The 70,558-nt window shown below is 50.9% G+C and overlaps 1 protein-coding gene across 5 annotated transcripts; it reads right to left on the bottom strand.

The window, feature by feature from the left end:
* Positions 1–28,983: 28,983 nt before the first annotated feature.
* On the bottom strand, positions 28,984–67,777 carry DISP3 (dispatched RND transporter family member 3). 5 transcript variants are annotated; one of them, XM_027658186.1, is made up of 23 exons: positions 67,708–67,773; positions 67,033–67,256; positions 63,081–63,143; positions 49,998–50,934; positions 48,514–48,733; positions 46,882–47,018; positions 46,326–46,460; positions 45,938–46,098; positions 45,410–45,549; positions 44,533–44,678; positions 42,962–43,123; positions 42,387–42,548; positions 41,844–41,966; positions 41,104–41,240; positions 40,437–40,618; positions 39,855–39,985; positions 39,585–39,763; positions 38,498–38,624; positions 37,495–37,640; positions 37,000–37,159; positions 36,549–36,662; positions 35,403–35,569; positions 34,043–34,405 (listed from the first exon to the last, which is right to left on the bottom strand). In XM_027658186.1, exons 4-23 carry the CDS (start codon positions 50,923–50,925, stop codon positions 34,043–34,045), a joined length of 4,020 nt encoding a protein of 1,339 aa, XP_027513987.1. In that variant the 5' UTR covers positions 50,926–50,934; positions 63,081–63,143; positions 67,033–67,256; positions 67,708–67,773. The 5 variants fall into 5 exon arrangements, with proteins under 5 accessions (XP_027513988.1, XP_027513987.1, XP_027513991.1 ...); XM_027658187.1 differs by lacking the exon at positions 67,708–67,773 and having other exon boundaries at positions 28,984–34,405; positions 67,033–67,342; XM_027658190.1 differs by lacking the exon at positions 67,708–67,773 and having other exon boundaries at positions 39,585–39,760; positions 67,033–67,342.
* Between the last annotated feature and the right edge of the window lie 2,781 nt (positions 67,778–70,558).

Here is a 70,558-nt window from a genome sequence, read left to right as displayed (position 1 = left end):
CTAGGTCAGCACTGCAGCTGGTGTAAACATGCATAGCCCTTCTCCACAATCCAGGCCAAGGAAGAGGAGAAGAGTGTTTTGCAGCCAAGCAGTGCCAGCTCAGGATATTATCCAGTCTCCATCAACAGCAAAATGTACCCTGTTTTTACCCAGGAATGAGCTGAGCAGAGCCTTTTGCTCCTTTGTCCCCTCCAGCTCTGAGCTGAGGGCAGGGTGACTATCACCCCATCACATGGAGTTGCACACCCAGATCTCCATTTCCAGCTCCACCAGTTACCTGCAGGTACCCTCTGCCTCTTGCTGGGTTTGGCTGTGACAAACAGCACCTTTGGGTGCTTGTAAAGAAAGGAAAGTCTGCACAGCCCATCTAATCAGCGAGCAGTTAATTCCCAGTCTCAGGGAACTGGTTTAAAGGGAGAACATAGCATAGAGCAAAGATGAGACAACTTTTCTGAGCTAAATCAGTTAAACACAAGGCCTTTGCTCCCCTGATAGTGCCAAGGAGCACGAACAGACTAGAAACCGTTTTCAAACCTGGGAAACTTCAGCTCACTGTTGACAGGAGGGGATAAGGACTGGCCATCCCCACTGACCACAGAGCACACTTGGAAAAAAATCCCCTGGCAAGTGGAGTGGTTTCCTTCAATGCTGTATGGGAGTGTAAGCACAGAGTGGCTTGTTCCTGTTGGCCACAGAAAGCCACACAGGATCCTGGGCTATGGCAGGGCTGACAGCACTCACCTGCTCCCTCAGGGAATACCCTGGGCAGGCACAGACTGCAAATCTGGTCCCTGACTGTCAGTTTGCAGCACACCAAGCTCTGCAGAGCCTCCATCCAGCAGAGGTGAGGCAGGGAAGAGGCAATTTGGACCATCTCTGGTTGTTTCAAGTCTAAGTCCTTCCCAGCAGGGCAGGCAGCTTGCTCTGCCTTACAAAAGAGCCCATCACAGGCAACCCAAGTAGGCTCTTGGCTGAACACTGCCTGTGCCAGCCCAGCCCAAACCACAGCACCTCCGAGCCTTGGCCCAAGGAAGGGTCCATGGCATTACCCCCTCTTCACTCAGAGCCTCCTAATCTGGGGGAGGGAGCCCAGAGCAACATCATTTCTTTTGTGGAAACCCTACAGCTGAGCACTGCTCCTCAGCGCTAGGAACAGAGCAAAGGTCTTGCTGTGGAACAGCCCCACACTGCGAGAGATATAATTACATTTCAGGCTCTATTACTCTCTTCCTTCAGCTATAAAACAGACCCAGTGAGGAGAGGCAAGCAGCTCCTCATTTAGAGAGGCTTGGAAGAAGCTTTCATGTCACTGCCATAGCAAGCTAAAAATAATCCTCAAGGATAAGGGATCTTAAATAAACTCCCAAGATTCTGAAATTTCTCTTAAAAGAGCCCTGCACCCCAAACCTCAGCTTGTCACAGTGCAGAAGAGATGGATGAGAAGTGTTTTACTGTCCTGCAGCCTGTCCCATGCAAGTGCTCCCAGGTCAGACCTCACCTCACCTAATACATAAATTAGTCCAACCCACAGCCTGGAGAGCCCCAAGTTAAATTAGCAGAATAACCTCCTTCACTAAAATATCAACAACAGCAACTCTTTCTGAAGTCTCACCTGTCTCTACATTGTGTCCTGGCATCATCTGCCTGCCCCAGCCAAACAAAACCCCCAGTGGCAGCAGCAGAGCTGAAGAACAGCCAGGACCCCCAGCAGCCCTACAGCAGGAGGAGCAGCACACCAAGGTGTTGGATTCCAAAATTTGGACATCAGAAAAAAAAGGAACTGCTGAATTTAAACATAACCCTGGAGCTACAGAAGCTGGGAAAACCCCTCTGCATTGAACTCATCACTGTGGATTCTTCCTGCCTTCTCCAGCAGAATGTGAAGAGACTCTTTGCATGATGTCCTATTGTTGCTCTCTGTACCCTGTGTATTCTGCAAATTTGAATGTCTTCCCCCCGTGGAAATCCCCGAAGATAAATAGTTTTTTCCCCATGTGATAATTTCTAAGACCCTAAGAAGTGTAACTTGGATTTCCCCCTCATCTCTGTGAAAACCCCAAAATGTGTAAGTCATGTTTTTCCCTTATGTCATCCCCTGAAACCCCTGTTTGTAATAAATAGTAATAGTTACACCCCTCTGTTGAATATGTAGACCCTAAACCCTTTAAATTTGAACTTCTGAGTCCAGTAAAGTATTCCAGTTTCCTGCCACCGCTGGGATTGCAGTTATTGACTCTCTACACCAAGGGGGTGCTCAGCAAGCTCAGCTCACCCTGCAGAGCCGGCAGTGATCTGGCTCCAGACAGCCGGGACTCATTAAGGGATGTAAGCAGCCTGTCTCAGAGGGCAGATTTATTCCTAATGGGAAAAGCAAGGAAAACCCTTGCCTCCTCGTTTCACACTGCTGATGTGAATGAATAATTTTGTAGTGGCCTGCAACAGCATTTCAACGGGAGATGACTGCCAGCAGAGGGGGTCATGGGTTTTCCATTTGCCCTGCTGAGAAGAAAGGGCTCTTGTGAAAGACAGAGCTGGCAGCACCCCACTGTCAGCAGCTGCTGCTGCTCCAGGCCCAGGAGGAGCTGGCAGCATCTCAGCTCCACTGGAGCAAGGAAGAGAGATCTCTTCCCACAGTGGCAGTGTGGAGAATGGGGTCTGGACAGAGCTCACAGAGCTCTGGGGGGAAATGCCACTGGTGAAGTGACAGCTCATACCCAGATGACATAGCAAGGGCAGCATATGCCTTGGCAGGGAGAATCTCAATGCCTTAAATCCAATTAGCTGTGATGGGAGATGGAGAAATGTGGTTTCCTGGACATCCCTGTATTCCAGAGCCTGCTGTAGTCTCAGGTTTCCACAGACTCTGGTGGCTTGGCAGGAGAGCCACCACTGCAGCACAGCTACTAACCCTGCAGAACCATGTCCTGCCTCCAAATGCAAATCAACCTCTGCCTACACAGCATTTCCACCAGCACTAAGATGCAGTTGGACAGGTCAGAACCACCACAGGCAGCACACAAGGCACACACAAAGGGAATACACTGAATTCCTGCCATCCAGCAGTGAGACAAGTGTCTCACAACGCTGTGCTCCTGGAGAATGTGATTTCCCAGCTGGAGCAAGGGACGGGGACAGTCCACTTTTCCATGTCTGGCATGTCCCCATTGTGCCCACAGGCTGCACCCTCTACAAGTGACGATCTTTCCTCAGAACCAAGGAGAGCTCCTTCCCTACCTTTGGTGCCGCAGGGCAGCATCACTTTTACTCACTGGATTCTGGAGTCAAAGGGACCATCTTTGCCCCAGCGTCTCCTCAGCAGGGCAGAGCATCCTGATCTGCAGGGTCTGTGCAATTTCCTCGCAGAAAAAGGTTGTTACTGTGTTAATTAGCTGCTGCCAAACATTATTAAGTTTGCAGCGTGACAGTGGGATGTATGAAGCCAGCAGCACATCTGCTGAGGCAGCAGCTCCATCCCAGGCTGAAGTCTCACTCTTTCCTTCCCCTTCACTGCTCCCTGGTTGTCATGGGTTGAGGTGGCTGGGTTTTTTTTTTTTCTAGGTAGCCGGGTGAGGGTGTTACATAGAGTGGCTTCAGTTAGAAGCTGCTAGAAGTTTCCCCCCCAGTGAAGCCAGTGATAGCTGGCTACAGGAGGGACTTCCTGCTGCTTCAGAAGGGAGAGCCAATAATTGCACCTCTGTGATAACACATTTAAGAACAAGTTTGTTGCGCAGAAGAATTTCTTTTTCAAGCCAGGGGGGAGCTGACTGGAGCTCCCGGGCGGCTCCGCTGCCTCCCCTGCCAGCCCAGCTTGGGCCTCTCAGCACCCAGCCCAGGATGGAGCAGAGTCCTTTAAGAGACTTGTGGCTTGTGGAGAGGAAAATCCATGCCAGAGCGTGGGTAGGACTCATGGCCCTGTGGGGGATCCACATGGGTACAGCTCACCCTGTGAAGGACTGCATCCTAGGAAGGACCATCGGGGTGCAGAGACACCCCCCCCTGCACCCCATGGAGAATCACAGAATCACAGAATCAGCTGGGTTGGAAGGGACCTTTGAGATCATCAAGTCCAACCCTTGATCCAACCCCGCTGTGGTTCCCAGCCCGTGGCACTGATGCCACATCCAGTCTCATCTTAAAAACCTCCAGGGATGGAGAATCCCCCACTTCCCTGGGCAGCCCATTCCAATGTCTGACCACCCTCTCTGTAAAGAAATTCTTCCTAATATCCAACCTAAACCTCCCCTGGCACAACTTGAGACCATGAAGTGACCCTCGGGACAGCAGACATGGAAGAACTGCTGCCTGAGGGGTGGACCCACGTTGGAGAGGTCCATCAAGGACTGTCACTCGTGGGAGGGACCCCCCGGAGCAGGGGAAGGACTCAGAGCTGTGGCCCCCCCATAACCCATGGTGAGGACCATGGTGGAGCAGAGCAGCCTGTCCCCCTGCAGCACATGGAAGAGTGACCCACGGGACAGCAGATTTGGAAGACCTGTTGCCTGAGGGATGGACTTGTCCCCTTGCACTACAGGGAGGGGAGGAGGGAGAACATGGAAGGAAGGAGGGGTGGGTGGAAACTGTGTTTAAGACTGTTTTATTTCTCACTCTTTAGATCTTATCCTGTTAGTAGCTCTTCATTTAGAGAGGCTTGGAAGAAGCTTTCATGTCACTGCCATAGCAAGCTAAAATAATCCTCAAGGATAAGGGATCTTAAATAAACTCCAAGATTCTGAAGTTTCTCTTAAAAGAGCCCTGCACCCCAAACCCCAGCTTGTCACAGTGCAGAAGAGATGGATGAGAAGTTAGTAATAAATTTCAGTATTAACCCCACCCTGAGTTTTTGTTTGCCTGTGTGACCTCTCCCAGCTCAGAGTGACTTTAGCAGGTGCCCAGAATCTGGTCAAGGTCAACTCAAAGAGCAGCCCCAAAGAGCAGTGTCAGTGCAGGGCTTTCCCCTCACACATCAGCTGATCAGAGGGCACTGCAGGAACAAGGCAAACAGGGTACCCCAGGTTAATGGGAAATCTGTCACTTGAAATGTCACCAGTGATGCTGCAATGATTAAATCCCAGCCTGAAGTCCCCAGCCCATTTCTTATTGACTAAATCAAGTGCCTTATATTGACAGGCCTTCTGCAAAACGTGCCAAGGCACAGAGAAATCAATTCATTATTAGACTAGCCAGGCCATGAAGGTAAATTTGAAAGGTTTCCTGATAAAAACCAAGAAATCTGGTGTTTTTCCTGCCGTAATTAATTCCTCCCCTTCACATCTTAACCCCCTCCTCAAAGGTTTGACAGTTGCTGTGACTGACAGGCACCAAGGAGAGGAGATGTGTGGAGTCAGCTCCATCCCTACCCACTGTGCCCATTGCCAGGGCTCTGCTCTCCACATCCTCACTCCAGACAGTGTCCTCTGCAGCAAAAGGCAAAGCTTTTTCCCCAAGCTGGGAAGGGCCAACTGCTGCCCAGGGATGGTCTGGGAAGGGGTCAGCGTGTGGTGAGAAGTTGTATTGTGCATCACTTGGTTTTCTTGGGGTTTACTCCTCCCTCTCACACAGTATTATTATTTTCTCTCTTTTAACTTGAATTATAATGATATTTTACTTTATTTCAATTATCATACTGTTCTTATCTCAGCCCCCAGGTTTTACCTTTTCCTGGGGATGATGAGTGACTGGCTGTGTGGTGCTCATGTGCCAGCTGGGCTTAAACCACGAGAGCACCCTGCTGATAAAGAGGGAAAGAGCTGAGACAAAGCAAGCCAGCTCTACAGCTCGACAGCCTAAACTGACCAAATATCCATTTTCCTTAGACACCTCATTTTTAGTGCCCAGCTGCAGGTAAACAACGGTGCAATTACCAGCTGCTCTAAGCCCCTGCACTTCTACCAGAGCTCAGAGGTGCCTAAAGCCTTACTGTTGCTGCCTTTTTGCCACCCCCCAACCCCTCTAGAAGTGGGATCATTCAAGATTAACTGAGTGTGGGGCTGGACTAACAGAGCCAGGCATTTTTCATGCTAAATGGGTCAGCAAAACTAAACCTAGTGAGGGAGGGGGGGATACACAGCAACTTCCCTCTGAGACAGATTACAAAAACACAGAGGGAAACACAGAGCTACACAGCTGTGCACAGGACCAAGCTGTGGACCTGCCTCCACCTCCTTTTTTTTCCCTAAAGAAACAAACTACTGTTATCCAACATAGCGTGATAGCAAAATCAATTCCTTTGCACCAAATTACCTCTATTTAAATAGATTTATTTTATGCTGTTTGCCAGAGAAATGCATCTTCTATTGACAGCAAAGCAAGGCTCTTTGCTCTTTTTAAAAGGAAAGGAAGCTTTTCACAATGTGTTATCAGCAGGGAAGATGTTGGAGGGGCTCTATTTTCTACTTAGTGCTCTCAGTTATAGGACTGCTTAGGCAGCTTCAAAAGGAGCAGAGTTTTTACAGTTAAGAGGTACAAGGAGCTTTGCAACATCAAACAGCCACCCCAACCCTCACATAGCCTGCTGAACAGAGCAAAGCCTGCTCCTCACCTCCTGAACTGCCTGGGAACATGGAACTGGGGGGAAAATGAGCCTAAAGCAAGTGTTTGCCTGCAGCACTGTCAGTGACTGAGACCTGCACCCCCTGGGCATCAGAGGGACACCAGTCCTGTGCCTGTGTCAGTCATGGTTACACTCACCTTATGGGGGACAGGGAGGAGCTCAGGATTCCCCTCCTGGTTCCCTCACCCCCTCACTGCTCCCCCAGACACAGGACAATGCAAGAGAGGCTGCTTGGCAGGGACACTGCCAGACCACCTCTGGAGCCAGTCTGAGGGATTGTTATTGGATCTCTGTACCATTAACTGCTCGTTAATGGGTGGAAGGAGCATTTGCAGCAATAACTTCTATTTATCATCCATGTTCAGCTGAAGGCAGAGCCAGGAGTCCTCAGCTAGGCTCCAGAGCCTTTCCTCTGGCAAGATCTAACCAGGCAGGGCTTAAGCCCCCACCAAACACCTACTGATGGTCTGACACTCCTCTCCATCACACCCCTGAGAGCCAGGCTGCAGGGACACCCATGGGAGAGCCTGCTCAGCCCCTCACATCTCTCAGCACAGCTACCCTGCTGCTCCAGGGCTCAGCAATCCTCCCTGGTATCAGCAAGGCAGGAGAGAGGGAAGCAGAGGAGACTGTGACCTTGCAAGGGGGGGGTCACAGGCCAAAATTTAACTAGGTCCCTCCCGAGAGCCTGCCAGGAACATGGAGGAGACAGGCAGATGAACCATTTCCTCTAGCAGGATGCATACCACTGCTTTTCCCAATTACTCTCCAATTAAACACTGGCATAGAGGAATCAGAGAGCCTAATTAAGAAAAATGCTAGGACACAAATTCGGTTAGGGCCAAGTCAAGAGTACTTAAGTACCCAGAAATAAACACGCCTGACATCCGCATGGAAAATTATGCTTTATGAGCCATTGTTCACAAGAACAAGTACTGAGCACTTGGCCACCCCTTTCCTCCCTGCAACGAGCAAGTGCAAACCAGGCAAATCCTTCTCCACCAGCTGGGAGGTTTCAACCTCAGTGAGGGCACAGAAGATCAAACCAGAGAGCAGGAAGAGGAAGGAGGCCCAGGGAGCAGCAGCCGAGCGAGTCACTAATGTTTCAGGTGCTTTTCCAATTGCTCACAGTGCAGCCATGTCCAAAAGACCCTGTTTCAGCCCATATTCCTCCCAGCACACAGAGTAGCACCCCATAACATCCATTAGCCACTGCCCTGGATGCTGGAATGTCAGACAAGACAGAGAAGTGGGGACATGCAGACAAGGGAGCACAGTTTGGCCGTGGTCACTCTCAGGGCTGCAAACAGCAGGGCCAGACCAAGCTCCCACTCCCCAGAGACAGCGAGGCAGATCCAAGAAAGATTTTTTCCAGTCCTATGAAAGACTGACTTCCAAAACACGCCCTTAATCACCTGGCTGAGTAGGGTGGGAAAATACAGTGTCCAAGAAGATCTCAGGAAAACAGCCGAGCAGGTTTACTCCGTCCAACTCTCACACCTGCCAGGAAATCTCACCAGGAGCAGCAGGCAGTAACTCAGCCCAGCAAACAGGAGTAACCTCATACTGCTGATCTGGGGCTGGGCAAAGCAGAAAATCAATGAGGTGCTTTGGATTTGTGTCAGAGACAGGGAAAGCATCAAAGACAAACCCAGCAGATCTTTTTTTTTTTTTTGCCGTTTGCTCAAATCGAGCTGAGAGCATGCTCGGTTTGTGTTCCACCAAAAAACGAGCCCTGAAGATTGAAATCCCTCTTCCTACCCTCAGAATTCCTCCTCTTGCTCTTTCTAGTGCCTGCCAGTGTCCTTGGCCTTTCATGAATTTCCTTAACAAGTCTCCTCTCCGGCACAGAAGAGCTGCTCTTCAACTGGATAATAAAGGGGCAAATTGCAGGGCCCAGGGGTCTCAGCAGCTGAGAAAAAGCACAGAGTGCTCAACTGGCAGATAAAGAACTAATCCTGACAGAAAATTGGTTTTCCATAATATTGTGGGCTCTGCAAAAGGAAAGAGAAAGAGGCTGGACAGGGCTCCGATCATACACGGGGATCGTGGCAGCCAGGCAAACACACAGGCACAACAACCTGTCTATGAGGAGCTGGTCTGTGAGCTCAGCCCCCTGGACCCACAGGGGACAGCAAGAGCTCACCCAGGTGAAGGGACACCTTGGGACATCATCCCTGGAACAGAGCACTGGTCTGTCTTGTCCAGCACAGGACAAACAAGTGCAAAAGAAGAGAAAATTGGAGCTAGAAATAGGGAATGTAAGGACAGTCCCTCACTGAGGGCCATTTCGCCCTAACCTCATTAAAACAGAGGGCTGATTTATCCCCCAAACAGTGTGTTCTGTCCAGCAGTTCTGTTTTACAGCCTTTGCTCTCAGGACTCCAACCACACACCCACACCCACACCCCACAAGGGACACCAGACACCTCCGAGCTGCTGTGATGTATCTCAGCAGCAAGTGGCACAGGGTAATTTGTCCTTTGACAGCGACCCAAGAGGTGTGGGAGGGAGAAAAGAGAAAAAGTATTTCCTTCTTGTCACAGTTGAATCAGTAACAGCAGCTGTGGGATTACACAGCCTGGCTCCCCTCCCTCCCTGAATACTGGGTCAGGTCCCTCGGTCCTGCAAGCAAACAGTTGAACCATGGACCTGACAATTAACATGCAAGACAGGAGAGAACCAGGGCTCATTTTCAACTTGTCAGGGCCCACAAAATAAATTACAGAATAAAATCCCGAAATGACAGAATAATGAGCAATTCATTTGAAATGTAAAATAAATAGGTAAATCTCCAGCGAGCTGGCAGAATAAATGGGATTCAGCTGACATTTGGTGATTAAATTAAACAGTAATGACCTCATGAATAATGGGCTACAGGATTGAATCTGGAGGGCAATATTTTCTTAAGTGGGGGCAGAGGGACATCATATCCAGTAAGAGCCAATACTTCTTGTATTATTTTCAGTGCACTCCCCAGTTCTGAAGAGCTGCACAGCCTGTGGACATGGACCTCCTCTGCAGAGGCTGATCACAGCCCTGTTGTCCCAGCATCTTCAAGCATGAGGATTCCCAGTCCCAATGGGGATTCCTCCTCCTAGCAGGGATCTGCAGCATTAGTTCAGGGCACAAACAGGAGCACAGGTCCCACTGCTCCCTTTGTGAAAGTTAAAAACAACAGCAAAAAGAAAATTTAGGAAAAAAAAATAATTCATCTGGGCCTGAAGGAGAGCATCCTTCCTAGCAAATCCACCTCCTGTGCTCAGAGACACCCACCTTCACCTCACTGTGCCCCCAACACCAGGGCACACACCCTCCTCTCCCAGGTCAGTCCACACCAACAGCAGGGCCAGGTTTTCCAGTTGTCCCCTCCCTGCCCTCAGCTGCTGGTGTTATGTTGGTATTATTAAAGGATTATGTTATCAGGGCTTCGAGGGTAATGACAGCTGCTGTTTCTTGACCTGCAGTTCTGAGCTTGTTCTTTTACTTATCAGCCACAGACAGAGCTGTCACTGACCCAGCTGTTATTACCAGCTAAATCCACTGGTGTCCCAAGATGCCTCCCCCAATCTGCTGCTGGCCACCCTCTCCTCTAAAAACCAGGATCCCCAAGGAGATGGGGCCAATCTCTCTCAGCCAAAACCTTGACAGCCTGGGAAAGGACTCGATTCACTGAGTTTATTTCTTTGTTTGCTTTAGCTTAGTAATTGACCAAGAAAGATGTGAAAAGTGAAATTTCATCTTGGTTCAAGTCCAGAAAAACAGGGTTTGTATCAAACCAAACAAAACCAAGGACTTTGTTTCAAAATATACTTAAGCGTTTCAGTAAAACACCAATTCTGAAACTTAAAATATTTATCTTTCTGCCCTCCAGTCACCAGTTTTGGCTCAAAATTTCATTTCACGGCTCTGATTGGAAAAGGTTTTTTCCTCAGGCTCAGAAACGCAATGTGGAGGGACAAGAGATCATTTCAAGATAGCAAAGAAGAATAATTTATTCATCAAGGTAATATCCAGTGCATCCAGTGTGGTAAGTATTGCATAGCTTCACTTAACCTACAGCACAAAACATATATGATTTGGTTAAGAATTGTCCCCTTTGCCAATGCAGAACAAACTTGCTGGTCTAATAACTTCCCCCCACCCCTACAAATCAAAGCTAAGTAGAAGTGTTGCCACAGGCCAATAGACTGAGAGCTGGGAAATAAATCAAGATCTACAGAGATAAAAAACCCCTAATAATTCTATTAAGACCAAGTTAAGACAATTAAATACTGGTGAGACATCAAAAAGCTATGTAGCCTGGAGAAGTTGATTTTATAAATGAACCGATGCATTTAAATCTGTGCCCTCACAAATTGCATTTCGTTCCTGCTGCACATCTCGAGCCCCAAACCTCTCCTGTTCAGTCAGCCCCGAGCCCTGCTCAGGGAGCAGAGCTCCTCTCAGTTACTCCTCACCCTGTGTCAGTCAGGAGTGAGTGTGGGTGAGGGACCTCCAAAGGCATCCCACGGACCCACCCAGCCCACAGCCCCTGGACCTGTCAGGGACTGGAGACCAGCTCTTCCAGTTCAGATCCAGACCACCACGACCACTGGGGAAGAGGCTGCAAGGCCACTTCGTCCTGCAGCCCAAATGCCTTCAGAATAACCTGCAAAGGCACCTGTGTCAGCCCTCAACAGCCTGGGAGCCAAAGGACATTCTCTCCTATCACACCAGGAGCACAGAAAGTCACTTACGGGAGCAGCACCAGTCAAAGCAGCTGAAGAGGATTTAACTACACAGCTCTGCACAAAGCAAAATCCCTCCAACATACTTGTAAAGCCTGACACAGCCACACAGCAGCTCCTGCTCACTCTGGGTAATGCTACAACTGCCTTGCAGGTCTCTCAATAAAGCTATTCCAAGCTAAACCCCGGCTACAGTGCACTGGAAAATAAAATTACTTTAAAAAAAAAAAATGTCTAAATCCCTGTACACCATCTCTTCATGCTTCTACTGGGAGACCAAGTTCCTGCTGACTCAGTTTGTTCTAATTCACAACAGCTTGGGAGAACAGGACAAGTAACACAAACGAAAAATGTGACATGACTTACCCTCTCCTAACCTCTCTCTCCCTCCCCCCTTCCCTCCCACTGCTCTTTCTGCTGCCTCCTTCCCTCTGCCTGACCAGCCACATCCTCCTCCTCTCCTGTCTTTCCAGGCCTGTGGGTTTATCTGCACAACCTCAGAGATTAAGAGCCCTGGCAAAGAACATCTTTCCTCACAACAAGGAAACCTTGTCAGCAGAACGAAACACACGAAGAGCTAAAACATCAGGAAATATCCAGGCTCAGCTCTGTGCCTTTCAGGGAGACAATTCCAGGGGTGTCTGGGTTTTCCCTGTGCATCCTTCTCAAAGGCCACACCACCTTCTACCTGGGCAGAGGACCTACACACTACAGGCAAAGGGTAGGTAGTTAGAGATGCCCTGGGACTCCCAGCAGTGCTGGATTTGCTGGAGTTGCAGATCCTTTGTAGAGATTTTTAAGACAGCCACGGCTTTGGCAAATGCCCAGCAGCAGAGCCCCACACATTCCCAAAGGTTAAGAGCAGACAATGCTTTCCAAAGTCTTTCTGCAAAAATGTCAGCAAATTCTGCATTGCTTGCAGCCTCCACAACAGATAATAACCCTAATAAAATAAAGAGGCTAATATATCTGAACCAACATCTAGTAAAAAAGGGGGAAATTTAATTGGAAATGTTGCCTGTAATTTAAATGTCAAAGGAGAAATAGTTCCCATGTTTCCTGCTGCTCACAGCCATAAACCAGCAGCTTGGGTGGCTGAGAAGGGGCAACAAGGAAATGTCAAGGAGGCTCTTGGTGTTTTCCCTGCACTTGCCAAGCCCTGCTCCATGGAGGGGGCAGACAGTGCCCTGACAGTGCTGTTTGCATCTGCATTCCCAGATACTCAGCCAAAAGCTTCTTCCACAAGGTGACCAGAGTGCTGCCAAGGAGGAAACCAGTCTGGGGTTCCCAGCACATGGTTTGCAGCTCTCCTGTGCCTGCCTGTGCCTCGCTCCCACCACCCTGCTGGGCACATCACACCCCTGTGCTCATGTTCAGCTTCACCCACAGCTGCTCCCCTCTGCAGACAGACCCAACAGAGGTGACACACCCCTGCACTGCAACCTGCCTGCAGTGCCACAGCATCCCCGGGAACTCGCCAGAACCTGGGAGGCCCCAGGAAAGGTACACACGGGTGGAAGGAGCCAGGCACAAGCAGAACCAGCTCTGCAGCAACTTGAACAGCAGCCTCATCACCAGCCAGCTCCAGCCAAGTCCTTTTTCCCAGGAACCAGTGAGCTCTGTGCTCACATGAACACGCTGGAGCCAGCAAAGTTCAGGGCTGGGGCAAGTACGTTCTGCTCCTCAGTGAAGGTAAATCAAAACATTCAGGTCCCCTTGAAGAAATGTCACATCCTCAGCGAGTTTTATTTACTTGCCTGGGAGCTATGGGTTGTTTAGACAGACATCCAGCCTAATTTGTTTACAGTGGTACCACCCGAGGCATTTCTTTTGTATTGATGACTTCAGTTAAACCTCTTATTTCTTGAACCTTCCCTTTTGTGCAAAGAAAATGACACTTGCTACATAAACACACAGAAAGAATTCAATTCCGCGATCACAGAGAAGCACATTCCCCCTCCCTCCCCCCCCCCCGCCCCACTGTAACACTCCCACGCAGCAGCTGCAGTGACAGTGGATGGAAAAAGAGCCTTTTGTTCCCGCAGATAAACTTCACCGAGGGTTTGTACATTGGGCTGCGGCTCAGAAAGAACCCGGGCCACGTGCCCGAGGGCGTGTGTTTGGAAGAAGGGTGGCATGGGGATGAATGCCAGGCTGGCTGCACCATTACCAAGGACACAGCACGGCACTCGTTCCTGAAATTATTGACTTGCATTCGTTCTTAGCTGCTGAGGGCAGCAGGGCTGAAATGCAAATTAAACGTGAGTAACTTTTCAAATGCTCTGCTGAACGATCACGTGCGTTGCTATTTAGAAGTGAGCTTAAACTGCACCCGGTTTGGAACAGCTCCCACCCAGCCTACTGAAGATAAAGGTTTTGATTTAATTGAAGGTTTGAGTGATTATTTGCAAGGTGGAAGGGATTTATTTCGGTTCCAGAAAACCTGAGTTTCAAAGAAAACAAAAGATGATTTGGCTTCCATTTGGAACGAATTCACTTAAAATACATGTCTCAGTGTTTCCTGTGAAATTCTCTTTCCCGCTTCTGACCTACTTGAATTTGAACACCTTGCTGGCTTTTCTCACATTCACCCACACACTCCTTGCAAAGCCTTGTGCTATACTAGAAAACTTCTGCCAGGAAAGCAAAATAGGTTACAGCTGAGACATTTCAGCTGCAGGGGTACAGCAGGGGAGGTCTGAGGGGCTCCAGTACAGCAGGAAGAGGGGCCACACACAGACTTAGCTGAGCACATTCACTGTGACACTCAACATTTAGAGTAAGCTCACCTTCAGAGCAGGAGCAAAAACTGACTCCTTTAAATAATGGCTGGCACTGGAGCAGATGATTTTTCCCCCTTCAGGTCGCTCTGACCAATAGCCAAGAGCCAGCACCACAATTTTCACAGTTAACATGCACAAATGCTCCAGCCTGGCAACTACAGCAGATTGAAGCCTTTGCCTCCTTCACCCCGAGCAACCCTGCATTCAGCAGCAGAGATGAGGAGCTCCAGCTCAGCTCCTCAGAGAGCAGGTCAGGCCCCAGGTCCTCCAGCAGCACAGCCAAGAGCCAAGCCCACACTCTGAAAACACTCCTGTGCTCCACTATTTTTGTCATCCCTCTCGGCCCCTGCTCCTCCAGCAGCAGCAGTGAGACACCACTACACCCCCCGGGAAGACCTTCCCTGTCCCCTCCTAGGAGAGGTCACCACAGCTCTTCCAGGGCTGTCAGCCAAGGGGACACTCCAGACAAGCCTCCACACCACCGAAGGGAAAAGGCACATTGTTCACACGAAAGCCTGGCTCAAACCCTTGCATTGCAAATGCTTTTGCTCACAGGCTACAAAGTTCTTCCCCTTTAAAGGAGTAGTGTTACAGCCTCAGTCCCCCAGGCCACACAGAGCCCCACAAAGCAGGGTCTGATTCCCACTTGGTACCACTGGCAGGGGGTCTCAGAGTGTTTGCCCACCATCATTCACTGTAGCACTCGTTGTAGGCCAGTCTTGGCTGTTACCCCCCAAAGCTCTTCACAGCATCCAAGTCCCTTTCTGGAGCTGGACCTGGGCAAGAGACAGCACTTTCAGTACAGCTCCCTCTCCATGCACTGAAAGGGAAAACTTCCCTGTCCTTGCCTGCTTCACCTCAGCACTACAAGGAAGGGAGAAAAGCATTTTGATTATACAGAGCATTTGCAAGCTCAGTGCATTGTTATTGCCTGTAATTACAGTCCACTCAGCTTCTAAGCAGTAAAAGTGTGTTTTTAGAGATGTCTTACTCTACCAAACAAGAACCTTTTAAAAGCTGTTATTTGTTGAATTCTCAATTAGCACATCATTCCCTTCCCAGGTCTCACTAGAGCCTCCTGGAGCAAGGCAAAGCCCAGTCCAAACAGTGTATCGAGATCTACCACAAACAACCTTTCCAGCTATTATACTGCAGGTTTACATTCTGCACATTCAGCAGAAACTGCATTTGCTGTGAAGGTTACAGTTATTAAAATACATATACATTAGGTCTTTAGAGCACTGAAAGCCACAGCCTTGAAAATTCACACACACACAGATTCTCATCTCTGTTATACCCCCACCATGTTGGTGCCATCCTAAATTTTAGTGAAAAGCTTCCAGGTTTGCCCTGGTGCAACAAAGATCAGCCCCAGGTTGGAAGAGGGATGGAACAGATGCAGGGTTTTTATTTATAAAGCCTCCCACTCTCTGCCTCCTGGCAAGTCACATATCCTGCCAAGTCACTGCACACTGAGACCAGAATTAAAATAAAATAAACTACTGCAAGAGAAAGCGCTGAAACCTCACCCTTATAACATTTCCACAGATGAAGAAAATTGAGTATAGAAGATCCAATTAGGAATAGAGAGGAAGACTCAGGAAAATTATAGCACTTAAGGCAGCAAAGTGGCCTTTTAAAGGGCTACATTTGCACACAGAGCATGGTGCTGGCAGGACAGGGGGCAGTGCCTCAGGGTGGGTCTGTCACCACAAGAACTGATAGGTTTTGGCTCATCTACCAGTGCCAAGGTCTGAAGATGGGGAGCTGAAACCTAAGCAGAGTCATTCCAGTGGTGGAAGCCTGGATGGCTCCCAGGCAAACGGGGGGCTCCTTCACCACTGATTTCTCCAGGTGAAGGATGAGGCCACTCCAGATCAGGGCTCTGGGCCAAGTCTCCAGAGCAGCTCATTCCTGGCTCTCCCATCAATCCTCAGGACAGGTTTCAGATAGATGGAGGGCAGAAGCCTTCTCATGGCACCTCCTTATGGTGACAAATACCACACAACAGTATCTTGGCAAACAAAGCAGAGCCTGCCCAGCATCTCCCTTCCCCTGCACAGTGAGGTCGATGCCTCTGTCCCCTGCCAGTCACATCCACTTGGAGTGTAATCCTTCAAAGCAACTGCATCCCTCCTCTTCACAAGGGCAGTGGGAGGCACAGGGGAGCCCTGATCTCAGCCAGGCCAGAAGCAGCAATAATACCATAATCATAAGGCACATCACTCCAGCAGCAGGTGAAACCCCACACTGGAAAAAAAAACAAACCCTCTTGCAGATCCCACTTGCCCAGAACCACACCAGGGGAATGTGATTGCCCTTGAAAAGTCTGTGATCCACCTTACATCCCTCTGGAAGGCTATTCCTCACCCAAGATAAATAGCCCTCTGCTCAGCAGGGCATCAGAGTGTTTACAGATTAATTTTTTTTTTTTCCTGAAGAACATCTACTCCATAAAACAACAATTAGCTGCACTCTGAATTTATGAGTGTAATTTGCAATGCTGCTAAAGCACGGGCAGCCGTGGCTTTCACGCAATGGTAATTGTTTGCACTGCTGTGAAGGAGCCAGAACAAGGCACACTGTGGCTTTCTGGGGATTGCTGGAAAAAGGAGATGCTGTTGAAACTGCCACCACCTTCACAGAGGCACGGGGCACACCTGCAATGATACAGTGACCACCCCAAAACCACTCGATTTCCACCACACAGAGTGCTGGGGAAGGATTGGGTTGCAGGTGTTGGGCTTGGTTACATCAGCAAGAAGCAGATGAGGCAAAAAGGACCAAGGAAGGCTAGAAGCTAAACCTTCCAGAGGCAGTAGTAATTAAAAGATTTCACATAATTTAGACACGAAGGAAAAACATTAGGAGTGGTGTTTCCCCCATCCTTTCTTAAGTAAAAGTCACCAGAGCCTGGCAAGGAATTACTAGCTTAGAAGCTTAGGGGGGAAACTTCTCCAGGGGAAACAAAGGTATTAAGTTATGAGCCTGGATTTTCCATATAGCCAAGATCCCTACTGGAAGTGAACTCATTTACATACCCAGCCACTCAGCACCAGCCTGTGCCAACTAACCAGCAGCTTCCTCCTCCTACAAGGGGCAAACCAGGCATAAGTGCCAAGTTTGCTTTCCATTTCTCCCCTCTCTCCCCTATTCCAGCCATTCTCAGCCATTCCCCACTCCCAGCCATTCCAGCAGGGAGTTGCTCTGCCCAGGACCCCACCTGGTGAGGTGACCAAACACTGCTCAGGGGTTCCAGCAGGTTGGCTGCAGCACTGGCAGATCAAAGAGGCAGTTTTAAGTTTTTGGCTGAAGAGCTTGGCAAGCCAAGAGGCCCTTTGCAAAAGGATGGGGGGGGAAAAGGCTTCCTAGTTTACAGCTGCAAGGTATTTACCTTAATGTTAAATGACAATTGCTTGCAAAACAATATTGCAGGAACTCCCTGGAGGCATTAATCAGAGGTTTTATCTCCCACTCTCACTGAGCAAGTGACAGATCCTTACAGATAATACCTCGGGCCAGAGGCTTTCATTCACAGCCTGTCCCCAGCTAAAGCATCAAACTCCTCTTGGGGTTCCTGCATTGGGAGCCTCAGTGCTTTTGTGGGTCTAGACCCAAAGCCTTTCTGTGAGACTCTGAAGGTGATGACTCAAGTTCTGACCCCTAGAAACAGCCTGTTATCAGCCCTCCTGAAGCCAGGTGCTCCCAGGTCCATCACCCCCTAGTGCTGCCTGCAGGTCCCTCCTGTGACTGAGGGAAGAGTTTCCAGTGCAGGGAGGAAACAAGTCACAATTCCCAGTCTCCACCTGCAGGGAGGAGTTATCAGGCTGGTTCCACCACAGCTTTTTTGGGGTTGGGTTTTTTGTTTTTTTCCTTCAAAGTACCAAGCAAGGAGGCACATGGAACAGCAGGATATGGAGCTGAAGCCCTCGTTCCCAGCCCCTGCCACCCCTCCTGCCAGCCAGCAGGCTGCACCCGCAGAAACAGATGGTCCCTTCAGGTCATGCCTCCTCCAGACTGAGAGTGTGCAGCCAAAGGCAAGAATCACATAAATAGCATGGGATTTGATGGGAAAAAGGGATTTTGTACAGGAGAGGCTGAGTCCTGCCTGGGCACAGGAAGCCTGGAGTCACAAGGCACCACCAGAGACAGCTGGCACCAACTGCAAGGAGGGTCAGGGCTCCCTCCACACCTTGAGGGCATCACCACTGCTCCTGGCTTGTGACAGACTCCTCCAGCAGCAGCACCAAGCCTGGGCTGAGTCCTGCACCCCTCCTGCCCCATGCAGGACACACAGCACTCTGTGGTGGTGGTATCAGGAAAACCACATATGCTGTGATACCAAAAAAACCTCACCCCAGAGTCTTGCCAGCCTTGTCCTCTTCTGCCACCATCCCATCCCTGCCCAGTTTTCAGTCTTTACCTCAAGCTGCTGCTCGTCTCCACTATCACCATCAGCCCAATTCCCCTTTCCTTTCCCACCCCTCATTCCACCTTGTCCTTCTTTCCAAACTCCTCTCAAGATGTGCTGCTGTACCTGCTTCCCTGCAAAACATATACAAAATAAAGCGTATTCTACAGGGCTGGGGATTTAAATCCTTATTCCCTTCATTGTATGCATCTTAAGGCATCATTTTTAAATGGTAGAAGCATGTCTACAGATTTATGTGCATCTTTAAGGTCTAATTTCCATAAAAAACAAGTGCAGAGTGTTTCTCAGCCCCAGGGCACAGCAGATAGAAGGAGAACACCTAATGAATTAAAAAATGTTTGGATAAAACTTATATAAACTCTTCCATATGCTAATAAGATGAAAGGCTATAATTACGAGCTGAATTGTGTACTGACACAAGTAGCTCTGTGCAATAAACGACATAATTTCAGTGTCCTTGAATCCAAAATAACATATTGTGGAAAGATGCTTTCTCATAAATCTCTCTCTGGGTTCTTTTCAACACCTCTGGAAGCACAGGTGATGCTAAGGGATGTAATAACTTCTCAGTCGGTATAAATTTCATCTTGATAGGGATCACCCAATATTTAAGGGCACATTTCCACTTCCTAAAGAGCCTTGATGGAAGGTAATTATAACCTTAGCTTGCATGATTTGAGTCATCAGCTGGCATTCACAGGAAAGCTACCCTGAAATGAGGTATGTGTGGTGCAGGGAGGGGGAATATTCTCACCAAGCTTCCACACTCTGATCTTTTCGCCCAACATAAATTTTTAACGCAGGAGGAATTTCATTTTTGCAGTACAAAGCTGGGAAGCACTCGAGTTTGTGTAAACAGCCAGCCACAGGGAGACTGCGCTCCACAAACATGCACTGCCAACAAAATCCATCTCCACGGCCCTTCCCGTTCACGAGTCACTGCCCCTTGTGCTCAGAACATGATCCTGCCCAGCTCCCTGCCTGCCCAGCTGTGGCACTGACTGACAATGCCCAGGGCACTGCTCAGGGTGGTGCCAGTTTGGATGGTGTTCTCTGCACAGCACTGTCCTGCCTCAGGAACCTCCAAACCTGCCCGACGTGGGGCTTGTGGAAAGCTGCACCCCAGCCATGGGAGGGAAGCCCCTTCTTCCCTCTCCTGGCCTCAGCTGGGCATCTCTCCCTCCCTCCCCACCCCAGGTACTCAGGTGGAGTAGGGATGATAGTTCCTCATCTCTCGGGGGAGTTCATTTCCATTTCTTATGCCTCATGCATATGGGTGAAGCGACACAAAAAGCCCAGGTAATCAAATTATTAATGCCAGCACAAGCCTCCAGAAATGCTACCCAGGCCAGTGGAGTTGTTCCAATATGACACCAGTCTGGACCTCCTGGCAACCCAAGCACTGACCAAGGTGGGCTGTCAATCCCTGACCTTCTGCTGGTACCTCAGGGCTCCAACCTTTGCTCCCTGTTCCAACACACACGAGCCAGTCAGGCTGTCCCTTGAAGTACTCACAGCCTTTGCAGGCACGATGAAATGACAGAAAAACAAAAACAAGGATTAAAAAAGTCCCACAGAGACGAAGCTGACACCAGAGTGGTGGCCAGGCTGGATTCTGGCTCCTGGGCTGGGCTTACAGCACACAGCCTGCTCGGTGCAGCAGTGACAGGAGCACTGCACCTCCTCCTCGGGTTGGGCTCAGATTCCACGCAATCATCACCCCAATTTTAATCAATCTGGGGACATATTGCTCCCTTACAACTATAATTAGAGCTCAGCTGAATATCTTTTTCCAGCACTATGAACTCCAAGGTTATTTAACAAGACCAAATCAATCAGCTTCCTTAACGTTCCACCTGGAGTTAAACATGTACCAAAAGGAAGTTATGAGAGGAGAAATATGCAAAGACTGCAGTCTTTCCCAGAGTCCTTTCCTTCCCCCTCTTTGCCACAGTGATGGAGACAGTCAGCACATTTTCTGCAGATCAATACTGCACGTGAATGTGACCACCACTCCAATTACTACCTCAATTACTCCTGCACACCTACCCCTTCACCGAAAAAACACCCTGCAAGTGCTGCCCCTTGGAATGGCACCTGTGGGAAATCATTAACCCACTAATTTGAAATCAATTTAAAGTCCATTTGCCTAATGACATGAGCACTGTAAATTATCTATAAATTGTTAATTTATGAGAAAATGACATCAGAATTTTTGTTTTATTAATTGGCTTTTCCAGATGCAAGTTATTCCTAAAGCTTTATAATCCATGTCTCTTGGTGAGCAAACATTAAAACCTGCTTAATAAGACAACTTTTATGCCAAGAAAAAGAGTAAAATGAGTAAACCAGCTCTTGTGAGCACTTCAGTATAAGGGTTTATGCATTCATCCTAGCAATTAGAGAAGGAGAAGTCATAGGGAGATTGAAAAAAAGGTCCTTTGAGTGTCTGTTCACGTTCGTGAACAAAATTGGTTCCAACCACATTTGCATTTTTCAGAAGCAAAATTCCTCCGAGTGCAGAAACCAACAGCAGCCCAGGTCACCTCTCCCATCATCCTCGTGCCTCCTTGGCAAGGGCTCAGCCAGGCACAGGCTGAGCTGGGAACCCACCTCTCAGCAAATATTTGAGTGACTGACTCACTGGCCAAAGCATTTGCAGAAAATGATTGTCAGAGCCTGTGTCCAGGGATTTCTTTGCTGTGTGATTTCTTTGCGGAGTGATTTCTTTGCTGATATGGTGGTATTGGAGACTAACTTTTCCTACCTATTCCTAGTGCAGGAGGGCAGAGACCTTCTTCAGATTATTTTCATGTTATTCCATGTACTCAGCTCCACAAAAGTTACGTATCTCATCACTTAACTCCTGTTTCAATCTCTGGCTCCAGCTGGATCTCTATCCTTCATGTCCCATGCCATTCTCCAGGTCCTGAATTTCCCTCCTACCCCAGACAGCTGCTTGGGCACTGCTCGCACACCATCCACAGCCACCCACAGGAATCAAGTCCATGTGATTTCTCTACCCCATGGTAACCAGGCAACAGGGCTGTAATTTTCAAATATTGATATTTACCCACAAAAATAACCAGTGCAAAGAAATCAGGGGTTTGACTGACCCAAAGAGCAAATGCACCCGAGGAACCTGCAGCTTGGTCCCAGACATTCCCTGGGCATGGATCCACTGCACAGGAATTGCTTGGTCCCAGCACTCATCTTTACTGAACAGTCAGAAATAAAATCTCCAGATGCACAGTGACCTTGACAAGAACAAAAGAAGGGAGCATAATGATTTCAGCTGCAGTCTGATGTCCAGCAAATCTTTCAGCGCTGGGTTTTCCGATTTCAGTACGATTTTAAGGGAAAAGACAGTTACAGGAGCGAGGTAATGGGAGCTCAGCAGAGCCAGCAGGAAGACACCCATGCAGCAGGGAGAGGCACTGCTCAGCAGTGCTTCAGAGCCCCAGTTTCCACTTGGGAAGAAAGACAAAGCCACAGGGTCTTCCCCAGATGTGTCCAGCGGTGGCTTGCAGGTCACCAGGCCAGGTTGCTTTCAGCTGTGTCTGGAGAAAGGCAAGGGAGCCCCAGAGCTGACAGCACCACTGCTCATTCCACCACGGTGCACACACACGTGGAGGAAGCCAGCTCCACTCACTCTCTTCCTGACCTCTTTAGGACTTGATCCCAAAATCCCCCCAACCAGCACAAATGCCCTCAAGAGCACCTGTGTGCACAGAAATGAAAGCTCCATGCAGGGACCAGCCACCCTGCACTCCAGCAGCAGCCAGCACGCACAGACAGCTCCTTTTTTTTGCCAAAATAGAAAGCTGCAGTCTCAAAGCTTTCCCTCTTCCATTAATGCTCTATTTAAGTTAGTCTTTGAATCTGTCTGGATTACAAACCCATCCTCTCTCAGCAAACCCCGTTCCCAGACAGCCCTCCCCTCCCCTCTGCTAAGTAGATACTAAATATAAATATATACCCTGGAGAATGTGTTGGGAAAAAGAGGACTGGGATTTTTAAAAAAGCTTCCCCATCCTTCATCTACTCTACAAACACACAGACCAAAACAGAGGGCTGCTTTGTTGTTTGTTTTCAGGGTTCCCAACCGAGAGCTCATCCCTGCACCGCCATTCATCACCACGGCTCCTGCTGCACAGTGAAATGCTGGGAATGCCCTTCCTCAGGGATCCACTAAGCCCCTCTGCTGCTCTCCTCCAGCAGATCCCAGCCGTGGCCGGGCAGGGCAGGTGATGAATACAAGCGAGTTGAAAGAAGAGCTGCCAGATGAATGCTGGCCCTATTCCCCAATCCCCTAGTGAAACCAATCCAGTCGGAAGAATTCCTGCCTGCTGATATGCTAATAGTTTAAATGAGCTTTAATTGGTTTCCCAACACTGCCCGTGCCACTCAGACACCCGCCCCAGCCCTCAGTGCTGTCAGCCCTGCTGTGCCACACCTGCACCACCACCCAAACAGAGGAGATGCTGCTTCCCATGGGGCTCTTCTGCTTGTCCCACTTGTGCTCCGAACGTATTTATTCTGGAGTGAAATCGCAGCGCTGCCTGTTCTGATCATTTCACAGCTCCCATTTAAAAAAAAACACCCTTAGGGTGGGGGAGAGCCGATAAGAAAAATGCAGGTCCTTGTGCTGTCTGCTCTTGGAAGCAGCGGGGAAGGGTGCGTGGGTGAAGGTACGTGCAGAGATCAGTGAGTCACACCCCACCCTTAGCCAGCAGCTCTCCCCCCTCTGCAGCTCCTGCTGAGCCCGGTCCAAGAGCCCAGCAGAGTCTCTGCAGTTGTGGGTAATGTACCTGCACAGGCTTGAGCTTGGCTGCTGCAGCTGCACAGACCCAGAGGTGGCTGATCAGACTCACTCACCTCTGTCCGTCAAACAGAATTCCTCCAATTTTGTGCTGGCACTAAACGAGCATTTCATTTGTTCCAGCTTTCTGCTCAGAGAGGCTGTGGCTTACAGTCCTCCATGCAGGTCACTCGAAGCAGCAGGGTGATGTGCCTGGCCCTCAGGAGGACCTCGTCCCCACAAAACCATCGTTTTCCTCCATGGCCTTCTGCAGTGCCTTGTTCCCACTCCCCCCTGCTTCGAGCCGTAAGCTCCTACAACAGCACAGCCCTCCTTCTGCTGGATCAAAACAGCACCGGGCAGCCCACACTGCCTCATAATGAGACAACGTTACCAAGGACAAGGGCTCTGCAGCGCTCCCAGGGAAGAAACCAGTTGCCTTTAGCTCTTGCTACATCCCATGTTTTTGACCAGCCACCTTCCCCTCTCTCCCCTCAAATTTTCTCCCCCAGCCACCACACCCCTCCCGGAGCAGAGGGAGCATAACCAATAGCCTGATGCAAAAGCTGTTGCAGATAAGACACCAGAGAACCTCAGTGCTGTCTCTTCCCAGGTACAGTGCAAGGCCCTGCCTAGATCCCCGTGAACAGCCTCAGTTCTATGTTTATTTTTCAGTGTGATCATCAAGCAAGACAGCAAAGTGACTCGTCACCATCCATCACGAGCTTCATTGTTTAGTAATAAGATGTATTGCCCCCTTGCAGCAAAATAACACTCCAGCCAGAGCTCCCATTTGTTATGATCTGGCTGACTGGGACAGCTGTTCACGTCAATGCTGTAAACACTCCGTTTGGAGCAGAGACAGCGAGTTTTAGCTGCTAATAAATGGGACAGGCTGCAGCACACGTGAGGTGAGAGGCTGGTCACCATCCGCCTTCCCCAGCCAGGCTCTTGCAGCAGCTCCAGGTCACGGCTGCAGCCACTGGCCCCCTTCAAACACAGCACAGGGAGCCTGGCTTTGCCTGCTGAGCTGTCCCAGCACCCGGTTAACCCTGCTGGGAGCTGCCACAGCACAGCCATTGGCACAGAGCATCCCCAAAATCCAGCTGTGAGTGGGCAGGGAGGATTTGTTATGAGTCAGCTAGGTAAGGAGCTTTCTCAACTTGAAGGAATGGGCTCAGAGCAGCAGTGCTGGAGGAAAAACTTACTTGTCTCCATGCATCTGGAGGAAGCTGAATCTGTTTTTCTGTAGTTGGCTTTATTAGAAATGGCCCCAGGAGAGCAGACAGCAGAGAGGCTTTCTGGAGAGCACTGGGGGTTCTTCTCTGGTAGCACACGGTGGTAACCTGCAGAGGACAAAATCAGTGCTTAGTTGGGGGTCTCTGACCTGGCCTTAGTGCTTTCCAGGGTTAAGGCATGCTCTTCTCTCAGGTTTATCACCAGGCTGCTCAGCCATAAAGCTCCAGAGCAGCAAAGGCCCAGCAAACCTGAACCTCTGGCAGCAGCTGGAAGATGGTAACTGCATGTTGGAGGGTGAGATCTGTCACCACACCAGGTGCCTAAACGCGCACTGGGGGAGTTCAGAGTGTGATTTCTCTCCCCATGTAAAATCCAGGCCCCAAGGAAACAGCAGCCTTCCCATATTCCCAGTGCCAAGAGCCCTGGGACACAGCAAGGGTGCTACACAAGAGCCAGCTCAGCAAGGGCAGAGCCTCTGCAGGGCAGCCCTAGATGATGCACAGGAGCCTTCCAGCAGCATCCAGCAGCACATTTCACTGAGGTCACAGCCTCACACATTAGACACAGATGTCACTTCCATTTTTACATCAGGAAAAATAAAGCTTCAAGACATACAGACACAAACCACTCATGACATCTCATGCTTTATCGTCACTGTCATTCCAGGCATTCACAACAGCCTGGGTTTGTCCTTTGGCTCCCTTACAGCAGCTCCTTTGAGAGATACATGACAGTGGGGGCAGAGGGCAAGTCTGCTTATTCACACCTATGTTTCTGACAAACTAGAACCCTCAGGAAGACTGCAAGGGTTAAAAAAAAAAACAAACTTAAGAAATCAGCCACCAGCCTCTGCAGCAGTTGACCCCCAAAGAACATACGTAGGAGCACTGTGCAGAGCTAGCTCAATAGCACTTGAAAGCAAAATAAAAAGCTGGTCTAGCTTTCCCAGAATTCAGCCAGCCCCCCAGACTGTTTCAGCTGTCTGCAAGCAGTGCTGTGTCTCTGTGCCAGAGGACATAGACTGAGTCTGAAGACAGAATAGGTAAAAGCAGCAAATATGACCCAAGCAGCACATCTCCCCTACCTCCCCTTGAGAAGTCTGGCAGCTTAAGGAGTTTCTCTTGTGAGAAGCTTCCCCCTCTCCAAGCAAAGAGCTGGAAAGAAAATCCCACAGGCAGCACTTCTTGGGCTGCCTCTCATTTAGGAAACAACCACGGGTCCAGGTGACACTCAAGGCAATGAACCATCACTCCTCACCCTCCTGTGACAAAACTACCTTATCCATCAAACACAAACCTCTTCAAGTGAAGCAGAGCAGCCGTGGCAGGCGGCTGCAAACTCATCATGCTCTTGAATGCCACCAAGGGGCAGCTCGTGCCTCTCATCTCTGCCCTGAGCATGGAGCTGTTCTGACAGGCAGTGCTCAACGCCGAGACAACAAACTTTTTCCACACTCAGACAACCATTTGTGGGCAATTACCTCTGCACAGCTGTTTAAAAAGCTCCCCCCGAGTTTGCCCTGGCCCACTCTCAGGGTTCAGCCTGGTTAGAGAAATAATCTCAGAGCACCTCATTTCACATGGGAGGTTCCTAATCACCCAACACCCATCACGCTCCAAGGAGGCTGCAGAGCTCCCTGGTGTCAGTGAATGAGACATCAGTGCCCACACCTGTAGATAGGATGAGCCCAACGCAGAGCACAAGCTGCTTGTCTTCCTGCCAAACCCGGGCAAGCCCCAATGCTCTCAGTGCCACTTTTCAGCTGAGCCTTCAGTGACTGGGGGTCCTCACCCCCACCCTCATCCTGGGACTGCAAGGCTGGCACATCTTCCACTGGAAGAGGACATGACCTGTCCTCCCTGCCCATGTACCCAAAGCAGCACCACAGCCCTTGCTCTCAGACTTACCCCCTCTTGGCTATCCACACCTCCTTCCTGCCCAAAGTCACCCCTCACTGCTGCCTCACAACCTCCTTTTCCACAAGCAGAACCTTCCATGTTTAAGGCAGGCTGTGATTCAGGCAGGCAGTAGAAATGTGTTTGTAATTTAATTTAGCCTCCTCCACGTCCCACCACCAGGGGCTGGTGCCAGCTGCTGCTTTCCAGCCCAGCCATGGCTGGATTTACACTGCCAGCTTAATCCAGACTGATGCACACACAACCCCAGCCGGCAAAGCAGCTTCTCTGCTTCAAATCTGGGGTTGAAACCAAATCTGGGGTCTTTGGCAATCTCTCTCACCCCAGCTCAAGCCACTTCAGGCTTTACTTCTATCCAGGCTCCTTCACTGCTTTTCTCCCTGTCAAAACACCCATCATGGTGCTACAAGGTTCTGTCTCCCTGCCTGCTGCAGTCAATAAACTTGCTCTAACTTGAGAAAAAAAAAAAAGGTAACAAGAAATAGGCATTGTGGGTCAACGCACAGAAAAACGTGAGCCACAAACCTCCCAAGTACCCACTGTTTTGGGCTCACCTGAGCTCCTGCCCTGGCTTACAGAAAGGAGAGCATGACACCCAGCCTCTCTGGCTTTTGCTCATCATCATCCTCAGGGTTTGGGGAGCACATAAGAACTGAATAAACAGCCAACAAGGATAAAAAAAGAGCATCCCTGAGGCACTGCTCCCCACGGGGCTGCCAGAGCTCTGGAGGAGCCACGAAGATGTGTCATCTGCAGGGTGACAAATTACCAGGGAAGGCAAGAGGGTGAGTCATCCTCTTTGACTGACCCCTGTGTCAGCTGTCAGAATGGTCAGGCTGTTCCCGAGCTACTCAGAAATGGATAACGAGCCATGTGGGGCTCTCAGGAACCAGCTGGGGGCCAAGCTCAATGCAGGGCAATGCCCTCATAGGCACCGTCTGAGAGAGAGGGGGAGGCACCGAGCACAGCAGGGGGGAGAAAAACACCAAGGAGTAAAAAGAAATAAAACCCCAAAAATATTCTTCTTTCTTCCTTTTTTTTTTTCCTGTCAGCACGGCCGAGTCAGGTAAGGTTTAAAAGCTCCCTGTTTCTGTGCCAAGCCACCTGCAGTGGGGTTGGTTTTGGGATGGGAAGGAGCCTGTGTGAGAAGGGGCACAGGGAGCACAGGTAGAGCCCTCAAATGCTGCTGTGGAGGTAATGGAGACCTCGCTGTGCCAGGGGCTGACAGAAGACCAAGGGGAATTTGCTGTGTGCGATGAAGACTTCACACCAGACTCGGTCACCTGGGGGGAGAGATGGGGCTCTGCCAAATGGCAGGCAGCAGGTTTTGGAGTGTGGACCATCAGCATTAGCACAGGGGCTGAGCCAGCAGCCTGCATGGACAGGCTCCTGCAGATGGAAACACAATTCCTTCCCTCCTCTGCCAGCTTGAAATGAATAGCAAGCAGCTGTCACCCTGTGTAATCCCTCCTCCCAGCCCCTTCCCCTGTCCCAAACCCTTCCTCAGCCCAGCAGCCGTTTTCTGAGGAGCCATGGAAACTGTCCATCTCTGCCTGTGCCTGCAGCTGTCCCACCCCTTTCCTGTGCCCCCATCCCCACATTTGGCAGACCTGGGCACTCACCAGGTGGTCCTTCAGTCCTGCAAAGGGGAACCTGTGCCTCCTCTGTGGTCCACAGCCCGCACACAACTCCCTGCCCGTGTGCCAGGGAGTGCCTGTCACACCCGCTCTTGGGGCAAAGGGTGAATTCGTAGCCAAAACCAACTCCCTTCCAGGCTTTCCTGGCGATTTCCCAACGGCAAGGTTGAGCATAAACCCTCCCCTACCGGCAACCTCCAACTTCTCATTAAAGGGAACACATTCCTCCTTCCTGTGGGTACTGATCTGAGCCTTCCTGGTATTTATTAACAGAGGTTTCATCAGAAACTTTGGCCTCACTGAAGAAGTGAGGGCTGGAAATCAAGGGAGGTTTGTGCTGTCAGTGCTGTCCTTCCCAGCAGCGTTGTACCTGGGTGCCCTGTGGGCACATCCATACGAGGGGGTGCAGGGCTCCTGGGAGGTGCAGGACAGCCCTTTGGTGCTGCAGCATGGAGAGAAACCACGACCAGAAGTTCTTGCCAGGCACGATGTGCTTTGAGAAGCTGCAGTGCTGCAGGAGCAGGCAGGTGAATCCCCTTCTCATGGAGTCAGCACAGGACAATCTTCATGCTCTGGAAGAAGCACAGCATGGAGTGGAGGAGTAAAAAGGCTCCACAAACCTTGGCTAATGCTCCTGCTTGATCCAATCCTCTTGCAGACCTGTGTGGGATCCTGAGCTGCCTTTTCCAGACTGCCAGCTCTTCTGGATGTGATAAATTGGCTTCAAGAGTCTCGATTTCAGCAGTAGGAGCAGCCAATCTTGTGCCTGTTGGGAACTGGTTCTGTGGCCTCCTTCCCACTGCCTTCCTCACACCCAGCACAGATACTGCCAGTGCCACTCTGGCTGTCACTGCATGAACAGCAATGTGGGGACGAGTGAGGGATCCAAACGTGAGAATGTCAAAATCTTTTATTTACAACAGTCTCCAAAAATCAAGGAACACTGAAAATAGTGAGGGTAGGAGACGACTTACAAAAGGAACACGCGTACATCAGGAATTGTGCTACATCACTCTGAGGACTGACACTCTAAGGTCTGCACACGACGTGGTGAAACGGCAGTGCCCTCCCTCCCTCTGTCCTTGGGGTGCTCACGCCTCTTCTCCCCTTGGATTTTGGACCGTCCTCCCTCCCATTTGTTCTGCTGGCCCCTGGAAACCTTTCTGCTCATCCTCTTGTTGCTCTGGTCCTGGCCATTGCCCCCCCCCCTTCCCTCCCCTGCCCAAAGGAGGAGTGGAGAGGAGAAAGCCAAACAACTCTGTCCTCAGGATGGAGACAGGCCTTGAAAGCCTGTTAGCTCTGGGACCCTGGATGCTAAGCCAGGGTAGAGCAGTTAGCAGAGGCCTTTGAAAAATCTCTGAACTATAGCCTGTGTGCTATCTAGGGTGAGCAGTGATTTCAGAAGAAGTAACCAAGAGACTGTGAATTTGTCTTCCCTGGCTGCAAATCAATCTGCACAGTGGACAGTGTGGGAGGATTTATATGTGTCATGGGGTTAAATAAAAAGCCTTTTGTAACCTTGCAGGAGGGCAGGCTGCTCTGGTATGAAAATTCAGTGCAGGACAAGCTAAAAGAATTAGACACTGTGACATAAAGCAACATCCCAGTTTGCTCCAGCAGAGACAAAGCCAGGGTCTCTGGAGAACCATTGCATCCAGACTACTGTGTCAGTGGTCCCAGTAGCTCTCTAAACATGCCACGTGTCCTTCTCCTTCGTGATATTTCTCAGGCTGCCTTTGCTCTAACATAGTTTCAGATCCAGCAGGGATTGAGAAACACAGCCCAGCTCAGCCACTGATCCCTTTCAGAATCTGCAGCCTTGGCAGTTGCTGAGTTCAGTGGCCAAACCTGATGGCCCAGTTGCCCAAACTCTCGAGAGGCACCACAACATAAAGAAACAAACAGAGCGAGGAGTCCTGGGTCTGTTCCTTCCTCTGACACTGATCTTTGCACATCACAGCAGCTCTGTTCCACCTTGCTCCAAAGTTGATGTGGACATGGCTGTTGAGAGCAGGGACTCTCTCCCCGAGTGTCCACAGCCACAAGGAGCCCTGAACTCATTCAGCAGTTCCACTGAAGATAAAGAGCAGCCACACCAGCTCTGTGCATGAGTCACAGAGCTTCAGCACTGGAGAGAGAACTCCTGGGCAGGACAGGACCTGCTCTGTTCTGCAGGAGACTGCACTGACCCCCCTCCTGAAACATTAACTTTTCAGAGTTTAACCCTCAAAACACAATTTACTACAAATAAAGGAGTGGGCAGTTGACAGTCACATTCCTCTGCCATGTGCTCTAACTGAGAACTCAGGTATGGTTCCTTTTAATTGCAGCAAGATTGTTTTGAAATGGAAAATCAGAGCATCCTCTTCCAAGTAGGGCTGGTCTGATGCATTCTACTGTTTAAAAACATCAAAACTGACAGGTTTGTGTGAAGCAGTTTAACTCCCTGGCTTCCTCTGTCTGAGAAATTTTCCCTGAGACTTCTCCATCCGCTTTCAGTCCAGACTCTGTGAGCACCTTAGGCATGAGCTGCTACCACGGAGCAGACTGAACCTTGCTCAGCAAGACAAGGGGGCCCAAGAGATGGTCTGGGAAACAGGGGAGTCATCAGAGGAAGAAGATAGGCAGAAATGTGGGAGGAATCGATTTAGGCTGAGCATCTGCTCCTGGAACAGTACCAGACAGGTGAGGCCTTGTTTTTTATTGCTACAAGCATCTGCCTCAGAGCACCAATTCCCAGTAGGGCTGTCAGTCCCACCTCCACATTTGCTCAGATAAAGCCATCCCTTTTCTTACCTCTATAATTTTATGGATATTTTGTAATGACAGGGAGGACACTGCCTATGTGGAGATGGATGTATACATCTGCTCCTGATTTATCGTCTCCACAGACGCTTGGGAAGATCTGGATGTTGTAAGTGTTTTGGGGGAGGCTGGGCCCCACCTCTAAGCCTCTTTCACTCCACTGCATGTGGAGAAAGCACCAGCCACCCTGACCACAGAGGTGTGCAGAGGGAAGTGGTGATGGGGCAAATGACTAGTTAGGTCTTAAGACAAGTGTCATGACTGTGTTTAGTCACTACCAACATCCAATGAGTCCTTGCAGTGAAAAACGTCACCTAAGATCACCTCCTGACTTTTCTGCCATCCTGCTACAACCTGGTGTAAGCTCCTCTTCCTCTCCTTGCCTCAGTTTCCTTGCTGGAGAGGCACAACCTCCTCAGTATGCCTTTGTGAACCATCTGCTGCAGCTCTGCACTTATCTCGGTGTCTCCTGCTCCTTTCTGAGTAATTCCAGCCATTGCTTTCCCAGTATCACCTTGAACAATCAAGGGCAAGGTGATGCCCTGCTCCTGCCAGTGCCAGCCAGCCCTTCTGCACGGAGGGAGCTGGGCTGGCCAGAGAGGAGGAGGCAAAATCAGAGCTTGTCCTTTTCCCTGCCTGCTCCAGAAAACAGGATGGATCCTGTCATGTGCCAAGAACTCTGTTATTTTCGTCTGCAGATCAGACACTGCCAGATCAGACCCAGGAGACATAAAAGGTTTCCCACTACTTTGAAATTAATCTTTGCCTTCCAAGAGTGGCTGAGTGAATGTTCCCAGCATGGTGTGTCCAGAGTCCTGCTGGAGGTGGGGGGCTTATGTAGCCTCTTTATAGTGAGCATAAATGTAGGACACCAGGGGCTGAAATGAGCTTTCAACTTTGCAGGATTCAAAGCATATCTATGCCTTGTCCTAAAGGCCTTTCAAGTTTCTTCATGCTCATAGAAGGAGGAACTTCCTCTAAGGGTGCCCTCAGCACCTTATTCTCTTCTCTGGTGACCTGGAAATATCCAGCAGCTTTAATCACCCCAATAAGGTTGAAGTCTTTGCCAAGTTCAAGTCAGGCCACCAGCCAGAGCATCCTTGGCAGCAGCTGCAGAGATACCTCGCTCTCCCCTGCAGCACCTACACAGCCACATGTGTCCCAGGGGGCTGTGTGTCATCAGCACCCTGCCCTCTCTGCTCACTGCCACTCAGGAGTACTCAGGGCACCACCAGGAGTTAAACCTGGAGCCCAGATGTAGGGAAAAGCATGGCTTACAGGTCAAGGATTGGGCTGGACTCTGCACAGCAGCTGTCAAAGCAGCACAGCTTAAGCACAGTCAAAAATCCTTCCCAGAACCATTTATTCATGGGCATGGGGTTCATTATGCAGGAGCTGGTGCAGATCAGAGGTAGGTGCCAGGGAACATTTAACACTTTGCAGTAAGGGGTGACTCAGCTGCACCATGGGATAGTGAGGAGAAACCAGGTCTGCTCTGCTCACGCTCTCACCAACCTCACTGCCTGCAGCAGGATTGCTCTGGCAATCTCTGGCTTCCCCCTGGAATCAACAAAAGTCCTGTCCTGTCACTCCTCTCTCCAGCTGACGCCTTGGGGAACCTACTTTAGAAGAAAGCATTTGACCCAGTTCCCCAGAGGTGACATGATGTGAAGGTGTAAGATAAGCAGGGATCAGAGCAGGGATGCACTGAGCCAAGCAGAAGCAGCTGCTGGTCTCTCAAGCAGCACAGGCCCCAAAACTTGGCTGGAAATGAGGATGGGCTTCCTGGAATTTTCATCTTAAGAAGGGGGTTTGATCCAGACAGAGAACACAAAACCACCAGGGACATGGAGTCTGCAAAGAAATGGAGTCAGGCTCCTTCCTGGCCACGTCCCTCTATTGGTATCCCTGTAGATAATGGTTAATGTATCTCCCTGTGGGCCCGACCCTTCCCTTCTGCCGAGGACCAGCTGTGCTGCATATCAATGCACACTTAGCTATTTCAATTTTTAAAATATGATAGAATCAGTGATGCTTAAAATGTACTTGTTAATGGCACCAGTTTGCGATTTCATTTTACTTTAATATAAACCATCTGCTCGGAGCAGGCGGCAGCTGCAGCTCCTCTGCCCTTGTGTCCCCACACAGGAGGGTGTCTCTGAGCTGCCACAGAGGATGCTGTGCATGGCACCAGGTATGGGCTCCACCTGGGTAACCCAGGGGTTCCCTGGTCCTCAGAGTAAGAGCTGACTGCAGTGACCAAAGGGCTGTTTCCTCTCTACCATGAAGGGCAGAGGCAGTGACTGGTGAGGTGACCAGGAGGGACTGGGCATTGATGTTGCCTTGGCCTCACTACTGAGAGGAGGGAGGGGAGGGCAGGCTGTTGATGGCTGTTCACAGACCCAAGAGACTCCAGCAAAAGGTGCCCTGTCCCCTCAGAAAGAAGGGGAAAGCCATGTGTCCCAAGGCCCTCCCTGAATGATGAAAGAAGGTGGTGCCACCCAGCACCTCTAGTTTGGATCCCACAATGACACCCATGAGAGCTCCTGTGCAGTGAGTCTGGCTTGAGTACAGGTAAAGGACCAGATAATGCTGTTCTCCAGGCCTTTCCAACAGCTCACTGCTGTTCTTGAAGGCTCAGGGAGAGAGGCACAGGCTTGGAGTGGGGGTAGGACATCACCTCAAGAGCCATCATTGCAATGCTGACCCTGGACAAGGGAAGGAAAGAGTCAGAGGGAAGTGTTTTTTAAAGGATCAGATGGCCTTCCCAACTTTTCCCCTTTTAGCTTTGCGGTTCCAGAAAGCTCTGTTGGTTTAAAAAAAAAAAAAAAAAATAAAAAAGAACAAGATAAGAGAAAAAGAAAAGCAGAAAGAAAACTGAGAGAAGGAGACCTCTTCCCCTCCTACTCACGGGCTGAGGTATTCCCTGGGCAGCCCTCACTGTCCGTCATCCATCCGTCACTACCCAAAATAAATACAAGTTTAGAGCAAAACTCATTAGAAAATAAAGTGCATCTGGAGTTGAAAAACTTCTGGGGAAAAAAAAGGGGATTTTTTTCCTCTTTTGTTTTCTTTACAAAAAATATCCTTTAAAAAGAAAAGAAAAAAAGAAAGGGAGAGCAAGAGGACAGAGGCTCCCGGCCTGGGTTCTACAGGGCTGTCCCGTTGGGGAGAGGGATCTTAAACCCGCTCTTGAGCAGGGCGAGGCAGACGCAGAGGCCCAGCAGGCCGGCCAGGAGCACCCCCAGCACGGCCTTGAGGCAGGAAGTCCTGCTGCGGGTGAAGGTGCCGGGGCCCATGATGCTGAGCAGGGCCGTGCTCACAGTCAGTGTGTACACGATGGACACCCCCGTGTTGAGGGCCACGATCTTCCCGAACTTGGCGAAGGGGGCGATGATGCAGAAGAAGAGTGGGACGGTGGCGATGACGGTGGTGACGGCGCTGGACACGATGGCCACCCCCACGTGCCGCGCGGCCTCCACGGTCCTCCACTGCCGGCACGCCCGGGGGTCCTGTGGGGAGGGAGAGTGGTGTGAGGGCACAGCAACACGGGGCTGCACTCACAGTTTAGGCTTTGAATCACAGGATCAGCTAGGCTGGAAAAGACCTCTGAGGTCATCGAGTCCAACCTTTGACCCGACACCGCCTTGTCAACTCAACCATGGCACCAACACCAAGTGCCAGATCCAGGCTCTGCTTAAACACCTCCAGGGATGGTGACTCCACCACCTCCCTGGGCAGCCCATTCCAGAGTCTGATCACTCTCTCTGTAAAGAATTTCTTCCTCATGTCCAACCTAAACCTCCCCTGGCAGAGCTTAAGACTGTGCCCTCTTGTCCTACTGCTGGTTCCCTGGGAGAAGAGCCCGACCCCCGCCTGGCTCCCCCCTCCTGTCAGGGAGTTGTAGAGGTGGCTTAGCTCATGAAATCCCAGTCCACGACAGTTCATTCAGTCTCTGAGCCCACTGGACAAACAGCCACGGGGTTGTTTGTCAACAATTCAGCAAAGCCTGTTGGATTTTGTGCCTCCTTTGCACCACATCAGGCTGGCTGCTGGGCCTGCACAACACAGGTGCTGCGTGCAGGCACGAGACCTGGCATCAGGGATCCCAAGCTTTTGTGTGGTCTCCATCTTCCTGAAGAGACAAAGCTGTTAAGGAGGCCATAAAAAAGCTGGAGGTCCAGCACAGCACAGGAAAGCAATTTGCAGAGGTTATAGAAGGAGTGTAGGGCTGTTCCAGCACAGACTGTCTTCACTTGGACATGAAAAGGGGTTGCTTTGGGCACAGCTGTGGCCAGCAAGAAAGGGACCCTCAGCTGGGTTTACTGTACTCAGGCACACAATCTCACAGTCTGAGCAGTTGGCTGGACAAGCAGCAAACACCCCCGGGGTGCTGTGAGGGTGGTGGGACATGTCCCCCCTTGCCTGTCATGGGTCCTGCATCCCGGGCAAGTGGCACAGAGGGCACGAGAGGAACCAAGGCAAGGCTCTAGGAAGAGCAGAACTCACCTCTGCCTGGTGCAGTGGCAGGTTCTCCCCTGCCAGCAGGTAGCCCTCCACCAAGTGCACACAGTAATCCACAGAGGAGCCAACGAGGATGGAGAGGGAAATGGCCTCCACAGCTCCCATTTCCCAGCCGGACCAGTACATGATGGTCACCACCAAGCAGACGACCCCTGTGTGAAGAAGGTGATGTCAGGCAAATGTCAAGGACTCCAGGACTGCTGCCCAAGCCCACTGATACCAGTCAATCCCTGGGGAGTTTGGGATTGTATCCCTGCAGCTCTGCGTGCCGGCCAGAGTCCTGTGCACACTCACTTCTGCCCCAGAGGAAAACACTTCCCTCACCTTCCCTTGCCACAGGGATCATTCCATAAGGCAATCAGACCTGCTGGGGCTAGTGGAGCACCCAGATAAATCAGATTGATGCCAATCTAGACTAATTCTTGCTAAATGAATCCAAGCCCAGGCAGGCATGTGTGCGTGCACAGGTACTACAGGGAAATTAACCCCTTGTTTTGCTTGCTGGAGTTACATACATTGTTACTTTTTTAAAGGTAAGAGTGGTGTTTGTTTGTGAGTCATGTGTGGGAGAGTAAGTGGTTTCAAAATGATAGATTTGATTTTTAAACTGAGAAGTTTAGCAACACACTTAGACCACAATGTCGCCAAATCACCAGTCAGGGAGAGGGAACTATTTACAAATTTGCTTCAAATACTAACAAAACTACTAAAATATTCAGCTTTTAACATCTCCCACTGCTTGGAAACAGCAGCCATGGTGCAGATTCTTGGGAAGTAATGCAATTGTTATTCAAAGCATGTGGGACTTAATCACATTATTATACATAACAGGCAGGGATGGCATTTGTGTAGCTAAAACCCTTATTTAAACAAATAGAAAGGATTGTGTAGATAAAACACACTGGGAATTAGGCACACAAATCTACTTTCCCAGTGAGGTTCCTGTGCATTTGTTGAGAGTTTCTTCTGTTCACTTAGCAAGTCCATTCTCCAGGAGTGACTCCTGGAAAGCCAGAAGGGTTTACACAGCGTAGGAGCAATTCACTTCAAGTCACCTGAGACTCAGCAGTGCCACAATGCACCAACTGCAGACTGAGTGAAAGCCTGGCACATTGGAATTGGCATTTTTACCTAAGATGCTGAGCAGCACTGGCAGCAGGAGGAGGATGTGTGTGGTGAACACGGCCACTGCAGCCACACAGATGACCAGAGAGAGGACAAGACCATACAGGGCACTCTGCACTCCTGGAAGAGAAGAGCCAGCTGTTTGGATCCTGGAAGGTGACAGCTGCATGAGAAAGGCACCATGTCCCTGCTGGCAAGGGACCCACACTGGGGGAGATGGGAGAGGAGAGAATGAGAGTGGAAAGAAGGTTATCAGCTTCCTGGATCTCACATCAGCAGGACTGATTTTCCTGGGCTCTGACTAGGATTTTGACAGTACACATTGCTTGGGGCAGGAACAGGCTTTAGGATTCTGCACACTGAAGATATAACCCAGGTCCACCAGATGGGACAGAGTGTGCTGTGAAGATGTATCAGAGAGTGGGTTCCCAGGGAGAGGAACATGGCAGTCACTTGCCTATAATCTCCATGAAAATCTGCTTCCAGTGCTCACAGGTCTGGAAGCCGTGCCGGAGAGCAGAGCCTTCTGGGAAGAGCTGGAGTTGCTGCTGCAGGAATGTCTCCCATTTCAGGTAGTCAGCATAGGTCTGGAAGGACGACTTCCCCTTGTAGGTTGTCTGTAACAAGAAGAACTTGTTACTGGTGCCCTGCTCTTCTTGTGTGGCAAGGGGAGAGGCAGAACAAGCCAGCTGGAGTGGCAGCGCCAGGCAGAACTGGCAGTGGCATCTGCGCAAATCTGCCACCAGCCTTTTGCCTGAGCCAATTGTGGCACAAGCAGCCACTTCTTACAACTTGTGAGTGCAGGTATCTGTCTGCAACAAGGCACAGACACTGATAAACTCTAAGTTATGGCTGCAAATGAAAGTGGCCAGTGCAGAAAAAACAGAGCTAAACCCCCAGAAGTCACAAGATTAAACTGTCACCAGGACAGATGGCGATGCCATGTGCTCACCGATTCAAATGCCATGGAGATCCACTGCACCTTCCCATCCTTCACTCCCACTGCCCCATGAGAGAGCTGTCCAGGCAGCAGGTTTGGCTCTGGGATGTTCTTGCACTCAGGGTGCAACATCTGCAGAAAGGAGGAGATGCTGTAACCTGGAGAGAAAGAAAGAGCAAGGGCTGGAGAGCAGCACAGGGAATGGAAGCACACTGGAGCAAGGGGATAAAAAAAAACAAACCCAAAACCCACCAAACCAAAACCCACAACCAACAACCCAAAAAGAGAACCCCAAGAGGAAGCTGCAGGCCCCATTTGTCAGCTGTTGCTTCCCCTTGCCACTCTGGTTTGCCAAAGCCCTGGAGGTCTCAGCACCAGAGCCCTCAGCTGCTGTATTTTGAAGGGACATTCCATGCCATCAGCACAGGACAGGACACTGCCACTGCTGTCTGTCCCCAGCTGTCAGGAAGTAGCACAAACAGTAAGTGCTGAGGGCTGTCTGCAGGGATTTTTTTCCTGGGATGAGATTGGCTTTTGGCCTGAAGCCAGTATGCACTTCCCAGGCTCATTAAGCCTGGTGACCTCTTTAAGTTGGGAAATCTGGGCACTGGTCAGGTATGCAAAGCCATAGACACAGTAACCTCACTGCAGTGAGATCAGGTGTGATTTGATGGTTACTCAGGAGCTACCAAGAAGATATTTACTGATTCGAAAGATTAAAGTGTATCACGAGCAATACCCACGACTGGAAAGAACAGATGCAATTCTGTTCTTATCTACCTGGATTAAATCCCAAAGAACACACCTTTGTGGTGCTTTTGGTGTTAAAGAGGCCGTTTTTCTTTTTCATGTCCCAAAAAGCACAACCAAGGGCACGTTCTAGAAGGGCCAAGCTGCCTTGGGAAGAAGAGGAGGCAGCAAGCAGCAGCCATCCTCTGTGGTTTGCAGTTTAGGAGCCCAGCTCAAGCAAGCCCTGCTGCAGGCAGAGCCACAGGCAGGAGTTAGTCCAACCTACCTGAGGGCAGGCACTGAGCCCCTCCGGGCTTCACCAGCTCCTCGTTGCTGGCGATGGCTTTGCAGAGGCGGCACAGGTTGCCAATCTCTTTGAAGAGGTCGAAGCTGTCATCGTAGATAACGCTGCCCTTTCACAAGGAGACACAACAACAGGAGCACCACACGTGAGGCACACACTCAGCCACTGGTACGAGGAGGCAGAAGCCAAGTCCTCTCCTGGCTACACAGCCTGGGCCCAGCTTGTACAGACCACAGGAAACCCACCAGACATCTTTGCCTTACCAGATAACCCCAGAAGAAGCTACATGTCCTGCCCACCCCACTAAAGTCAGGTACTACAACAGAAACACATAAATGAACAGCCACCATGCCATGCCCAAAGCCATTAGGGTCTGCCTAAGCAGCAGCTCTGAATCCCTAGAAGTGCCCAGCACAAAACTCCACCTTTCTGCCCATCCCACTGCCTACATTTCTCACTGCCCTTTCCAAAGGGAACAGGCAAAGGCTGATTCTGCACTATGCCCCCAAATCAGAGGGCAGGAGGAACAGCAGAAAGCTGAAGTGCATCAGCCAAGGGACCAGAGCTAAGCATAATTTTCCTGGGGAAAGGCTGTGAATGTGTCAAGGTATCAGATCTGGGAGATAAAGCTGTTCCAAGAAAAGTCACATTTAGTAACCGTTCTCTAGAGTAATTTATTTTTATTCTTTTATGTTAATATCTCATAGCAAGATAAACAATTATAGAAAAACACCAGTTCCCTCAGTCTTGAATTTGAGGTGAGATTTCATACTGAGCTCAAGATGGGTTTATTTCTAAAGTCCTCAGGAAAGCCAGATTTAGACTCAAAATTAGAAGGTTATATATTGCACTCAAAGAGGTTTTCTGAAAAGTCTGAGGTGTTTTCAGTAAGGGCTTCTTGACCTCCATTATTTGTCAATTTGCTAGAACAGAAGTGTACTTTTGGCTCATCACAGCGCTGCCAACTCTGCTCCTCCACCTGTCTGGATGGCTGGGCCACCTGCCTGGGCTGTGGGGATTAACTAGACCCCACCCAGAGGGGCTGTCCCACCCCCCGGGCTGTGTGTACCATGTCTCCGATGACGTGGTTGTCCGGGCGCCTCGTGCGGTTGACGCCCCTGATCCCGAACACCACGAACACCATGGCTCCCGTGTCCACCAGCGGCCGCACCGCCGGCTTCCCACAGCCCGTGTTCATGCACGGGTTGAACCCAGACGTGGCTGACGGCTTCGCCCTGGGTGCTGCTGCTGCCAAACACAAGGATAGGTTGGTTACGTTAGATGGCCAAAGAGCTCCGACTCCCTGGATCTGACAGCCAGGAGGGAATCATCAGCTCACCTTTCTCACTGGGAACGTACAGGATGCCTTTGGTGGGTCCATCTGGGCTCGAGCTGAGCAGGCAGCCCGGGGGTGCCACACACACTCGGCCGTGGTAGGGGGGCTTGTGCGACTGGGCAAAGTACAGCTTCCTGTGCAGCAAAGAAAGTTTGTTAAGGGGGACCAGAGGTAGTGAGGGTGATTTGCCAAAGCATTACGTGGAAACAGGCATTCTCAGGGGCAGAAGGAAAGGGAAAGGTGAGCATCTCCAGGCCTGGATCCCTAGCCTATTGTGTGCTGCCCATGCAGCCCAAGAGTTCAGGTGGGCAAGGACAAGAACTTGATCAGCAACGACAGAACCCAAGATCAGCAACGTCTTTTTGCCACCCAACGAAATCCCCAGTCACAGCCCTGCCCCTGTGAGGCCTTTGGCACGTTGGTGATGCTATGGGCCTGCAGAATGACTGCAGAGATGGGGCACATGTGCAGCAAAGCAAGTTTTGGGGTTACAGATGTCACCAGCTGAGGGCAGGACTGGCACTGGGCATTAGGATCAGCTGTGCTGTCTCTGCTGCCTGGCCAGGAGGGGGTTTGGAAGCTTACCGTGTTCGCTGCTGCTCCTTGGAGGCCACGTAGAAGCTGAAGTCGAACTTCCAGCCCCTCTTGGTGTCACAGGACAAGGTGGTCATCATCCACTTCCTGGGGCTCGTCTGCTTAAGCAGCCCTACTGTGGACACACAAGCTGTCAGCTTCCTGGTGAAGTTACCGAAAGGCACTCTATACACCTAAGCAATGGATTAATGAAAACAGACACTTAACTCCACAGGGTTGCAGCCTGTTGCACATTAGCATCACACACTCCCCTCCTCCCTGAGCGCTGGCACAGCCACACAGATGAGCACTGCAGGCACGACCCCAGCCACCCCCTGGCCCTCCCCTTCCCAGGCTTGGCCAGTGTGTGATGGGGCCCCTCAGCACCCCAAATCCCAGTGGCCTGGGCTGAATGGTGGCTGGCATCTGGTCAGTGACACCCACACTTCTGCTTCCATTGCTGACAGTCACATCACAACAGCGACAGGGGAGTATTGTGGCACTACAGGGCTTAATCTTTAACAATGCCAGGCACAATGCCTTCCTTTCTAGCTACCTTACTGCCATTGTCACCCAGAGCTACCTTGGACCCCCATGGAGAGACAGGAGGAGGCTCTTGTGCTCACCTGCTGAGTGCTGCACTCTTGGTAGAGGGGTCCAACATCCTGGACTGACTCACCTGGAATGAAGGCACCTCCCCGTCTCCCGGTGACACCGTCTGCCAGGGCGCAGGGACACTGGCATTGAGTGAGAATCTGTAGATGGCTGGTCTTCCCTTGCTCCTGGACTTGGAGATGTACACAGTCCCCTGGAGATCTGAAGAAAACAGAGGGCATGAGGGCTGGTGGTACTTCTCAATCAGCAAATCCTACAGATGTGGACAGGGCACAGGAGGGTTCTTCTGGTCTGCTCTCTCCTCTGGGACAGCAGGCACAGCCTCTGCCTTCTGGCAGCACAACACACCTTTCCAAGGCTGCCACAAATATGTCCTGAGCTGCAGTAATTCCTGACAGCTTACTGATTCATGTCATCTCGGGACCTGGCCCAATAACTCTTTCATCCTCAAAATCCCTGCAAAACAGGCTGAATTTACTCTCCCTGTGACCTGCCAACAAGGTTGTGACACAGGCCCAGGATGCAAAAGCTTGGAGTTCCCAGCCCTGTACTCAGATCAGAGAGATCTGTCACTAGACTGTACTGCCACCTGGGTTACAGGACCCTGTCCTGGAGAGCAGGAGGCATTCAGGGGAAGTGGGATTGTAAAGACACCCTTTATATCCAACACTAGGGCTTCAGTGGGGCAGGCTTTGAGGAGAATTATTCCCCATCAGCTATTCAGTGAGCATATGGTTTAGTTTCTACCCGAGTGGATCCTTGGGCCCTGGCCCCAAAGGTGGTCAGTCATCATGCCCCACTCACCTTGCTGCCCTGTATCACTTATGCTGCCTTTGCTTCCCCAGGGTGATCCTGAGCCCCTCTTCCTTTTTTCCAAGGAGGTTCGGATGTTGTTCTGCAAACTGTGGGGCTTTTCCTGAAACAAACCTGTCCCACAAGGTTAGTCAGGGAAGAAAGAGTGAAGGGCATAAGAGACATACCAGCCCTGTGCACACCACAGACTCTGCTGCTGAACTCCAGACCCTGAGAAGGTAACACAGAGCCCCAGCTGGGCACTGACAGGAGAGCAGCACTTATGAATAAAAGTAGTCAGTTTTCATGGACTATGAGGGAATTGCTCCAGCAGAAACACTCAGACAGTTCCTGGCTAAAGCAGGAAATACTATTCAAAATATTCCACTAGTACAGGCAACTTAGCCATCCCACTCCCAAGGTGTGCCTCCCTTCAGCAGGGTCCATCCACTGTCCAGTGAGATATCTGAACACCATAGGCCTCTGCCTCAGCTCCTCCAGCCCAGGGTGTAGGCTGGGCTGCACCCACCATGGTCTGGGGACCAGCACTCTCACCTGAGCAGGTAATGCAGGAGATGCCTTCTGCACTCAGGTTGTATTTCAGGTCCAGCAGCACCTGGATGTTGGTGTCAGGCCGGAACAAGACTGGAGCACGGCTGGCGGGATGGAGGCGGCTGGCAAAGAATATGGACAGGAGCAAAACAAGGAGGAAGAGCCCTGCAAGGAGAAACCCAGGTGAGTGTGTGGGACCCTACATGCACCTTGCACTTGAGACATACTAAGAGAGCAGGAGTGTGGTAGAAAGATAAAGATGGTGTTTTCAGCTGGGAAAAGAACAACCTCTAAAGCACACTGGCAGCTAGGCTTTCTTGTAATGAGCCCCATGCCTGGAAAACCCCATCAGGGCTTGCCATTTTAGATCTGAATGAAAGGAAAGCGGTGGAAAAGTTCCTAATGCAGTTCCCTTAGGGACTGACTGTTCTGGGAGCACTCTTCCACTGTGATAGAAGCCATTTACCGTGTCCCTTTTCTCATCTCTTGTCACTAATAATCAAGGCTTGGGGACTGACTGAGATGCAGTCAAACCCTCTAAAATCCATGCAGATGGAACACCACCCCTCCTTCCTTACCCACAATCACCCATCTGCTCTTCACTGCAGACCACAGCACCCAGTGTTCCAGCAGCTCCTGCAGGCGGGTTATCAAGTGACCCCGGTTGCTCTTCTCTGCAGGGAGCTGCAGATTTTCTGGCATCACGGACACCAAGGGGACATCCCCCATTTCCAGCGAGACTAGAAGAGAAATCAAAGGCAGTCTCAGTGTCATGAGTGTCTCTCAGACCTCTCTACTCTCCTTTACCAAATCTTCTGAAGGGGCTGTACAACTCAAGCTAAAGATGGAGTAAGACCCAGGCAGAGGCAGTGCCTTCCAGGATGTCACAGGAAAGTTTTTTGTCAAGTCACTGCCGTGCGAGAGCTACACTTTTGAAACCATAGCTCAGTCCAAATCTGTGCTTCAGGCTGTTCTTCCTCTGCCAGATCCCACAAACATTGTCCATAAGGTCACAGGGACACTGCATGCTGCTTGGTCCAAACAGAATTTGTCCCAGTCCCACTAAATGTGTCTTACTGCTAATTATACACAGCTGACCTCTTCCTGACTGCAGCCTGGCTCCTCTCTGACCTCTTCTCTCCAGCTCAGGGATGCCAAGGGAACTGCCCTCTTCTCTACACGTGAGAAGTGGGCACTGGCTGTGGTGGGACCAAGCCTGGCACTCTGTACAGCTGCCCCACAAACCACACTTGGGCACTGACTGGAACAAGCTGCTTTGCTTCTTCGTGAATTACCCAATGCCAGGGGCCCTGGAGGAAAGGATCTTGCTGGGAGGGATTATTCCCATATATCACCAGTGCCCGAGGCTCTGGCATACTGAGGAGAGCTCTTGCAGCACAGAGCCAGAGCTTCTCTGCCTGCCTGTCACAGGCAGCTCAGAGCCCCCTCTGCAGCCAGGGGTCTGCCTGTGCTGTGGCATTGATCCATTTGCCTCCAGCTCCAGTTTGCTCCCAGGCCTGAAAGTCACTCACTGCCCAGACTATTGCCATTGGGGGTTTTAAAAGAAAGAGTTTCCAGCAAGTTTTAAAAGCCAAATACGAGAAAGCATGACTCTGTAAGCACCTTTATCTTCAGATCAGGGGTAGAAGGATTATCTCCTGCCAACAACAGATAGGGAATTTCTGGGCTTTTTTTCTAGATTGTTTATATGGTCTCAGGCAAGTCACTGCCCTTTTTGTGCTGTGACAGAGGAGCTGCTCTGGAGAGGTGATGCCAGAGAACAACCAAGTGTTCTCTCTCCTGCTTCCCAAATGCAGTGCTCCAAATGGCAGGGAAGAGAGGAAAACTCTGCTCAAAGGTGAGCTGTCCTGGTACTATGGATTAGGTGTTTCATGGTCACAATCAGAGCTCCCAGGAAGCAGATCACATTGGACCCAAGAGAATTAGCAAGGTTGTTAGAAAGCATTGTATTGACACCCTCTGAAGATCTCAAAGCAACTTTATAACTGTGAGTGAGTTCTGACTCCTACAACCCCCTGTGCCAGCACCATCTCCAACTCACAGTTAGGAGAACTGAGGCAGGGCCAGGGAGAACAGGATGGACAGGGCAGTGTGGTCCCCCTGAAGGCACCACCCCACAGGCACATACCAGGCTCCTCCTCCACGCTGAGCAGTGGGATGTCATCATCAAGGTAGGGAAGGGTCTCTCTGCCTGCCCTGGAGGTGGCCTCTGGGGCAATGAAGAGATCTTCAGCCAGGTGCAAGGCTCTCTTTTTGGTGCACTTCTGACTACAGCTGGATTGGAGCAGGAAAGGAGACAGAGGCAAGAGTTTTAAGGCACATACCCTGCAAAGAGTTCCCAGTGGGCTCCTTCAGTGACAAGGAGAGCAGCAACAGCCTGCTCTAATTACTTGGAAAGACAACAGGCACTGCCACGAGCAATTTCCATTGCTAAGTGCAGAGAGGTCAGGGCTGGGCTGGATACACAGAGCAGGGCTGAGCTGTGGCCACTGTGTGCTGAGTGACAGGAGTTTCAGGAGTTCATCTCCCTGCTAATGAGTTAAATCAGGCCAGGTCATCTGCGGGGCTAAAGAGCAGGGGAGGGGGAAATGTGCTGGCTTCAAAGACAAATCTGAATGTCCTGCTTGTGCTCACAGGCAGGAGCAGTGGTGATCTGTCTGCCTTGCAGGGCCTGTGTCTCCACAGCTTGGAGGTTTAGCTGTGCATTAAGTGCTCTGAGGACACAAATGGCTCCAAAACCCTGTGGGATTCAACCCAGAGGATTGACTGGCCCTGCAGAGTCTGGATCTTGGGAGGCACCTATGCACATGCCAGGGGAGATTAGTGAGACCCAGGCTATGAGACCGGGACCTAATGCTTCCATTTTGCTCCAGTCTGGAATGGCAGAATTTAAATTTCCCTTCTGATAGAGGGAAAACCAAGCTGCCTGAGGGGACTGAAGATAACTGAGATGATAGGGCAGGAATTTGCACACTGCCTTGTGTTCCACAGGATGCAGGGCTTACCTGGTTTGGCAGGAGCTCTCTAGTGGGGACACATAAAGGGTCCATATTCCAAGAGCAGCTGGCATGGTGAAGAGCACAGCTACCCAGCAGCAGGACACAATCAGTGACATGAAGAGCCCAAAGTCATGCACAGCTGGGATCTACAGGAAGAGAGAGAACATGGAGTTGGGATCAACTGGGGCACGAGAGCTGGAAAGACAGCAGGCAAGAAACAGATGTCTGGAGGGACCTGAGAGCAGCACACGCTGACCTCAGCCATGGTCGTCAGCAAGCCTGGTAGGTAAAGCACTGAGATAGAGCCTGAAAACCACTGGATCCTGTTTGGCCAGTGGCACAGGAAATATTGTCTTGAATGCTGCTACAGGGAGAGTGCCCAGTGCCTTACAGCAGGTGGGGACAGCCCTGCAGGGTAAGCAGGTCGGGCATCCCCCTGCGCTGGAGGAGAGGACAGATGGTGCTGGCAGGTCCCCACTCTTTTAGGCCCTCTGGCAGAAATGGAAACCCCCAAATCCCACGGGTGCAGGGTACCTGAGAGAAGATGTTGGCAGCATATGCTGCAGCAGTGGTGAGGGAGGTGAAGAAGGTGGCCTTCCCTGCTGTCTGGATCGTGTGGATCATGCGCAGCCGCAGGTCCTTGAGGTGGGTGGCTTGGCGGTAGGTGTTGATGAAAACAAAGACATCGTCAACCCCTGGAAAAACAGGGCAGAGCTGCTGATACTTCACTCACACAGTGGTGACACATGCTAAAAATCTCATTTCCCCCTCGACATTTGACCTGCAAATATTACACTTGGAGGTAACGGAGGGAAAGGGCCTGGGAGTTCAATCTGAGTTTGCCACCATCACCTTCCTCTCCCCTGCAGGCAGGAGCTGGGGCAAGGCAGCACAGGGAGGCTTTGAGAAAGGACGTGCTTACCAATCCCCACAATGACAAAGGCAGCCACACCATTGAGTATACCCAGGTACTGGATCCCAAATACGACGTGGTACAGGAACAGAGCCACCAGGCAGCTCAGCCCAATGCTGGCAATGCCAAAGAATGACAGGAACACTACAGCAGAAAAGAAACATGGAAAAAATAGTATCTCTGGCCACCCCCAGGAGAACAGACACCCCCCACCTGCCCTGTTGGAATACCCCCATGAAAGTGTTGGTGAGAGAGAATAGCTCAGGGCTGCAAGAATACTGCCTGCAGACTCCTTCCCGTGAGGCCCATCCACGAAATGATATCAGATTCACACCAGTGTTAGCAAGATAGGAATTTGCATCTTATTTTTGATTTCCTGGGAACCTTCCCCTCACCCTGCCCACATATCTCTGGAGAATAAGACTTGTGTGCCCTTCTTGCATGCTGCTGTGCCACACAGCCAGGCTGGTGCCAGGGCATCAGAGCCTCTCCTGGGGCTCAGGCAGGGGGAATCACAGCACATTTGGATTTGTGTGAGAGCAGGGCAGCTGTGACCACAGCCTACCTGAGCAGGAGGTGAGGATGTAGACCAAGACAGCTATGCAGCTACTGCTGATGAAGGCCAGCAACATGTCGTTGTTGAAAGTCCTCCTCACCTCATAGTCAAACAAATCTGTCCCTCCATACAGCACCTGGACCTTGCTAGGGTGAGAAGACAGGAAAGAAGAGGAATAGGCAGAGCTGAGTGCAAAAGGAGCAGAGCCAGGTGATTTAAAGCACAGTGTCTTCTCCAGAGCCAAAGGAGGTCACTGCTCTAATAACCTGCCAGTTCTCTGAGGAAACTGCTCTGAGTGGCGAGATCAGGTTGAATGAGGTTGCTGCTGGAGGTGAAGTTCACACAAGAAGGGAGAAAAATAAAGAGCAGGTCTAATATTTTAAAAATTCCTCCAGTGCATGGTGGGTCTTTGGCAATAATAGACAGCTCCTGAAGCCTCCGAAGCCAATTCCATCTGGAATCCTAATCATTGCTTGTTATATTAGCACAGCGGATGCAGGCAGAGTGAGAGCTTATCAGAAACCATACGATTTACCAGCTTCTGCCTCTGGAAGTGGGCTCTGAGCAGAAGTAATCTGAGATAATTTAGCCAGGAGTACAATAATGCTGCACCATAGGAGACTACCAGGGGTCTGAGCCTCAGAACTGAGCCTTGGCCCCAATTCCCTTTCGGGTTCTCATAACCACAACCTGCTCTGCCAGCCCATATCTGAGAGTGCTCTGTGGCTGCCTGTTCTCAGGGCTGACAGGGGCTGCCTGCATTCCAAACTGCTTTTGAGGATCAGCATCCATTTGTTCTGGGAGCTACTGAGGCTCAGAGCAGTAGAGCTGGAGCCTAAGAAGGTACAAACACTGGGACTCACTGCCTTCCCTCAGCTATCTGGGTACTGAGATGCTCTTGTAGCTCTGTTTTACCATCTCTCTCTCACAGGCATTGAGTAAAGCTCTATTCAACAAAGTCATGCAGACCTGGTGGTGGAAAAAGTCTGCATTTCCTGAAACTTATCCTGCCCTGAAACTCCCCTCCCTATCCCTCTGCACAAAAAGCAAAAGCAGAATTGGATCTGCAGGTTGATAACCTGCATAAAGACCGTTTCACCCCCTGCATCAGAACAGCTGGGGACAAATTCAGAGCAGGAAGGCAGCTCTGTTTGAGCCAGTGGAACTGGATTTGTGAGATGGAGGCAAAGAGATCCAATGCCAGACAAGGGCTCAGTGGAAGGGCAGGCACTGAATTTAGCCTTCAGTCCCTTTTCATTGTCTCTACTGATGTCTCTGGAATGTTGCTGCCTCAGAAGTGGCATCAAAGGGAAGCAGTGGGTTTCTGCCATATGCTCCCAACCCTCATTCACAGCTCCATGCATGAGCCCAGCTTCAAAGGAGATGCTTTTTCTCCTCTTCTGGAGCATTATGCCATGGCCACTGTCCAAGGCTGTCCAGCAGTCTGAGCTGGCATGCCAAGCCTTCTATGCCTGGTGCCTTCCCAGTGAGGCTGAACAGAACAGGGTTGTCGGAGCGGAACAGGCACATCTGCCCTGTGTGAACCTTCAGGCGGAGCTTTTACACCCTCAGAGGCCTGTTCCACCCTCTGCCCTTCCCTGCTCCCAGCCAGGCACCTGCCCTGCCTGCACACACCCTCACCTCGTGGACTGCTTGGCCAGCATGGCCACGTAGGTGATGACGAAGTTCTGGAACTTGCGGCGCTGCTCCTCCCAGCGATCCTCCACCGAGTAGTAGTTGGGCAGAGGTGCCCCAAAGAGGATTTCGCTCCTCAGCAGGGAGCTCTTCATGTTCTCAGCAGACAAGCCCTCATCCACATACCAGTAGAACTCAGGGTGGGTCATGGCCAGCTCCAGGGACCCTGCGGGACAAGGCAGCACCACCTTTTTTAGACCCTGGTTGATTGTTTTAGCAAGACACGGGATCTGGTCTGACAAAGGGAAATTAGGAGTGATCCTGTTCTTCATCAGAGGGGTGCTGACTGCTGCTACCTTGCAGAGAGCAAGGAGGGCTGGGGGAAAGCTGAATTGCAAAGACTCACCTTCTACTTCTGCTTTGTGACTCTGCTGATGCTGCCTACATGCAGTTCCCCCATCAGGGACATCTTCCACCTGACTGACCTGAACCACAGCTCCCTCAGCCAGCAATGCACACAACATCCCCATCCTCACTCCTGCTGCTGGATGCGCTTCCTTCCTGTACACTGGGACAATATTTGCTCCACCACCCTGGGAAGCACAAGAACTAAACAATGCCCAGGGAAGAGGAGAAGTCCTGGCTCTGCTGTGACATGGTACCTCTGCCATCTGATGGTGTGAGGGATGTAGAGATGGAAGCACTCAGCCAGTTCTGAGTAAGAGGCACTTCCTGTCTACCACTACCCACAAAATCCAGTTTCCTTGAGTTCACACAATAAAGACCCAGAAACTATGCTCTTTCCTGTTTTGGTAACAGAAGTATTACTCACACGGGAGCAGATGGAGTTAATTCTTTCCCTGCTCCCTGTATGGCTCCTGGACAGCTCTCAGCTGAGCCTGGCTTGGGAGACAGATGGAGGTTTCATCCCACAGCCACATCACACCCACAGACTCCTCATGAGTCACCTCTTTTGCACCATCCAGAGCCTCTGCTCTGCTAGAGGTGCACAGAACAGGGTACAGAGCTGGGAGGAGGCAGGGCCTTCCTCCTCCTCTCCTTATAGGAGACTTTCCAGCTGGTGACTCACAAGCTGCCTTTCAAGCTCCAGAGCAGCCCACAGACCTCTTTCATCTGCTCTGTGGTGCAGGGGGGCTCATCCCTATTGCCTGTCCAAGCCCTGACATTGCTCTAGTTACCCACAGTCATTCACAGGGGACAAGGGTCAGTAGAAGAGGCCTTGTACCATGCAGGACTGCGCCTCACTTGTCCCTCTCACTCAGGTAGGGGGGCCCGTGATTGGAGTTGATGAAAGGGTTGGAAAGGGGCCCCAGTACAGAAAAGACAATTCCTCAAGGCACAGCCCAGCAGGCTCTTCCTCTCTGTACGAGGCAGTCTCATCCCTCTCAGCTGCAACACCAGGGACTGCCTGAACTTGAGGAGGTCCTTTCCTTGAACACACCAGCCCTCGCCCACAGCCCCCAGCTCACCTTGGATGTCAGCAAGGTCTTGTCCCATGCCATCATAGTAAATCTTCCCTCCTCTCTCAGTGGGGAAGAAGTAGGTCATGAGGGAGCTGGGAGGGGAGCAGTAGGAGTAGGAACCCAGGGGCAGGTCCTTCAGGACCTCATGGGGCTTCCAGCAGAACTCCCGGAAGCGAGGGTGATCCATGATCTTGCGCTCGACCTCGTGGATGGTGACCAGGCGCTCGGTGGTGAAGATGTTGTTCTCCGAGTCCCCCCGTGCCAGGAAGATGAGCTCGATGCGCCAGTGGGCGTGAGTCTGAGTGTTGGCACTGATGTATGTGCTGGAGTAATCCCAGCGTGGGGCTCCCCTCCCGACCCGGGACGTCCTGTTCCCTGGGCTCGGGTGGACACAGGGCTCGGGGGAGCTCGTCCTGCCCTCGGGGGGACTGCGCCTGACCCGCGCGCTGACCCCGAGGTGGGAGGCGTTGAGGTGAAGCTGCTGGAGCTGCTCGAAGATGAGTCTCTGCAGGGTCTCGGAGGTGAAGTCAGCCAGGTCCCGGCGGTTCCTCCCCCAGGACCCAAACTGGGATTTGAGGGCCAGGGCGAGAGCGTCGAAGCGCTGCGAGGACTCGTGGTTGCGGATCTCGAAGGCGTTGTAGGAGATGTCGATATCCAGGGCCGGGTAGTGCAGGAACATGACAACAGCCAGCACAGCAGGGATGGCACAGCCCAGGAAAAGGATGAAGCCAGCGCAGTACGGGTTGGTAAACACCCAGCCAACAATATTCCAGAAGCCAGACACGGGCAGGGTGACACGCAGGGGCCTGACCCTGCACGGGCTTTTCCCACACAACACAGCACCCTCTCGCCTCTTGCGGGAGCTGAAGGCCACCTCTTCATCCTCCTCTTCCAGCCAGGCATCCTGCAACAAGGGGTCATCCTCTGTGTCCATGTCCAGTGCCTGCACACAGGGGCAGAGGAAAGCAGTCAGCAAGGCCCAGCAGTGGTGTCCCAGGCACAGCCATGAACCCACAGCAGCTGCCCAAGGGTCCCAGCAGCAGAGCTGGGATGAAGGCACATTCCAGCTCCCTCAGGAGCAAAGCATCCCTCCTTCCAAACCCCACAGATTGGCTACAGCTGCTGAAAAAGCAGCCTTGCCATGGGGTGTCCCACACCCTGCTGGGCAGAGGAACCAGAGAGGCAGAAGTTCAAACAACAGTCCCAGAGCTCAGTGCTGAGGCAGTGGAGGGCTTTGCAAGGCTCTGCATGGCTCCAGGAGCACCAGGCACAGAGACTGCAGGGATTCACATTGTGCTGCTCTGACTGCAGCAGCAGGAACATTTAATTAGCTAACCTGGTTCTCACACCCAGGAACGGTTCGTGCTATCAGATAAAAAATGCAAGGGAGTGTATCTTCCTCTCCTTAAAAAAGACAGTAGGTTTTCCCCAGCTATTTATAGGTGTATTCATCTTTCCCACAAGGTGTGCATGTGTGTGCACCCAGAGCCAGAAGCAGAGGCACCCACACCTGCACACACACATGTATGCACAGATTTGCACATCCCAAACCCCCCCTGAACTCGCTGTGACCCTGCTCCAGTCCTTCAAGGGATATCCACCTCCAGGGTGGGAAGGGAAAGGGCTGAACACCCCTGCTTTCCCTTCCACCCCTGCAGGATATTATTTGTCGAGTGTGTTTCCCCCATTCCTATGGAACAACCAGGAAGGAAGAGCAGTTACTGCTCCCATGGAATGCAGGAGGAAACTCTCCCTGGTCAGCCTACACTTGGGCAGGAAAGAAAAGGGATAATCCCTAGGAGGTGCTCTCCTTTGCAGGGGTTTGCCAGCACACACAGGTTCCCAGACTTTCCCTGGGTATCTCAGGGAAGCTTCCCAAGCCAGGGATCCATGGGTGGTGGTCCCTGAGAGCAAAGCCCAGACTCTGTAGGTGTCCCTTCCTTTCCCAGCTCTGGGCAGCAAAACCAGCAGTCCCCACTCACTGAATGAATGAATGAACAGGTTCACTTTGTTACCTGACCCTGGGAGTTGAAAGCAATTTACACACAGGCCAGAAACAATTTACGAGCTTTGATCCTAACCAGGATTTTAACAGGCTTTATATCAGTAGGAAGATAAATTCCCTGCACCTCTTAACTGTAGGTTCTCAGAAGACCTGGGAGCTGCATGAACTTGGACTGAGAGAAAAAGCAATGGGGCAGAAATGCCCCCTGGCAGGAGAGGGCTGTGCAAAGGAGCAGGGGTCACAGCAATCCCCCTGGCTCTGCTCAGCCTGGGCAATGCCAGTGGCTTTGCTCACAGAGAGTTCATGGGAGCTCCAGCAGCTCCCATGGGATTCAGTCTGATCTGGACAGCAGAGTGCTTCCAACACCACAGAGCCTGTGGAGAACAGGAAACGTCTGAGCTCCAGCCCCCCTGTTCCTGTCCACACATCGGTGAATTTAATCTGCAGCTGATCCTGTCCCAGAACATCCCACCCCTCCTGTCAGTGTGAGGGCAGGGGCTCTCCCAGCCCCTCTCCTGCAGTGGCTCACCCACCCCAGCCAGGCTGCGGAGCTGGGCAGGAGGGCACAGCTCTCCTGCTCTGCCACCTCATAGTGCCAAAACAGACGGGCACCACTGCTGGCACATGGCCACAGCCCCTCTCCTGCCAAGCCTCCAACCACCAGCAGGCTAAGAAATAGAGTGAGGAGAGGATGGCTCACAAAACCCTGCTGTGCTGTTTCCCCCCTCACATGCAGGGCTGTTAGACAGCAAGAATAAGGCAAAGGGGGATCATTTCAAGCCTCTGGAAAGGTCAGGAGAAATCTAGCTGGTTTTGGGTTTCACTGAGATTTCTTTAATATTCAGGAGGCATAATCCTAAACAGCCAGGGAGTGTCTGAAAGTTTCCCTGAACATCCCTGGATCTCTGTGTGAGCCCTGGGCACTGGGGCAGAGTCAAGAGCACACGAATGGTGGTGCCCAGGACAGGCACTGGCCTGCAGGTGCTGCTCAGCTGCGTGGGCACACAGACCAACATGTTCTTACTTGTGTCATGACAGGGAGGAAGCTTTCCCAGGTCCCTGAATGTGCAAATAAATCCTCTCCCATTTGCTTCTTAAGGCAGTCCTGCCTTCTCTCTCACACTCTACACTCCCAAACACAGCCATAATCCTACCCAAGATGTGTCCACAGCCTGCTAGCATGTCAGCCACAGCTCACAAGTCACCCCAAACTGCTCACCTTTGCAGTCAGGCACCCTCAGCACATCCTTGGCCTGTGTGTGACCCCCATCCATCGCTCGGATGACAGGTACTGTCACCCTTCAGCCTCTGAGGGACAGCCAAGCTACAACCTCAGTCCACATTAGTGCAGGTGGTGCTGCAGGAACGCAGGCAGGTGCAAACCTCACTCATCCCACCTGGGCAGGTTGGTGAGGACCTGCAGTTACCTCCCCTCCACTCCTGCCCTTTCTCTTGCTGGCCTGAGCTCTCCTTCAGCAGAACAGAGTTACTGCGAGACCTGAACAAGTGCATGTGTTCTCTCTTTAGAAAGAGAGGTAAAGAGCCATAATAATTTCCCATTTATTGAGCTACTGAGGAGAAAGAGGGAAAAGATTCTAATCCTGAGACCGAAGAGCCTGCACGTGACAAGAAAGGGAAATGAGAGCGAGCGAGATAATAATAAGGCAGAAAAGGGATCACACCCTCTTCTTTCTTAACCAAGAGCTAAATCCTCAACTCAAGGATGGGATTAGACCGCAGGCATCTCCCTCTGGCTCTTCCATTCACTCTCCCAGAGACTGCAGTATAACAGATGGGCACCTACAATGTCTGATGACCAACCCGTGTCACCCCCTGGCTGCAGACTGGTAAAAATTCTGACACTGGGTGTAAACCCAGCACAGCAAATGCTGGGGAAGCCCCAAGACTATAAACACATGAGAACTGAGTCAGGGAAGGATCAAGATTTGGTCTGGGAGAGAGGCAAGGGCAGGACAGGGGGCACCTGGGCTGGGCTGTCCCTGGCAGCGAAGCCTCCCTCTGCTCATGGGGTGTGTGTGTGCTTGAATCCACAGCTCTGAACCCCCTTCATGGGGCTTTACCACGTGATTCAGCTCCAAAGCCAGACACAGCACACTTGGCACTGCCCTTGGGACTCGTCTGGCTTTGCTGCCTTCCTCAGATCCTGCCTGGGTCAGGATGAAAGCTCATCCAACCCAAAACACAGCAAACGGAATCGGCAGCAGAGATAAACCCTGAAATCAGCCAGAAGGGGATTGAAGTGCATTTTTTCTGCTTGAATTGTACCTGAGGGCTTGGCCTGTTTTCCCTCTACCGCTTCCTGTACTATCCAGGCACTCCCAGAACTGAATCGCGGCCCAGTTACTTTTTCAACTCCCGGATATGCAGTGGACTTAATCCTGCAGCCCTGCCTCGCCTCTGAGCAAGCTTAGCCTGCACCAGGATGAAAGGAGCAGAGGATAAGAGCACTCCTAGGAGCCCTGGATCCATCTCTTTAGAGAAGAGGCACTGATTCAGCTGGTTGGGAGGTAAGTGTTCGGATTTCTTGGGCTTCCCTCTGCCCTTTCCAAAGCAAACAGGTTTCCTCCAGACAGGACCCAGCTCAAGCCCCAACAGCCCCACAGGGACAGTCACTCCCTTGCACCTCAACCAGGAAAAACACCCAAGCAGCTCCCACATGACAGTTCTTTTTCAGTGACATCTAGGATAGAAGAAAGTCATTGGCAAGTTGGAGAGAGGCAGTGACAGATGAGGAAGCTAATTACAACCGACCTGACTAATTAATGCTGACTTTCAGATTAAAAAATCCTCACTAGTGTTCCATTTCAATTACGCAGTTGTTCCTTCTTAGGGGAGAAAGGGGGCCTCGTGCATCAGTGAGCCAGAAGAAAAAAGGAAAGAAAGCACCAGGCTAGAAGGGGAAGGAAAGACAATTTCTATAATATGAGAGATTCTCATCGACAAAATAATTAAACTTCACACTGGTTTCTCCCATGGGCAGAGCTTTCAGAGCAGAGTGGTTCTGTGGTCCTATTTGTATTCCTGAAAACTCCTGGAGTTTCTACCAAAGGCAACTTTAGGTCCCTTTGTTTGCTACATAAAGTTCTGCTGAGAGGGAGAGAAGTGGTCTTTGTGCTTCCAAATCACCCTGAGAGCATCCAGGTCCTGCCAAAAGCCACTTCTGTGTGTTGATTCAGAGTTGCTGATGCCTCCCAGGCCCTGTGGTGCTGGGGGACACTGGACAGAGCTCTGGCTGTGTGGAACAACTGGAGGGCATCAAAGCAGGACTCCACAGGGACAGCAAGGCTCAGCATCAGTATTTTGCTCTGCACTTAAATCACTAAGACTAATCTAGAAGTATAATTTTAAAACACAACCAGAAAGGGCCTTCTGAGGTCCCTGCTCTCCCTTTATCAACACAGCTGTAGCTCCACGGAGTGCTGCAACTGTGCATGGAGTGTTGCCCTTTCCCAGGGCAGACTGCCTTTCATGACTGGGAAAATGAAACAGAAAGGAGAATTAGATATGATTTTCCTCTAATTGGATGTCTGACTTCCAGAGGTGTTGCACTCCTGGAAAAGCAAAGCAGGCCCTGGACACCTGAGCCAGAATCTCCTAAAATACTTCTCAAAACATTGGTTTAATTCAGCCATGAACCAGAACCTGTGCCTGAGGATACAACCCAGAACCTGTTTCAATGGGATACAAGCCCAGAGATGCACATGCTGCTCAAAGGCACTGGTTTGATCTGCTGGCTGGGCTGGCTCCACCTTTAGTTAAGCAGGTTCACTTTTCCAGCTGCAAGCACAACACAGCAACAAGGGTTTAATCTATTTTTTCTTTCTGTGTGCTTTGCATTTCCCTCTCCACTTGCTTTAAATCCTTTGGTAAGATGCACAAAAACACTGCCAGACCTCAGGCACTTTGCAGATCAGAATGACATCAGAATGCTCCAGTGGCACAGTGCTCTTGGAATTACAGTGTAATGATATAAATATGTGTTTGCTGGGGGAGAAGTTCAACAAAACAATTTAAAAGGTATATATTTAAAGCTCTACAGTCTGTAATTCTACTTGCCCACAGGAAGCAAGACAATATAGGGTTGTACAGAGGATGGAGGATTATCTGATCTCCCAAGCTTTATGAAATCAAGGACCTGCACACACACTTCTAACTGAGGTGTCCTCTTCCACTGCTGACTGTCTCACCCCTCTTCCCCCCTGCAGGCACTTTTACACCCTGGTTAAGATAAAAGCAGCTGGAAACAGAAGGAACCAGTCAGACTTAATGACCTTAAAGGTCTTTTCCAACCTAAATCATTCTACTGTCTCTTGACCAGCTTTCAGATGGGGCAAAGTGCTTGGAGCACTCTCAGCCTGTGACATCGAGGATCTCCTGCCTGCACCTGCCTGCTATTCCAGACTCTGACAAACACTGATTAGATCTACTCATAATTGCGTGCCAAAAACAGTGTGGAAAGATTATCTGCAAAGTCAAGCACTCACCAGTCAGGAAATGCCAGATTCAGGGCAGGCACAGCATCCTTAATTTGTCCCCCTTCTGTAAATGCTTTGCAGTGCAGTTTTGCTTCCAAGCCCGATGTCCAAGGCAAGGACTCTGGCCTCCCCCAGTGCATGCAGGGGATGATGCTCCCCAAAGCCAGCAGCAATTGGCTCCCCTGTTCTCTGCTCATCATTCAGCGTGTGGTCTCATGCCTCATTTCCTGCACGCCGCTCAGGCCTGGCTCACAGGCAGAATTATTAATTTCCTCGTGAGCTTTTCAATGCTGCCTGTCACGACAGAGTCTGAGGGCTGAACAAACAGGGCTGAACTGAATCTTCTCCCAGCATCTCGGAGAAGGAGGGGGTGGTGTGCTCTGTGTCTGACAGATGCAGGAGCTCAGGGGATGAGAGGAAAGAAGTAGGAACTTATTTTGGGCGCCTAGTTTGACACACAAGGTGCCAAATCTCTTGGAGGACGAAGATGGGGGTTGTGTGCACCAAACTACAAACTCTGCTGTGTTCTGTGAGCATAATTCAAGCTGTAACATCAAGCATAACCATCACTGTGCAACATAACCTTTATGCTGGCGAGGGACATCCAACCTCCACAATGAGAACCAATTTCACACTATCTATGCTACTAAAAGGACACAATAAATTGCCCCAAAATACTGGCTTTAAAAGTACTGAAACTGGCACTTTTCAAAGGGGTTTGCTGGCATCAAACCATGCACGTTCAGCGCCCTGCCACCCCAGGATTGCTGCAGAGGTAAACCTGCACGAGCACTTTGCTAACACGCCCATCACTGCCAAAGAAAATTAATTTCCTGATAAAATAATTTGCTCCTGGTTATTGTAGCTAATGACTGTAGGTGTCAGAAGACAGCTTCTTGGTTATAATCTCACGAAACATGCCTTGCAGCCCTCTGCCATGTTCACCACTCAAGTTACTTGCTCGTGCTGGTGATAAGCTCTGCTGTCACTCAGGCATGTGGCACTTACAGGTTTCTGCACACAAGCATGCTGAGGCTCTGATATGCTTCTGACATGACTTACCTAACCACTACAAAAATGACTTAGATTTTGTCTGAGCCCCAGCCAGTTGCTGTTGCTAAATAAAGTGTTGGCTGGGTGCCTTTGGGTGCCTTGACACCGACTTCAAAAGCCCCCTGGATCCCACCTGCCAGGGGCCCAAAGGAACAAGCTTGTTAAAGGTGTGTGGATTCCCACCTGTGCTCAGAGCAAAGCCTTTGCAGATCATTAAATACAGATGGCTGCCACAAACCCGGTCCTTGTGTTATTATTCTAAGGAGCATCACTGCAGGAAGGAATCTCAGACCACGGAGAGGAATCACCAGTTCCCAAGGAATGGAATAAACTGCCATCCCCAAGGCTTGTGTGCTGCTCTTTTATAGATAAATTCCAGCTTCCCACATCACTGTCACCCTGAAAAGGAAAGCCAAGTCCTGCTGTCAGTGTCTGCCAGTCCTTTATTATTGCACCCTGTGCTCAGGCTCCCCAGTTTACGTCACTGTGGGCACTGGTACCACTCTGTGCTCAGCTGCAGGATTCCCATGCAGATTCCAGCTCTGCTCCCCACACCTGCTCCTTGGAACAGGAGGAAGGACACAGACAAGGGCTGGCTGTGCTGTCTCCTCCATCTGCAGCTCAAAAATAGCATGTTTGTGTGCACACTGCTCCTGGGACTGATCAAAACACACTCTCCTTGAGGCCCCTCTCCAGAGTCTCCCCATAAGCTGCCAGTTCCATCACTGAGAAGGAGGAGGACAATTTCTTCCCCATGGTGCACGTGAGCTGCTTTGTCTCAGCAGCCCAAGCAGCAGTTGTGGTTCTTTGGTGGTTGTGGTTCTGTGGGCAGCAATATGAAAAGTAACCCAGCAATGCCAGCCTGTGCTGCCAGGCCTTCTTGCCAAATACAGGCAGCTGTTTTGTCTCCACTTCTTGCCATTCCAACATAAAAAAGTACAATTAAGGTTAGAAAAAAAACATTACAAGTGCTCCAGGTGAAGTGTCTGTATTCAGCCAGCTCTGCCCATGGTGCTCTGACTTTCCAGGAAGAGGAGGCAAAGGCACAAAGTCCCATCTGCACATGTGTCAGTCACACAGGTCACAGTGTCTCGCTCCAGGTGCTACCCAGCATCACTCTGATGGATCTAAAGGTCTTGCTTTTTCACTGCTATAATTTACTGACATCAGAAAATGCCAGATTCACAACAGGAAGGCTGTAAGGCTGCAATCTCTGACGGGGACACAGCTCCCACAGCATTTCAGTCACACTCAGTTCTTCAGCAGGGCTTTCCACTCACCAGCATGAGAGAGGAGTGGGTGATGCCGTAGCCCTCTCCTAAATGAGGGAGCAGCAGAAATACCCATTCCAGCTCCATGCACTGAGCTGAGCTTGTCTGTGGCACAGACGTGGCCTCTTTTTCCTGAGAATGCATGGAAATCGTTCTGCTGGATCAGGAGGGACTCACAAAGCAGCTTGTAGCTGGCTGGCTCTCAGCAGCCTAGGAAGTGGGATCTGAGCAGGTATGTCTTTCTTACCTCCCACACTTCTCTCTCTCTGACACAGAAGCAGCTAGCTGCCCTCCTCCCATGGAAACCTGCTGCTTCTGGAATCGGATTAATTAGCACTGCTATTTCATCTTCTCAGGATCAGTGAGAAATCTGGAAGCAGAGGTGTAAAACCCAGAAGCTGAAGAGCCCCTAGTGCCATGGCTCACTGCTCCAGAGCAGGACCTGGGCAAGCACAAGGTTTTTCAGAACAGAAGGAAAACTTCCTGAGGGGAAGGGGAGGATGTGGAGAGGAGACAAGCTGCCTCAATGTTTGTAGGCAGATCCCCTGCCAGTACAAGGACTTAAAGCTCACTGCCAGCTGCACCAGCCATGCAGAAACTCACATTAAATGTGCCCACAGCTCAATGACCACAGCCCCGCAGACCATTAGCAGAGGAGGGGGCAGGGTCGAAGAATAAGCAAACAGCCTTTAATGACACATTCGTCTCAGGGAGAGTCCAGCGTGCTTCCCAGCACAAACAAGAGACACCTCGAGCTGGTTCCTGTTAGTCCCTGTGCAAGGGGGGGAGATGTTGCTGGCAGCAGCTCCCAGAAGCTGCCAGTGCAGCCCTGTCTCCAGATGCAGGTTTAGGCCATCAGGCCTGAGCTGAGGCAGCAGCCATGTCCCTTCTCTCCCTTCTTCTCCACCCTCCCAGCACAGACCCAGAGGTCTGTGATCTGAAGCAGTTCAGAAAGAGGCAGAGATCACCCTTGTCCCTGTTGTTCCTCTGCCACCAAAGGTGCAGGGATTCACAGCCATGGGAGCTGCACGAGCGTGAGTGGCAATCATCCAACCCAAAGGGACAAGGGACTGCCACCTGGCAAAGGATCAAAGCATTTCAGGCAATTGTTCCCAGTTCCTTACTGCATCCCACACTTCCAGCCAGGCTGAGATGCTACTTGTGTTAACTGTTAGGACCAAGTCCTGCAGTTAAAACACACAAAAAAAGAAGGAAACGTTTGTGGCTCTACTATTAGTTTTTCCAGCTTTCCCGGGGCAAATCACATCAGCTGCTCTGAATTGCTCTCATATTCTGGAGTCTGAAACCCTGTCTTCCATCCTTTCACAACATACCTTGTTCCAAAGCCTCCTGGGATTCCCCTCCACAAGCAAATGCAGGCTATTTTTGCACAGACGTTTGTAAATTGATTTTCAAAGCGACTCACTCCACTGCCCTATGCTGACGTGGAACTGTGTCTGGCCCTCTGGAAAACAGACTGTTGGCTGAGTAAGGAAGCAGACTCCCTGCAGGCACTTCCCAAATCAGCCAGAGGAATGGAAATGCAAACAGTACCAGGATCTGCAGCATAACAGAATAGAAGGGCATGTAGGCAGGTGGTGCACACGCAGGAATGAGTTTAGCTGCGTGTGTGCCAAGATTTGGATCCAAAAGGACTGACCTCCCCCACAACACACCAGAAATACAAGAAACTGCAAGAGGTCTATAAAGGAAATGTCATCCAAATCTAATCTGTCTCTGCTACTCACAGTAGAGCTCTCTGTTATTGGCATCTAAATAAGGTCAGCTGCTTTCCTGTGCCACTTACACACAAACCCGTGCTATGAACTCTGCAGTTACTGCAAGCAAACCTGCATCAAGGAACTGGTTCCACACAGCAGATTTACAGGAATGAAGATTCTTTTCTTTGGTTTAAGCAGTGCCACAGGGGATGAAACATTTACCTGCTGATACATCTTGTTTCTTAGTTGTCATAGGCTGGTGTTTTATACCTGCCTAGGACGCCGCAGCGTTTCTGCCACGCTCTGTGCACAAGACACCAGTGACAGCAGTGAAACGGACCCCAGCCCAGCCCAGCCCAGCCCAGCCCAGCCCACTGCTCAGCTGCCACTCGCTGCCTGTCAGAGCCCTGTGTGAAGTGACAGGGCTGAGATGCAGGGGTTAGGATTGGGAGGAAGAGAAGGGATGGCCTTGCAAGTAAAATTCAGTTTGGCTGTGGAAGGAAATGGCTTGCAGCACACACATCAGGCTGTGAGACACTCCGTTTGGAGGCACATCCATGGATTTGACACTCGGGTGAGTCCAAGGCACTGACAGGTGCTCTGTGGGTCCTGAAGAAGCACAGCTTGCAATGCTCAGAGTTTGGAAATGGCAACTGTTGGCAGGAAGCTCCGGAAGGAGTAGCTTTCTCCATGGTCCAAGAACTGGCCCGAGCTTTGCAGTACAATAGATTTAACTTTCAAAACAAGCAGTTGTCTATATTGTCCAGACTCCCAACCCTCAGTTTAAACAGAGCCCGCTGTTTTATTGAGGCACTTTCATGCTCCTGTGGGACTGCCCACCTTCCCATTTCAACTCAGCCATAAAAATTGGCCTGGAGATTAAACCTGCTGCCTGAGTTGTTCACAGGAGAGTAAGTGGGAGGGTGTGTGAGGGGGGAGGTGGAAGGAAAGAGGCAGCAGTGGAAATATGAAGACAGAGGATTTGGCCAGGTTTGATTTACAAGCAGGAGCCAGGGTTGCTTTGGGAACATCTCAGACATGTTTAAAATGCCCTGTTGGGCTCTAGTTCAAATCTGAGTTTGCAGCCCCGTCTTCTGCAGGAATTTATTTGCCTTGTTAAAAGGAGGAACAAAGAGAAATGGTTGGATTCAGGGAATCAAGTGTGCTGCATGTTCAGCAGTACCCCAAGCAGTAGAAAGGATTAGGTGCTGTTTTGTGGGGGTTTTTTTCCAAATTGTCTCCACAGACCTTAATAAGCACTCAAAAGGAGTTTATTCTCAGCTCCTGGGTGTAACAAAGAGCCAAGAAACCAGTCAACATATAGCACATCCCCTTAGGAGCAAAGAGCACTTTGTGCATCATATATGAGAAACTGCATAAACCCTTTGCAAACAGCTATCAGATCCAATTCCCTGTTCCTCTAGGGAAATACATAGGATTATATGCAAGTTCACAAATGAATTAAGCAGGATTCCACAGTCTAGCTCCAGCTCTGCTGGAATTCAGCCATTACTTTTGCTGACTTTAACAGAAGCTAAATACAGACCAAGCAAGCTACAGCTAATGTTGTTCAGCTTTAGTTGCCATTTGGGGAGCAGCAGTGGTACCCTATAACTGCAGTTAACAGTGACACAGAGACTCTGTGTCTTGCTACCCAACCTCAGACAGCCAAGTGAGCTTAGAGATCTCCCAGAACCCTCCTCTGTGTTCGAGTCAAAGAAATTTCTGCTATGCAAAAATGAGATGGGAATAAAGTCTGTGGCAGCATCAGACAGGATGCCCTGAAGCCCAAACAAGCTCATCCGTGTAGTTATCTCAGCAGGTAGATCCCGGGTTAACATTCCCAGCAACAAATCCAAAGTGGCTTCCCTGCCGTGACTGAGTGAGATTGCAGCTGCAGAACCAGGCCCCAGGAGCAACAGCACCTACAGCCTGGAGTCCAGGCAAAAGAATGGTGCTCACCCCTGACTCTCCCCCCATAAAGCAGCAGAGTCAAGGCCAGCAGCAGTTTAAGAACCAGACGACTGCCAGTATGTCTTTCCCCCCCTGCAAACACATTGGCCTCTCCCCCTTCTCCACTATTTATGTTACATGAACTGCCTTCTATTCAGGAGGAGCTGTTCTCTATTAACAGAGCTTGGCAAAGATCAGGAATTAACTGTGCCAACTTTCAAGCCTGCTGCCTTAAGGCAGATGGCAGGGAAAGTATCCCAGCCTTGTTCCCCAAACCTCTTCTCCCAGCAAGCAGAGATTACTCAAAAACAGGAAAAAAGGGTCAGGCATCTGTGAAGCCCTAATTTCAGTGCAGGAGACAGCCTGTGTGTGGGGTGCCTTGCTCTGCCATGGCTGTGCTTGTCACCCCACGGGCAAGCAAAGCCTGTGGCACCATCAGGATCCACAGGCTCAGAGCAAGGGCACAGGTTTCACTGGAATTCTTATACTTCCAGAGTTACAACAAGAAAGAGGAGATGCTCTGCCTCCCTCCAAGATGCTGCTATCATGAAAGGAAATCAGCACTGCTAATGACTGGTGCTGAACTGTACCTTTATGGGAAAGTAAATCCCTCTGGAGCAGCTGGAAGGACAGGATTCCCAGTTACTGCAGACCTGCAGCAAAAAGCAAGAACTGTGGTTGCAGAGCATCCCCTGCTTCCCACCAGCAGGACACAGCTGCTCTGCCATCCCCACCACTGCAGGTCCCCCAGGAGCAGTTCCAGTGCCTGGGGAACATTCACCCCATGAAGGTGGATCACACTCAGGCACTTGCAGGAACAGGCACAGCTGGACTCCTGAGCTGTGAAGAGCTGAGTGTCCAGTCCTGCCTTGTTCTTGCAGAATAAGGCACCATCCCCAGCTCTGAGCAACCCAAATCAAGCCTTTGAAGCTTGCTTTGCCAACCTCTTTGTGTCTGTATTCCCTCCTGTTAGTGGTGTGGCACTCCAGTTATTAATATTTTCTGGTTTTCAATACTACAAAAGCATGACTCAATAGCAGTGCTGAGACCTCAGAAAGCTTCCCCCAGGTGCTGCAGAGGATGGTTAACGACAGTATGACAGGCAAGAGGGTCATAAATAACATTCTGCTGGGTGCTAATTCAGACAGTTGTTGTAGCTCACTGCCATCAGTGGGACAATTTACAAACTCACACATAGTTAAGCATTGCTGAAATATATCCTGGACTGGGGTCAATGGAAAGTGTCTTGCTGACTTCACCTAGAGCTGGATTAAGCACTTAACTCTTACATTGTCTCCTCCATATCCTGAATTATTCATTAAGGGCCAGACACTGCAATCCATACTCACACTGCACTTAATCTGTCCTTTAAATTGACTTGCATTAGTCTGAGTCACAGACACCACAGCACCTTCCTCCTTAACAGTCTCACTGAATGCAGCAGAGCTATTCATGAAATAAGGTGCTGCTCTGCAAGGAGGCAGATCCAGCTCTCAGCAAAGGCATCAGTAAGGAGAGAACTGAGAGAAAATTCACCCTGGTAAAGCTGCATCAAGATGTCTGAACTCAAGTAAATCTGTGTGAAATCAATCATTTAAAGAGATAACCTGTTCTGTGGTATTGCAGGGGAGAGACTAAGGGAGTTCTAGAAACTAATATTTCATTGTTCAACTTCATCACAAGGTCTGGAAACACATTCCACTGCCCCTGGCCACACATTCACAGAGCCTTGTGAGGGCTGCTTTGTCCCTCCAGAGAGAAAGAGCGAGGTGTGTGGAAAGGAAGAAGGCAAAGGATTTGTTCTGCTCCTCCTGACGGGCACAAAAGGAATAAAAAGTGAACAGGACTGCTGCCACCGAGGAGGTAACAAGTACCCACATTTACCAGCAACTCCCTCCTCTGCCAAGCTCCCAGCTCCCACTAACCAAGCTCCCAGACCACACTACTGGCTCTGATCCTGAAATCCCCTCAGGCTGCTCAAACAGCAGATAAACTCTCATCACAGCAGAGCCGATTAGCTGTGCCTTTCACCACTGAGTCCAAACCTATAGCCTGATCCCTCTGTACAAACAATGGATCAGGAAATAAATAAGCCAATCAGGTAAGCAAAGGGAGAAATCTTGTGCACTACACTGAGAAATATATAAGGGGGGTTGATTTTTTAAAAAGGAATTTATCTGTTCAGTTCTCATTTATGTCAGCTCTTGATAAGATTAGAGGATTAAACCAACTGAATGCTAAATGCTCTGTGCTGGAGAGAGTCCTGCTGGGATTTACTGCATGTTGGCATGTACAGAGACCACACAGCATCACCCAGAGACCCTGGGACTCGCAGAAGAACCCGTTCAAACTTCTGAAATAAAAATGACAGCTTATCCAGACTTTCCATATGCCGCCAGGGTACGAACTCCTATCCCTCTCCAGTTTCACTCAAGCTTGCTTATTAAGTACTTGTACCCAACAGGCAAGTCTTTGTATAAGCAGCACTTATCTCGGAGCACTGGCATCACAAGAGGGTTTCAGATGTGCTGTGGCTTTTTGGATGCAAAATGTTAACACCGTGTGCATCCCTCCTCCAGTGCCCAACCGAAGCACACACATCCTGTCACCCTCCTGCAGGCACACCACAGCTACCCCCATAAACTCCGGCACAACACAGCTTGTTAAAAACACAATTGACAGTTTTTTAAAGGAGTCAAAGTTCTCCTGTAACTTAACCGCTTCTTCTATTGGCCTGACAAACACATTTGTGATGTTTAGTTCGTTAATTCTGAAAAAGCACAAGATCTTGGGAGGTGCAGCCAAGGACTCACAGGGTATTGGGAGAATTTTTAGCACCTAGCAAACACATTCTCCCCAAACACCTGAAAACTAACAGCAATTTCACCGGTGTGAACTCCCTCATTCCTGTGCCCCAAATTACAGTCGGATATTGTCACCTTGGCTCCCTACCAGTGCTCTACTCTGTGGTAAGGAGACCACACACCACAAGGGCGTTTGTCAGTGTAGCTGAGAACATCAGACTATAGCCAGTGAGAGAAATCTAGTTAGAGTATCAGTGACTTCAGCTGGTGTTTGGGGTTGTGGTTTGGGTTTTTTCCTGCCCCTGAGGAGGAATTAGCCCTGAACGTTGCAGAAACTGAATCACGAATCACGATCTTCACCACCGTGGGGGACTGGAACGATGCTGATGCCACTTCCCAAATGCCAGTCTGGCTCTCACATAATACACTGTTACACATTGCTCTGGGCCATTTGTCCCCTTCCCCTTGTGCCTCGAGGTGAAACGGTCACAAATGCTGATGGGGAGATTCCCCTTGAATCATTTTCCTGTCAGACAAGCATTCTCCTTCCATACAGGAGTATCTTCCCCATGGAAATACAGCAGGTGTTCACAGGGGCAGCAGGAAGAAAGGAGGAATGGATCTTTTATCATATTAAGCATTTCCATTCCATCTTTATTGTCTTTTCTGTAGCTCAGGTCTGTTTTATTCCAGGCTTAGGGAATCACACTATAAGGCTCCAAGGGGTAAAGAGGCTGTCTTGATGAATCTAACCTCTGAAGATGCATCCAGGATGATAAAAGAAGTGTAGCTATTGAAACATCTCCCTTCAATACAGTTATTGTGTTGCTAGGTTTCCATCTAGACACGCAGCCTAAAAGAGCAATCAAAGGAAGCTGATGCTGTGGATAATATCTTTATCAACACTTCACAAGGTTGTTGGGGAGGAAGAGGGGAAAAATATTGTCCCCGAGCAAAGTTGTTCTGATGAGAAGAGACAGCTAGTTTCAAAAGCTCGCCCAAATTTTCATGGGAAAATTGTTTTTTAAAGAAACTGAGCTCTTAGGGTGGTAGATTTTATGTGTATCAGCATGTGGCTTTGTGAGCAAGAAGTCTGTGTGTTTATTCCGTCATTTGAATTGTAAAAGTACTTCTCTTTCAACACACAAGTCCTCACCCCACTTAACTAAAGCCTGTCTTGCAGCAGCAGACGAGGGCAGGCATCAGCCTTGTTTTTAGAGGAACTTATTTGTTGCATATTACATTAAATCCCAACAGACTCTGCACTGCTGTCAAAATACTATCCTAATAATTGCATGAGGGAAGGTTGTTAACCAGCACACTGCTATGCCTGTGCACAAAACAAAGGTTCAAGTGACACAGGATGCAGCAGCGAGGCAGATCCCCGAGGGACTGGCCACCTCCAGCTCACTCCGCCTGCCCCAAAGTTTTTCGGTTATATTCAGCTTCTGCCCTCTCAAGTGCTTTTAAACACCCGGGCAGTAGCAAACAGCCCCACACTCTTTTGGTTTGGTCATCTCATCACCAAATCGGAAAGAACAGAAAAGAGTTCGTTTTCTCCGGGAGTCCGGGTGTTTTGCTGTCATGTCCTTGGAGACCACCTGGAACAGCGAGGGCCCAGGGCCAGGCTGCACTCGGGACTGTTGCTAAGCAATGTAATGTCCTTATTAAGTGGCATGAGGTTTTTAGGCAGGAAAAGTCCGTTTCTACACAAGCCAGTATAAAACAGGAAGGTTACCTTACGTGTGCCAGGTATGCTCTTTACAGCTTTTGGAGCAGCACCGGACACCAGCTGCTGTCATAGACGAGGTTCCCCCCTGGCTGGACCTGCTGCCATCCCTGAGCGTGGCGAGCGCTCCGCTGGCTCTGCTCCTCCTCAGGGAGGCCGGCCAAGCCTCCGTGGAGCCGGGGACACAAAGCTGCTCAGTTCTGGCGCCCAACTTTTCCCCCAGGAGAACAGCCCTGCTGCAGGCGCAGCTCAATCAGCTCATTATAGAGGCAGCCTCCCGAGAAACGCTCTCCCTGTGCATATTCATGAACTCTCCAGAGCTTCCAGGGAGAGTTGGCTAAACACACAACTGAGGGATTTAGCTGTTGGATTCCCAGAAAAAAAAAAAAAAAAAAAAAAAAAAAAAAAAAAAGGGGGGAGGGGGAGGGAGGAAAGGGGGGCGAGGAAGGAGCAAAGGGCTTAAAAAAAAAAAAAAGTGACTAGTGGAGTGACTGCAGCGGTGCTGCCCTAAGCACCGCGGGACCCAGGAGCGCGACCGACCCCCGCATCACCTCCCGGGCAGAGCCGAGCGCTGAGGGCCGGTGGCGGGCACCGAGGAGACGGTGTCACGGGAGACGGCTGTGCCCACAGACCCGCAAAACAACAACCCCCTTCCACCCCGGGGCCGCGGAGCGCATCACTCACCTCCGCCCGGCCGGGCGGCAGCAGCCGAGGGCTCGCAGCGATGCCGGGGCACGGCCGGGTCCCGCGGTACCGGTGCCGAGTCCCGCTGTACCGGAGCTGGGGCAGAGCGGTACCGGTGCCGAGTCCCGCTGTACCGGTGCCGGGGTACAGCGGTACCGGTGCCTCTGCAGCGCCGGCGGCAGCGGCGGTCGCGGTCCCGGTCCCGCAGCCCTCCCCCGGCCCCGCCGCCGCCTTTTAACGCCGCTCCGCCGAGCGCCGCGGCCGCTGCTGGCACGGCCCGTCCCGCCGGTCCCCAGGGGCGGCCGACAGCCCCCGCCGCGGTGCCGCGGGATGCGGAGCGGAGGGATGCGGAGCGGTGGGGTGCGGAGCGGAGGGATGAGGAGCGGAGGGATGCGGAGCGGAGGGATGAGGAGCGGAGGGATGAGGAGCGGAGGGATGAGGAGCGGAGGGATGAGGAGCGGAGGGGTGCGGAGCTCCGGGGCTGCCGCCGCCCCGCCGGGCTGCGGGCGGCGCTGCGGCCGCGCTATAAAACCGCGCTATAAACCGTGCCCCGTGCGCGGCCCCCGCCCCGCCGGCCCCGGTGCGGCGGCGCCGGACGGGCAGCCCCGGTGGGGAGAAAGGGCAGCCCCCGTGGGAAGGCAGCCCCCGTGGAAGGGCAGCTCCACGGCGGGGCTCGGCCGCCGTCGGGCAGGGGGGGCACGGGCACGGCGCTTGGGAACGGCCCCCGGTGCCCGCCCGGCCCCCGCGCAGCTCCCCGGCGGAGGGGGCGGGTACCGGAGTGACCGCCGGGACCGGGAGCTGCGGGTGCTGCCACACGGGCCCATCCCGGGACTGCCCTGCCCGCCCGCGGAGGGAGCGCTGGGTTTGCGGGCTGCCGTCTGGAGAGGGATGGGGGTGCCCCGTGTGACAAGCATGGGAGTGCGGCTCTGCCACCACGCCGGGACCGGGCGCGTCTTGGGACAGAAACTGCCAGAAACTTTCGCAGCATCTGGCTGGTACTGCGGGTCCAGCCCCTGTTAGAGCCGGGGCTCTGGGAAGGACTCGTCAGGTCCTCGCTGGTACCCTCACCACTAGATAAATGCTCTGTACAGGAGACATCTCTATGCGTTCAGTTGCAGAGGTATGCGGCAACAACCCCTGAATTAAGTAGGAGTCGTTAAATGGGAGGTAGCAAGACGTGTTAATTAGGGTGGTACAGACAATCTTTTATACATTCATGCTTGCCCCTCGTGCAGCAAGGCATTCTGCACAGCTGGTCATCGAGCTTGCCTTGCCCTTGCCTGGGCTTTCAGGATGTCTCTGATAAAGACATCCCTGAGTACAGGGGCTTTAGTGTTGACAGACGGTCTCTTAATTAGTGTGCTGGATACAACGGTCTTGCATTCATTTATTGTGTGCTCTCCTGTGACTCACTCTGGCTTTGGAGGCAGGAAGAGAAAACATTCCCCCCATCCTTGGCCTATTTACCAGGGTGACCAGTTACTATGATGTGGACTTCTGCAAGAGCAGGATTGTTGCTAAACAACTACCTGGTGGGAATGGCTTTTAATCAGGCTGCATTATGGAGTTAATGTAGCCTAAGCTACGTTCTTTGCCCTGTATTCTCATTTATTTGACTGTTGATGGTTATTGCTTACGAAAAATATCCCTCATCCCAGTTTTCAGATAGATTTGTCAAGTCAATAAGAAAGAGAAAGCACAATAAAACAGGCCCATCACCTGAGACTGTCTGTAGGCAGGCAACTGTGTCAAAGGCACAGCAGCTCTCTCTGATGCATCACTCAAAGAGAACAGGAAGCCAGGCAGACAAAGCCAGACCATCATCTTCCTTGTGGGGCTCCAAGGAATGCAAATTTAATGAGGCTCCTGAAGTAAAGCTGCATTCCACTGGCTTTCACCACTCCTGCCAGTGATGGAGGTCTCTGCAGAGAAGGTAATGGTGAGGGGTTAGCAATTCTGTTGAAAACTGCAGCGTACAGTAAAGCGAAAAATTGCTTTTTCTAACTTTGCTGGTGTTGGGAGCGAAGCCCACGCTGATGTGAGGGACAGTGCTCAATCAATCACTCAAACTGCCAGAGTTATCTCCAGCGCTGGTACAAGCACTCAGACAGTGACAGGATTCTCCTCAGCAGCGATTCTGACAGCCCTCCAGGTACAGACAGGCAGACAGACACACACACACACACATACCCTGGGAGCCCCCCAGTCACCTCTTTGCACACACACAGCACGCAGGGGCAAACAGACACAAAGTGCTGCTGCCACAACTGCTCCCAGACGAGCTGCTCCCATCCCTTCTCTGCACACACAAGTACATCAACCTGACAGCTTCGGCTTTTAAAACTTGTACATGGTTTTCCTTCGCCTCCCTTCACACACACCCCACAGAGCTGCATTAGCCCTCAGCTGAACTAGAATTTTCTCTTGCTGTGTTGGCACCTACAATATATACATGAAGAACATGCCTTTCCCTGTCAGCACAGAGATGCTCAGACTGCCACATTCAGCACTAAATATCCCTCCATGAACACACAGGGGTCTGCACAGCACTCAGAAAGCTCTGGGGGAAGGGGCAACTGCTCCATGGCAACTTCTATGATTTCAGTCTCCTTTCATTCTGCGTTGGAAAGAAATAAAACATTTCAAATATTTGGGAATGGGAGAGGCAGGATGGTGCCCAGGGGAGATCTTCATACCTGGCTTAACATTTCCTTCCATGCCCCTCTGTGCTCAGAGAGCATCAGCCTCTGACTGCTATGACTTCCCTCCCTGAGGCCTCACAGAAGTGTGCAACCACACAGCATGTGCTGCCAAAAGGAATACGTAGTTCATTACTAGTTTAAATCATCAA

The sequence above is a fragment of the Corapipo altera genome, unplaced genomic scaffold (genome assembly GCF_003945725.1).
Source record: "Corapipo altera isolate COAL_440 unplaced genomic scaffold, ASM394572v1 301, whole genome shotgun sequence".
NCBI classification, from domain to species: domain Eukaryota; kingdom Metazoa; phylum Chordata; class Aves; order Passeriformes; family Pipridae; genus Corapipo; species Corapipo altera.
This window is presented reverse-complemented; position numbering and strand designations above follow the sequence as displayed.

What these genes read in the sequence shown, in the direction of transcription:
- DISP3 (XM_027658189.1), bottom strand. Translation starts at nt 50,925, where the DNA reads ATGGACACAGAGGATGACCCCTTGTTGCAGGATGCCTGGCTGGAAGAG. An exon ending in GAGCAGATGGGTGATTGTGG is followed by an intron (nt 42,549 to 42,961) that starts GTAAGGAAGGAG and finishes TTCTCCTTGCAG; the next exon opens with GGCTCTTCCTCCTTGTTTTG. An exon ending in GTACGTTCCCAGTGAGAAAG is followed by an intron (nt 39,764 to 39,854) that starts GTGAGCTGATGA and finishes TGTGTTTGGCAG; the next exon opens with CAGCAGCACCCAGGGCGAAG.